General features: G+C 40.0%; 1 protein-coding gene across 1 annotated transcript; it reads left to right on the top strand.

The window, feature by feature from the left end:
* Positions 1–14,421: 14,421 nt before the first annotated feature.
* LOC126292009 (XK-related protein 7-like) lies at positions 14,422–69,883 on the top strand. Its single transcript, XM_049985799.1, has 5 exons — positions 14,422–15,298; positions 33,591–33,692; positions 39,546–39,760; positions 59,652–59,807; positions 68,871–69,883. Exons 1-5 carry the CDS (start codon positions 15,021–15,023, stop codon positions 69,617–69,619), a joined length of 1,500 nt encoding a protein of 499 aa, XP_049841756.1. The 5' UTR covers positions 14,422–15,020; the 3' UTR covers positions 69,620–69,883.
* Positions 69,884–72,089: the final 2,206 nt, after the last annotated feature.

Here is a 72,089-nt window from a genome sequence, read left to right as displayed (position 1 = left end):
TTAGGTAAAGTGGCAGGTGATCGGCGTGAAAGGAAGTGCTGCATTGCATCGAGGCCCTGGACGTGCGGGATATTTGTGTATAGGGAAGTGGCATCAATGGTTACAAGGATGGTTTCCGGGGGTAACAGACTGGGTAAGGATTCCAGGCGTTCGAGAAAGTGGTTGGTGTCTTTGATGAAGGATGGGAGACTGCATGTAATGGGTTGAAGGTGTTGATCTACGTAGGCAGAGATAAGTTCTGTGGGGGCTTGGTAACCAGCTACAATGGGGCGCCCGGGATGTTTGGGTTTGTGAATTTTAGGAAGTTGGTAGAAGGTAGGAGTGTGAGGTGTCGGTGGGGTCAGGAGTTTGATGGAGTCAGGTGAAAGGTCTTGTAGGGGGCCTAAGGTTCTGAGGATTCCTTGAAGCTCCACCTGGACATCAGGAATGGGATTACCTTGGCAAACTTTGTATGAAGAGTTGTCTGAAAGCTGACGCAGTCCCTCAGCCACATACTCCCGACGATCAAGTACCACGGTCGTGGAACCCTTGTCAGCCGGAAGAATGATGATGGATTGATCAGCTTTCAGATCACGGATAGCCTGGGCTTCAGCTGTGGTGATGTTGGGAGTAGGATTAAGGTTTTTCAAGGAAGATTGAGAGGCAAGGCTGGAAGTGAGAAATTCCTGGAAGGTTTGGAGAGGGAGATTTTGAGGAAGAGGAGGTGGGTCCTGCTGTGATGGAGGACAGAACTGTTCCAGGCAGGGTTCAATTTGGATAGTGTCTTGGGGAGTTGGGTCATTAGGAGTGGGATCAGGATTATTTTTCTGGAACCACAACACCCCAATTCAGTAGTTAACCTTTCCTCCAAACCTCTCTCCCAATCTGAAACCTCTGTCTTATCCAAAGGCCTCACCTTCAGCCCCACTCCCAGGTTCAACCAAACTGCCCTTGTCAAAGATTTACTGTCCTACACTCATAGTCTCTGCTGGAAATATCACTTTGCCATGAAGAAAAATAATACTGATCCCACTCCTAATGATCCAACTCCCCAAGACACTATCCAAACTGAACCCTACCTGGAACAGTTCCCCTCAAACGCAGAACCTCTCACAGAAGAACCCTAAAAGTGCCCCACTTGTGACAGGATACTTCCCGGGATTGGATCAGACTCTGAATGTGGCTCTCCAGCAGGGATACGACTTCCTAAAATCCTGCCCCGAAATGAGATCCATCCTTCATGAAATCCTCCCCACTCCACCAAGAGTGTCTTTCCGCCATCCACCTAACCTTCGTAACCTCTTGGTTCATCCCTATGAAATCCCCAAACCACCTTCCCTACCCTCTGGCTCCTACCCCTGTAACGGCCCCCGGTGTAAAACCTGTCCTATGCACCCTCCCACCACCACCTACTCCAGTCCTGTAACCCTGAAGGTGTACACGATCAGAGGCAGAACCACGTGTGAAAGCACCCACGTGATTTACCAACTGACCTGCCTACACTGTGACTCTTTCTATGTGGGAATGACCAGCAACAAACAGTCCATTGCATGAATGGACACAGGCAGACAGTGTTTGTTGGTAATGAGGATCACCCTGTGGCTAAACATGCCTTGGTGCACGGCCAGCACATCTTGGCACAGTGTTACACCATCCGGGTTATCTGGATACTTCCCACCAACACCACCCTATCCGAACACCGGAGATGGGACCTCGCCCTTCAGTATATCCTCTCTTCTCGATATCCGCCAGGCCTCAACCTCCACTAATTTCAAGTTGCCGCCGCTCATACCTCACCTGTCTTTCAACAACTTCTTTGCCTTTCTACTTCTGCCTCGACTGACATCTGTGCCCGAATCTCTTTGCCTATACAAATGTCTGCTTGTGTCTGTGTATGTGCGGATGGATATGTGTGTGTGTGCGAGTGTACACCTGTCCTTTTTTCCCCCTAAGGGAAGTCTTTCTGCTCCCGGGATTGGAATGACTCCTTACCCTCTCCCTTAAAACCCTTATCCTTTCGTCTTTCCCTCTCCTTCCCTCTTTCCTGAAGAAGCAGAAGCATCTGTGTGTGTGTGTTTGTGTGTTTTATTTATTGTGCCTATCTACTGGAACTTTCCCGCTTAGTAAGTCTTGGAATCTTTGTTTTTAATATATTTTTCCCTTGTGGAAGTTTCTAAGTTTCTTTATATATATATTAAAAATAAAGATTCCAAGACTTACCAAGCGGGAAAGCGCCGGCAGACAGGCACATGAACAAAACGAAGCAACTGCCAGTTGCGAAAGCTTGTAATTCTGTGTGTGTGTTTGTGTGTTTTGTTCATGTGCCTGTCTGCCGGCGCTTTCCCGCTTGGTAAGTCTTGGAATCTTTATTTTTAATATATTTTTCCCATGTGGAAGTTTCTTTCTGTTTTATATATATATATATATATATATATATATATATATATATATATAGTGGAAGTTTCTTTCCATTATGTGTGTGTGTGTGTGTGTGTGTGTGTGTGTGTGTGTGTGTGTGTGTTATATAGTGGAAGTTTCTTTCCATTATGTGTGTGTGTGTGTGTGTGTGTGTGTGTGTGTGTGTGTGTGGGCGCGCGCGAGTATATACCTATCCTTTTTTCCCCCTAAGGTAAGTCTTTCCAGTCCCGGGATTGGAATGTATCCTTACCCTCTCCCTTAACACCCACATCCTTTCATCTTTCCTTTTCCTTCCCTCTTTCCTTATGAAACACCTGCCGGTTGCAAAAGCTCGAAATTTTGTGTGTTTGTGTGTTATTTTATTGTATATATATATATATATATATATATATATATATATATATATATATATATATATATATATGCCAGATACACGTATGGTTCCTGAAGAGGGGCAGCAGCCTTTTCAGTTGTTGCAGGGACAGCAGTCTGGATGATTGACTGATCTGGCCTTGTAACACTAACCAAACTGGCCTTGCTGTGCTGGTACTGCGAATGGCTGAAACCTAGGGGAAACTACGGCCATAATTTTTCCCAAGGGCATGCAGCTTTACTGTATGGATAGATGATTATGGCGTCCTCTTGAGTAAAATATTCCGGAAGTAAAATAGTCCCCCATTCGGATCTCCGGGCGGGCACTACTCAGGAGGACGTCATTATCAGGAGAAAGAAAACTGTCGTTCTACAGATTGTAGTGTGGAATGTCAGATCCCTTAATCAGGCAGGTAGGTTAGAAAATTTAAAAAGAGTAGTGAATAGGTTAAAGTTGGATATAGTGGGAATTAGTGAAGTTCAGTGGCAGGAGGAACAAGACTTCTGGTAAGGTGAATACAGGGTTATAAATACAAAATTAAATAGGGGTAATGCAGTAGTAGGTTTAATAATGATAAAACAATAGCAATGTGAGTAAGTTACTACAAACAGCACAGCGAATGCATTGGTGTGGTCAAGATAAACACAAAGCCCACGCCTACGACAGTAGTACAAGTCTATATGTCAACTAGCTCTGCAGATGAAGAAATTGAAGAAATGTATGATGAGATAAAAGAAATTATTCAGATAGTGAAGGGAGACGAAAATTTAATAGTCATGGGTGATTGGAATTTGATAGTAGGAAAAGGAAGAGAAGGAAACGTAGTAGGTGAATATGGATTGGGGGTAAGGAATGAAAGAGGAAGCCGCCTTGTGGAATTTTGCACAGAGCACAACTTAATCATAGCTAACACTTGGTTCAAGAATCATAAAAGAATGTTCTATACATGGAATAAGCGTGGAGATACTGACAGTTTCAGATTGATTATATAATGGTAAGACAGAGATTTAGGAAACAGGTTTTAAATTGTAAGACATTTCCAGGGGCAGATTTGGACTCTGACCACAATCTATTGGTTATTAACTGTAGATTAAAACAAGAAACTGCAAAAAGTTGGGAATTTAAGGAGATGGGACCTGGATAAACTGACTAAATCAGAGGTTGTACAGTGTTTCAGGTAGAGCATAAGGGAACAATTGATAAGAATGGGGGAAAGAAATACATTAGAAGAAGAATGGGTAGCTTTGAGGGAGGAAGTAGTGAAGGCACCAGAGGAAGAAGTAGGTAAAGAGACAAGGGCTAGTAGAAATCCTTGGGTGACCAAAGAAATATTGAATTTAATTGACGAAAGGAGAAAATATAAAAATGCAGTAAATGAAGCAGGCAAAAAGGAATACAAACGTCTCAAAAATGAGATCGACTGGAAGTGCAAAATGGCTAAGCAGGCATGGATAGACGACAAATGTAAGGATGTAGAGGCTTACCTCGCTAGGGGTAAGAGAGATACTGCCTGCAGGAAAATTAAAGACATCTTTGGAGAAAAGAGAACCACTTGTATTAATATCAAGAGCTCAGGTGGAAACCCAGTTCTAAGCAAAGAAGGGAAAGCAGAAAGATGGAAGGAGTATATAGAGGGTCGATACAAGGGCGATGTACTTGAGGACAATATTATGGAAATGGAAGAGGATATAGATGAAGATGAAATGGGAGATATGATACTGCGTGAAGAGTTTGACAGAGCACTGAAAGACCTGAGTCGAAAGAAGGCCCTGGGAGTAGACAACATTTCATTAGAACTACTGACAGCCTTGGGAGAGCCAGTCCTGACAAAACTCTACCATCTGGTGAGCAAGTCGTAATTAACTCACACTTCAAAAAGAATATACAAATTCCAATCCCAAAGAAAGCCAGTGTTGACAGATGTGAAAATTACCAAACTATGAGTTTAATACGTCACAGCTGCATGATACTAACGTGAATTCTTTACAGATGAATGGAAAAACTGGTTTAAGCTGACCTCGGGGAAGATCAGTTTGGATTCCATAGAAATATGGGTACAGGTGAGGCAATACTGACCCTACGACTTACTTTAAAAGCTAGATTAAGAAAAGGAAAACCTACATTTCTAGCATTTGTAGACTTAGAGAAAGTTTTCGACAATGTTGACTGGAATACTCTCTTTCAAATTCTGAAGGTGGCAGGGGTAAAATACAGGGAGCGAAAGACTATTTACAATTTGAACAGAAACCAGATGGCAGTTACAAGAGTTGAGGGACATGAAAGGGAAACAGTGGTTGGGAAGGGAGTGAGACAGGGTTGTAGCCTCTCCCCGATGTTGTTCAATCAGTATATCGAGCAAGCAGTAAAGGAAACAAAAGAAAAATTCCGAGTAGGTATTAAAATCCATGGAGAAGAAATAAAAACTTTAAGGTTCGCTGTTGACATTGTAATTCTGTCAGAGACAGCAAAGGACTTGGAAGAGAAGTTGAATGCAATAGACATTGTCTTGAAAGGAGGATATAAGATGAACAAAACAAAAGCAAAACTAGGATAATGGAATGTAGTCAAATTAAGTCGGGTGATGCTGAGGGAATTAGATTAGGAAATGAGACACTTGAAGTAGTAAAGGAGTTTTGCTGTTTGGGGAGCAAAATAACTGATGATGGTCGAAGTAGAGAGGATATAAAATGTAGACTGGCAATGGGAAGGAAAGCGTTTCTCAAGAAGAGAAATTTGTTAACATCGAGTATAGATTTAAGTGTCAGGAAGTCATTTCTGAAAGTATTTGTCTGGAGTGTAGCCGTGTATGGAAGTGAAACATGGATGATAACTAGTTTGGACAAGAAGAGAGTAGAAGCTTTCGAAATGTGGTGCTGCAGAATAATGCTGAAGATTACATAGGTAGATCACATAACTAATGAGGTGGTATTGAATAGAATTGGGGAGAAGAGGAGTTTGTGGCACAACTTAACTAGAAGAAGAGATTGGTTGGTGGGACATGTTCTGAGGCATCAAGGGATCACCAATTTAGTATTGGAGGGTAGTGTGGAGGGTAAAAATCGTAGAGGGAGTCCAAGAGATGAATGCACTAAGCAGATTCAGAAGGATGTAGGCTGCAGTACGTATGGTAGATGAAGAAGCTTGCACAGGATACAGCAGCATGGAGAGCTGCATCAAACCAGTCTCAGGACTGAAGACAAAAACAACAACAACAACATTTCATATGGCTTTAAAAACAGCATCAGATTACATCAGTAATACAGCATCAGAATTACATCTGGTACATTTTGAGATAAAAGATATATGTACAGTACACACTGATCATAAGATGAAATATTAATATTAACAAACGTACATAATATCAAGTCACATAGAACAAAATAATAAGTCATGTACAGTTCCATAAGGTGACCATGCAGTTGAGGTAACTGTACTGCTCAAGGATGGATGTCCAGTCCTTTCAGCCAGGCGGTAGCTTGTCGCTTAAGCAAATGTAGGCCCTGGAAGGTGCCTTGGAATTTCCGTAAAGGGCATTCAGTGGCGATGTAATGTAGTGCGTTTGTTGTGTCCACAGTCGCAGTCAGGTTCTATCAACCATGCCCCATCTATGCCTTCAGTAGTGACAATTTTGATGCTCTGTTCCTGACTGGTTGAGTCAGGGCGTTGGCTCAGATCTTTGATTAGATTATTTGAATCTGGATTGGAGGAAGACCATTCCCAGCGCCAAGCATCATCAATGTTAAAATAGTCTCTTACTACACCCACTGCCACTTTCCACGATGGTTTACGAGACCTTAGTCGAGACTGGGAGATGAGGTCTAGATGTATAGGTAATTGACGGTTGTCTAGACATTTTTGCCACTCTTTTTTCAGTGCTAGCTGTCTTTGTAAGTGTGGAGGATCGATGTTGGACAGAACAGGAAGCCACCGGGTTGGTGTTGACTTGATGGTTCCCAGTATCAGCCTTATAGTATTATGGAGTTGAATATCTACTGCTCTCGTATGGCTGCTGTTTAACCACACAGAGCTGCAGTATTCTCCTGCTGAATAGACAAGAGCAAGGGCTGATGTCCTGAGGGTTATCACATTCATTACCCGGCCATTTACTGTCAGTTTTTTTCTTATGTTATTTCTAGTTTTTATTTTGCTGGCTGTCTTCTCCAGGTGGGCTCTGAAGGTGAGAATGAGTGTAGTGTTAATCCCAGATATTCTGGTTGAGGGTTAACATTTAATTTCTGGAAGCGATTCTGGGTGCATAATGTGCCTGCTTGTTGTTTAGGTGAAAGCAAGCTGTCTCTGTTTTTATGGCGTTGGGTTTAATTCGCCATACTTGGAAATATTCATCCATCTTTTTCAGATCGTTTTCAAAAGTAATTTCTAATGTCTGGAAGTCGACAGCTTGGCTAATTAAACATATGTCGTCGGCTTAAATGAACGTTTTTAGAGTAAGTGTTTGGTAGGTCAGATATTTATATATTGGAGAGCAGAGGTGGAAGAACTGATCCCTGGGGAAGGGCGTCATTGAGTTGGTACTTGTGGCTTTCCTTGCTATTAAGGTGTACTTCGATGTGTCTATTTGCCAGCATGTTGTTAAGTAGTGTGACCAGTTTTTTACAACGCATGATGCGTAGGAATTTCAGCAGCATTCCTTGTCTCCATTCTGTGTCTTACGCAGATGACAGATCAATAAATACAGCTTTGAATTTTTTTTTCTTTTCTTCAAATCCCTTTTCGATATGTGCAGTTACTGCTAGTACCTGGTAGGTGCAGCTCCATTAAGGTCTAAAACCAGCCTGTTCAACTGGTATCTTCTCCTCAACAGTGGGTTTTATTCTGTTAAGAATGAGCCTCTTAAGCAATTTATAGCAGATACTCAGGAGACTGTAGTCTTCAGGGTGCTCTCCTGTCTTTCCTAGTTTTAGGATTGCTGTTGTTTTGTTTCTCAAAAAAGGGCTGACAGCCTTCCAGTCTGCAATATGTTATTGAAGAATTATCTCAACCATTGTAGAGCATTGGGGCCACAATGCTTAAAAAATTCTGAGTATATGCCCTAGATGCCTGTGGCTTTCCCTGTTTTTGCGGCCTTAATGGCTTTGGAGATCTTGTATGTCTCAAAATTCTTTGAGGCGTCAGTTTCACATGTTCTTCATTTGACGCTGTTCAGTTCTGCTCTGATTTCTGTGGTTTTCTAATTTTTCTGTCTGTGGCGTATTACGTGTAAGTTTCCGATTAATTTTGACAGTATAATTGGGAGTTATATCATAACTATTGTGTACTATTTTCATTGAAGTCGCACCCAGTCTTGACAGTAAGTGCCATACCTTTTCACTGGAATGTTCAAAACTCATTTCATTCATTAATGTGTGCATTTTTCTCGGCGGGTGAGTCCCAATATTGCAAAAACTCGTCAGTGCCGGCATTCTCCAGGTATTCGTTATAGATGTCTGTGAATTCCTGACTCCACGCAGGAATGTATGTTTTCTGATAGCCGCTAAGGACATGCTTTCTGGCGATGGATAATAGCAGGCCCACAAATCGCCCATATTTCTCTGCTTTTAGGAGAATCCATTGAATGTTAAACTCTAGCTTTAGATTTACCAAAATTCCATTGGATTTAGGAATCGATCTGCTAATATATGTGTTCCCGTGTTGAGCAGAACAGGCCTATGTTGACTGCAAGGAAAATCAGAGAGGACTTCCTTGTTGCAACATAAAGGTGTATTTTGTACGTCTTTTGTGATTAATCTCAAATTTGGACAGTAGTCTCTACCCCATCTAGCAGAATAGAATGTGCCCCTGTCTTTGGGGTCATATATTAGAAAAGTATTCTGCATCTCTGCCCATTTGAATACTTCTCCGCAGTCTTCGTTGGTGTAGTTGTGTCCCCATTGAGTATGGTTGCTGCCTGTTCAATCCAGTTTAAACGTTGGTCAATCCACACTCTGAGAAACTTTGCAGTACATACCTTTTCTATTTGTTTGTTTTAGAGCATAATGCACATGTTTCCCTCTTGACACTTACTTCCATAATGTACAAGGTGTACAACATTGTTTCCACCATTTGCCAATAGGTGGCGACAACAGTAAGTAGCGATCGAAAGAGACAGATCACAGACGCCAAGCAGTTAGCTTGGACCTTGGTCTACATAACCTCATTCAAACATTTGTCGATTTGTGTCTGCATCATAAAGTTGTTCTTGACTGAAAATGTCAGTTTACGAGCCTAATTCCCGTCATTTGCGGGAGGTGTTACTGTTTTGTTTCAATATGAATAAAACAGCGGCTGAGACTCATCAAATGCTGTGAAGTAAGTATGGTAAGGACGCTATTAGTGAAAGAACGTGTCGCGAGTGGTTTCAACGCTTGTGATTTTAACGTCGTGGACCTGCTTAGTGGTGGAAGAGAGAACATTTTCGAAGATGCATAATCGGAGACATTGCTGAGTGAAGACTCGCGTCAAACTCAAGAATAATTGGCACGATTGGTGGGAGAGACACAGCAAGCCATTTCAAAACGTGTCAAGGCTATGGGCACGATTCATAAAGAAGGAAGTTAGGTCCTGTTTGAGCTGAAACCAAGAGACGTTGAATGGCGTTTGTGTGTTAGTGAACAGTTGATTCATATGCAAAAACGGAAGGGATTTCTGCATCGCATTGTGACAGGGGACAAAAAATGAGTTCATTACAATAATCATAAACACAAAAAATCATGGGGATATCCCGGTCATACTTCCATGTTGATGGACAAACCGAATATTCACGGCTCCAAGATCACGCTCTGCATTTCGTGGGACCAATACGGCGTCATGTACTACGAGGTGTTCAAACCAAGTGAAACAATCAAAGGTGCACGTTTTCGAAGGCAATTAATGGGTCTGAGTAGAGCATTAAAAGACACACGGCCATAACGCAGTGAGAGGCATGATAAAATGATTTTGCAGCACAACAACGCTTGACCCTACGTTGCAAAAGAGGTCAAAACATACTTGGATACATTAAAATGGGAAGTCGTACCCCAAGTTGTTTAAACAAAACTATGACTGTAAGTATTAGGCCACTTTTTCTTCTATATTGCCAACTAAGTCACTTTTTACACGATCTTCAAATAACAGAATTTTGGCTGAGCTTTAACATCATTGATATAAATTAGAAACAACAATGGACCCAGGATGCGGCCCTGTGGAACACCTATTACAGTTTTTTTTTGGTTCTGATAGGAGTTTAAAATTATGAAAATTGAGAGATGACTCAGCTCAACGACTTGTGACATGTTTTCCAGGTACGATTCAATACTTTTTTTGACAGTACCCCTAATTCCTATTGCTTCAAGTTTCCATAACTTCAGTTTCCATAACTTCAGTTTCCATAACTTCAGTTTAACACATTGCAGTTGGGCCACAGGGACTACTGCAGTTCCTTAGAAGTCGTACACTTTGGCACGTTTTTTGCATGGCTCCTGACCAAAAGATAATGAACAAAAGTAAAACCTTTTAATTGGTGTTTGTACACTCCTGGAAATGGAAAAAAGAACACATTGACACCGGTGTGTCAGACCCACCATACTTGCTCCGGACACTGCGAGAGGGCTGTACAAGCAATGATCACACGCACGGCATAGCGGACACACCAGGAACCGCGGTGTTGGCCGTCGAATGGCTCTAGCTGCGCAGCATTTGTGCATCGCCGCCGTCAGTGTCAGCCAGTTTGCCGTGGCTTACGGAGCTCCATCGCAGTCTTTAACACTGGTAGCATGCCGCGACAGCGTGGACGTGAACCGTATGTGCAGTTGACAGACTTTGAGCGAGGGCGTATAGTGGGCATGCGGGAGGCCGGGTGGACGTACCGCCGAATTGCTCAACACGTGGGGCGTGAGGTCTCCACAGTACATCGATGTTGTCGCCAGTGGTCGGCGGAAGGTGCACGTGCCCGTCGACCTGGGACCGGACCGCAGCGACGCACGGATGCACGCCAAGACCGTAGGATCCTACGCAGTGCCGTAGGGGACCGCGCCGCCACTTCCCAGCAAATTAGGGACACTGTTGCTCCTGGGGTATCGGCGAGGACCATTCGCAACCGTCTCCATGAAGGTGGGCTACGGTCCCGCACACCGTTAGGCCGTCTTCCGCTCACGCCCCACCATCGTGCAGCCCGCCTCCAGTGGTGTCGCGACAGGCGTGAATGGAGGGACGAATGGAGACGTGTCGTCTTCAGCGATGAGAGTCGCTTCTGCCTTGGTGCCAATGATGGTCGTATGCGTGTTTGGCGCCGTGCAGGTGAGCGCCACAATCAGGACTGCATACGACCGAGGCACACAGGGCCAACACCCGGCATCATGGTGTGGGGAACGATCTCCTACACTGGCCGTACACCTCTGGTGATTGTCGAGGGGACACTGAATAGTGCACGGTACATCCAAACCGTCATCGAACCCATCGTTCTACCATTCCTAGACCGGCAAGGGAACTTGCTGTTCCAACAGGACAATGCACGTCCGCATGTATCCCGTGCCACCCAACGTGCTCTAGAAGGTGTAAGGCAACTACCCTGTCCAGCAAGATCTCCGGATCTGTCCCCCATTGAGCATGTTTGGTACTGGATGAAGCGTTGCCTCACGCGGTCTGCACGTCCAGCACGAACGCTGGTCCAACTGAGGCGCCAGATGGAAATGGCATGGCAAGCCGTTCCACAGGACTACATCCAGCATCTCTACGATCGTCTCCCTGGGAGAAAAGCAGCCTGCTTTGCTGCGAAAGGTGGATATACACTGTACTAGTGCCGACATTGTGCATGCTCTGGTGCCTGTGTCTATGTGCCTGTGGTTCTGTCAGTGTGATCATGTGATGTATCTGACCCCAGGAATGTGTCAATAAAGTTTCCCCTTCCTAGGACAATGAATTCACGGTGTTCTTATTTCAATTTCCAGGAGTGTATTATCATCCTATATCTCAACATTTGTTTAAAGTTGTTTGAAAGATATCACATATTTACAGAATCATTATATTTTGAAAATTAGAAGATTCAGAGGTAGAAAAAGTTTCTAATTACAATAAATCAGAACTTATTATAAAATAAATATACAAAATTATGTAACTGAATTTATACAACTCTTTTCATTGAGCAAAATGTGTCTTTGTGTGATATTGCTTGCAACAGTCAGGTAGACACAATCCTACATTACATTCTCCACACCATCATCTGGTCTCCCTTCTCTCTCATACTATATGCGCCCTTCTCAGAGTAACAATGCAGTATCTTGATGCATACTTCTTGCTTGTTGTCGATGGGATGTGAATGGGGAAATGTCTTGCTGTTAACCTGTTTGCTGCTGAACCGTGCTTTTCATCTTCGTTGAAAGCTTCACCTGATTTCTCGAGTATTTGTTTTCCCAGGTTCACCATAAAAGTAAATGTCGTTTTACTAGGGCTTCCCATTAGGTAGACCGTTCGCCGGGTGCAAGTCTTTCAATATGACGCCACTTTGGCGACTTACACGTCGATTGGGGTGAAATGATCATGATTAGGACAACACAACACCCAGTCTCTGAGTGGATAAAATCTCCGAACCAGCCGGGAATCGAACACAGGCCCCTAGGATTGATATTCTGTCACGCTGACCGCTTTTTTTCCGTTATTGATCGTTGTAGTTAATCCTTCCACTCCATTTTTTATTACAGAGGGCAACCGGCTCTCTGACAGAACACGCTGAGCTACGGTGCCGGGCCGAACCACTCAGCTACTGCGGGTGGACACCATAAAAGTAAACAAGCTGGTTCATTTGTGAGAGATAGACCGAAGTTTCTTGCACAGAATGTAAGAATTGACCACGCACATCATAAATGCAAGAAAAAAATACCTTTTTCCACCATTTGATTGTTTGTCGTTGAAAATAATTGTAGGTCACTAGCTTATCTCCATGATCAACACCAGTTATATTTTTATTATACTCAAGTATGAGAGCAGGCTTCAGTTTTTATACCATTCCAGCTTTGGATTTTGTCTTTCTAACACTACTTGTCATTCAGTGTTTGGTAGAAAGAGTAAACACATCCCTAGTGGAGTGGCAGCATGGAATTTTGTCTCTTGAATATTATTTCACCTCTTCTTAGCTTATTCTGTTTGAATTCCTTTGGTATATCTCTTCAGTTTCTCATTACTGTGTATAAAACCAGTCCATGTACAGTGTATGACCCTTACACAGATAACTGTTGCACAAACGTAGCAACACTGAATCTGCACTGTTGTCTTTTTCGCCTTCACCAGTGTACACTTCGCAGATCAAAACACATCCAGCTGCTGAAACACTTAAAATGAAAAATTTTATACCATACCTGCTCGGTTTGTTCTTGATATGCACTCGAAATCGAATTCTCCCTCTGATTGGACATAAACCTTCATCAACTGTGAGATTTTCGCCAGGATAAAAACTGCTCTTGCTTTTCGGTACAAAATTATCGAAAAAAGATCAGATTTTGTGTATAGGATAATGGTTTGGTTGACTCCTTCGTACGTAATTATCATTTTTATTCGCGTGAAGCATAAAGTAAATTGACCTAAATCTGTCTCTTTTCGTGATTTTTACAGGTAAAGAGGAATCTAGCATTAGCTCATTGCTCCAATAGTCCGTAACAATAGGTTTGTTCACAAGGCACATGTGAATAGTTACGTATAGCAAAAAACTGATACATCTCATGTAGTGTCATAGCAGTCCAATTGGTCCAAAGCGACCAGTAAGTTATCTTATTTTGCCTCCGCAATTTGGAAATTGTTGCTCCTGCGTCGTGGTTTGTTTCTGTCTTTAGGTTTTTTATGACATTCGCGTCAATGAAAACGCTCCTACAGTCGAATTCAGTGCTTTCGGCGTTCTAAGGTGCCAAGACATAACATACGCCTTCAAAGGGCCGTAATTGATGTCGCACATCGTCATTTACCCAGTCAACAACGTTGCTTTGAGACTCCTGCTGTTGTTGTATTCTGCCTTTGCCTCATTGAATGGGAGCTTCACACTCTTCAAATACATCTGATGGCCCATTTTCATTTTCGGAACACTCGTTGTTACCTTCAAAATAAATTAAACGACTCAGTGAATATAATTGTGATCCCTAAACACAATGACTGACCACTATAATTATCATCTATATCGGAAGAACTATTTCAGTTTCAGACCCATTATCGTCAATTTCAGATCCAGATTCTTCGAGCAGCCCCAGAATTTCCTCTTCGGTCAAACTGTCACCCATTTTACAACAAACGTTTGCGATAAGAGAACTACAGAAGCACACTGCAAGAACGAATGCGTGGAAATTGTTTTGGCGCCTTTTTCGAGTCACGTACAGCTGAGAGGAGGCCGGAACGCTATCTAGCGGTCATCCGATGTACTACAAGAACGAAAAACCAGTTATCTCTAGTATGGAGATCACTGCGAAAAACTCAACTCCAGACATCACCGCACAGACATATCGCACAGCAACCTGAAATAAAAATCAAGAAGGCGGCGCGCGAAGGTTCTCCGAGCGCCGACTGTCACGGCAATAAATGCGCACTCGTAGTTTCTACGGGCAGCGACCGAATGTGTTAATGGTTCACAGTACCGGAAGCGTCTGCCAAATCTAAATAAATTCTAACGACATGTTTATTAAACTCCAAATTTATTACCATTTCTGTTGCGTAGTCCGAGATGGCTGTTTCTGTACTGTACCGTGCTCGAAAACATGTTGACTGTTATTTATTACTTTATGTTTTTCTAAATATTTTGTGACTGATTACCATTAACGCCTCAAGTACTTGTTATTAAACATGCTAATGTTTAATACTGAATTACTGCAGTGAATCGAAGAAGTGAAATAGTACCTAATATTCCGATATTGTTTGATATTACTAACAAATACAAACCTGTCGACTCTGCTAAGAAATACATCAATGGTGGAGCGTAATTCGACAAAATAAGTTATTCAAATTGGCGCAATAATAAAGAATATTATTAAAATTATATACAGTATTCAGATATTATTTCTCTTTCTTGGAATGTATTGTCGGAATTCTACCAGTTCTAACTTTTCGATACGATACTATTTCATGCTCAACAATCGATTACGACATCGGGGTATAAGCTGTCAAACAGTTTGTATAGGTTGTTGACATGTGCGAAGTTGTCAATTGAAAAGGAGGCTAATACGCGTGATGTAATGTGTAACAAAGAGCTAACAGTAAGTCATAGAAAAGCGATATGTGAGCGAGTACTGTGTAGGAGTTTAAAATGCAGTTTATTAGAAGTGATGCCAGTGAAACAGAAGAAGAAAACTGTCGTCCAGCTACGAGACTGGACGATACGGACTATGTTCCAAAAACCAGTCGCATTACATATCGAGACATACTATCACCGATAATTTCAATAATAAGTCACACTGCAGACGTTGCACTCGATGCTAATCTGGCGTATTCTTACTACGCTAGCGCCGAATATGTTTACTTCAAGTTAACACTTCTATTTATACTATTCCCGGCACTCGTAAACACTGTGATTAGCACAAGAATGTAAGTAATGTTACTTCAAAGTAATGCGTGTTTTTTATTTATTTATTATTATTTTTTAACCTTTGGAATAGTGGACTTCACCTTTCACTTGCAATTTGATCTTAGTTTGTCATTGCTGTTTTACACTTTTGTCTTGTTAATCATCAGCGTTCTCTGTCGGCCAACGGCCCAATGACAAGTGCTTCTGTCTTAATACTACACCAAAATACTCTGTTAATACATTCCTAACTGTGTCTCACAGTACTGGGCAAATATTTTTTATCTCCCCTCCTAATTCTCGTTCATAAACTTACTACAGTTTCTAACGTGTTTGTTTGTCAGTTAATGAAGTGATTACTTTTAATATAAGGATATGTACTATGCTGCATATTGCTATGTTGAAACTGCAATTTAAAAAAAAAAATCTCATGGTATACGACAGTGATGTAAATGGATGGCATCTGGAAGGAACCCAGATTCTAAGTATTTACACGATTTGTACATGAAGTTTTGATGTTTGCTTATTAGCCTTTCAGCATATTTACCATGCAGTTGGCTTCTTTTTTCATTTATTTATTTAGTCCTTCAAATCCTAGATGTATAGAATATATACAAGGATATTGGACATGGTTAGGTATTTACAAGATAAAAATACAGTTTGTATTGCAATGCTAAGGACTAGATAGTCAGGTAATTTAGCACAGATTCTTAAATACAACAAACATCACAGGCAACATGCAAAGTAGAATATTAATAATGCATCTTTATTTTTGTTGTTTGGCTTTTATATATTCTGTCAGACTGTAAAAGCAATGATCAGTTAAATATGCCTTTACTTCAGCCTTAAAACTACAGAGTTTACCTATTGATTTAATGTGTTTAGGTCGATTATTGAAAATCTTTATCCCAGTATGTAGTGTGCCTTTTGGGCACAATGATGTTCTCACCTGTTTCACATGAAGGTCAGATTTTTGCGTTGTATTGTGTGCATGTATATCTTCATTTTTTAATAAGATATCTGCATGTCTATCAATATATTGTTTGATGAAAACTGATGTTTTGTACATAAAAATGCAAGGAAGAGGAAGAGCTGACAGTTTTTTGAATATGGGTCTGCGCGATTTCGTATTGTTATCCCTTTCAATAATTCTTAGTATTCTCTTTTGCATCCTGAAAAGTTTAATATTTGTTGTTGTATTGCCCCAGATGATTATGCCATATTTAATTACAGAATGCACATAGGAGTAGTATACATTTAACAGGCTGGCTTTGCTGCAACACGTTTTTAAGATCCGTATCATGTAACAGGTTTTGCTTAGTTTTCTTTGCAAATATTCAATATGTACCTCCCATTTTGTGTTGTTCGGGAGCCAGAGTCCCAGAAATTTAGTGCTGTTAACACTTTCAAGAACTCTGTCCCTAAGTTCTTTTTCTATGTTTGGGTGGTGTCTTCCTTTTACATTATAGAAGTTCAGTGCTACTGTCTTCTCTTTGTTTATAATTAGCTTGTTGTAGCTGAACCACTGTTCTACACTGTACATTGTTTGTATAGCTGGGTCTTTTAGTTTTTCTTCTGTTTTACCACTAATAAGGAAGCTTGTACCGTCTGCAAATTAGAGGGTAGTTTGGCAATACTTGTTGTACACAAGATCATTGACATAGAGGAGAAACAGAATGGGTCCTAATACTGATCCTTGAGGGATACCATATTTCACATTTTTTCATATTCTGAATAGAAGTAGCTGATTTTATTATGGTCAGTATATTGCACTTCAACCACCTGTTTGCGACCACATAGGTATGTCTTGAGCCACTCATTGGATATACCTCTAATTCGTAACTGATCAAGCTTCTGCAGTAGGGCATTATGGTCAATGACATCAAAAGCTTTAGATAAATCAAGACATATGCCTGTCACAAACTCACTTGCATCCATTTTAGCATAGATTTCATTAAGAAATGCAAATATTGCACTTTCAGTTGAATAGCCTGAATAGCATTTCCTGAAGCCATGCTGTGAAGGAGATAGAATTTTATTTTTATTTAGGAAATCATACAATCTCCTATAAAAAAACTTTTTCTAAAATTTTAGAAAATACAGGCAGTAGGGCTATTGGTCTATAATTTGAAACACATTCTGGATTGCCTTTTTTGAGCAGTGGTTTCAGCTTTGCTGTTTTCAAGCATGAAGGGAAGGTTCCTGATGCCAGTGAGCTGTTACACAAATGTGTCAAGGGTTCAGTTAAGGCAAGACAGCATTTTTTAATAATTGCATCTGGTATTCCATCAATACCACATGAATACCCTGTTTTCAAGGTTTTTATAACTGATAAAATTTCTTCAGAATTTGTGGGTGAAAGGAACAAAGATGTAGACACATTTCTCACACTATTGCATGATGGAGGTGATATTTTGTTGTGTTCTTCCAGTCCACTCACCAACTGTTCACTTGCATTTGCAAAATATTTGTTGAAGGTCTCTGCAATTTCTGTTGAGCAAGAAATCATTTGTCCTTCATAACATAAGTTCATATTTTTATATTGTTTAGTTTCACTTGTTGTTTGATTTTTTATAGCTTCCCATATACCTTTAGATTTGTTTTTTGAATTTTCAATGTATTTGTCATTTGCCATTGTTTTAGCTTTTCTTACAACATTTTTGAGGATCCTCTTGTAATTATTCAGGTACAAATGAAATTCAGGAGGCATGTTCTGTGTCTTTGCTATAGTGTGTAATCTTCTTTTCTCTGCACAAGATATTGTAATAGCTGTTGTAATCCATTTGTTCTTTTTGAAGTTAGGTTGACATTTTTGGTTTTTTAATGGAAATGCAGCTTCAAAGTATGACATGAAGATTTCCATGAATTTTCCAAACTTTTTGTTAGTATTTTCACTAGTATACACTTCATATCAAATGTCTTCACTTAGTCTCAGTACAAAAAGGTTTATTTGTTTGTTAGTGAATTTCCTTGCTTCTTTTACAAGTTCCTCTTTCTCAGTCGTTTCACTTGGGGTGTGCAAAGCAATAAACTGTGCATAGTGATCACTGAAGCCAGTATTAAGATTTCCGGCACAGAAATTGTGATTTACATTTGTGTTTATTAATATCTGATCAATTGTTGAGCTAGTTGTTGGTGTAACTCTTGTAGGAGAGTCAATGGTGGTTTTTATGTTATATGTTTCCAGTAGGGTCATCAAGCTTTGTTGGTCTTTTGAGACTTCTTGAAAATCTATATTAAAATCTCCACATATGATCACTGTTTTGTTGAAGTTTTTTATAGTATTTAAAGCTGCTTCCAGTTGGTACAGAAATAATTTAAGTTCCCATCAGGACTCCTATATACACAGATGATTATTAATTTTATTGCAGAGAGTTCAACTGCAGATATTTCAAAAATGTTCTCTTCAGCTAACAGTTCAATGGGTTTTATGTTACAATAATCAATACCACTTTTAACAAATATGCCTCCATGATTGGATGTAATTCTACAAAATGATGAAGAAAGATTGAAGTCTGCAAGTTTTCTGACTGACATTGTATCTTTAGGCAGCCAGTGTTCAGTTATACAAACTACAGAAACGTTTTTTAGCTCACCAGTACATAAAATTTCAACTTAATTTCTTTAGCAATGATTGGACATTTTGATGAATCAGCATGAAATTAAAGGGTTTGTTAGGCTTTGGCATATTTAATTGATCACTTACCTTTACCTTGTCAATAAAAAATCATTTAGGTGTGCTGGAAGTACTGCTTTTCTTTTCCCAACTGCACCTATTCTTCTGTTATCATCTTTCTTCTGTGTCTGGCTCCCCTGGTGTTTGTTCAGTTGTTGCTCTTACTGTTGATAATATTGCTGCTGGTGATAGAGTTTTGTCTGCAATTGGTATAACTGTTACTGCATTCACTGTGCCTGGATATTGGAGGCACCTAGTTCCTTCTTTTGTTGTTGATGTTGGCGAGTAAGGTCTTTCTGGCGTTGTTTCCTTCGAATATTTGGGGGGCCAATCCAGGATGATTTTGCTTTTGAGTGTTTGATGCCTCTTGGTGATAATTTCTTCAATTTTTCTGACGAGCAGTTTTTTCTCCATGTTGTTAGCGTGCAATCCATGTAATGTGTGGAATCTGCGACCAATATTGTTAACATTTACGAGTTCTACATTTCTAAAATGTTTGCAAAGTAATGAAATTTGTTGGTTGGCAATGATTATTTCTTTATTTACGCATGACCAAGACAGTAAGTCATGCCGATGTGGAAAGTTCAGCACTAAAACATTTGTGTGTGTGTCAACTGTCCTAAGCACCTTTTTAGTTCTTGTTTTGCTTTGTGGGTTTTGTTTTTATATATGTCATTTGACCCACCAATTAGCACAACAAAGTTGTTAAACTTGTACTTTTTAGTTAAATGTATGCAGTTAGTAACACATTTACAAACTGATTTTCGTTACATAATTTACATTTTAGTATATCTCATTGCATATCTACATAATCCTATCTAAATAAGTATATCATCTCATCCATTCTGCATAATAACTGCAGAAGGACACACATTTTTTTTTCAGTTTCACATTCTGTACATGGTTTCTACCCTTTACACGAATGAAAAAGTATATTTTGATTACACAGCTATGATACTCGTATTTACAAGTAAGAGTTTTTTTTCCCCTCATTGTCCATGCCCATTGTTTTTCTTTAAAGGTATTCTGCTCTGAATAATAATGTCATATTTTTAAGTCATGCTTCTATTACTATCTTAAATTTACTTAGAGTGAGGGTTTTTACTAATTGTGGCAGTTTGTTATACATTGTCAGACTTAGGTGTTTGTGGCTGTTATGTATTAGTGTTTGCCTTGAATGTGGTACGTCTAACCTGCAGTTGTTTCTGATACATTCGTTCTTGGAGTAATTTTTTTTATTTCTTCTTTGACATATATTAAGTAGTTATACATATAAAGACATGGGATTGTCATTATATTGATTTGACTGAAATATTTCTGACAGGATTCTTTATGACCAATCTTTGAATACATCTGTCTGCTTTTTTCTGCCATCTGAAAATTCAGTTTGTATGTAGCAGATTTACCTGTAACAGCTATGGCTGAAAGAATGCATAGTTGCTGAGAGCCAGTAATTTTTTGTTGATACAATACCTCACTTTATTTAGTAGAAAAATCACACTTGGCAATTTACCATTAGATACTTGATATACTTACCGCATGAATCATTGGCCTAGTATGAACCCAAAAGCACAACACTTTTTGATGAATGATTGACGAACCAATTAACGGTTGAATAACATAAGTTCTTGACAGTAGTTAATATAATACAGAACAGTCAGTGTGTAGGAACGCTGCTGGGTCGTAATTTGTCCGTAGAGAATTCTGTTACAATGAAACAGTGGAAACTCCAGGTAATAATATCAACACTGTGGGAAAAGATAGATTGGTACTTACTGTGGAGAAATTGGACAGTGGCTTGTTGCTTTGTGCTTTTCGTTTTGCAGGAGTCTACAGCTGTCTAATACAATTGACACAGATAGCATTATCGCTGCCACTGATAACACATAATTTCATTTTGGTGATGCAGAATATGCTTGGTCCAACAGTTAGAGTGGGGATATGACATGTTTGCCATAAAGTTTAACATATATATACACTTGAGATGCCCTTTGCATGTGGTTAACATCTACTCTTTTACAGTGCGCCTCCCTCTCGGCACACACACACACACACACACACACACACACACACACACACTTATTAAATGTTAAGTGCTATCTTTGATGAAATTATGCCATTGTTGTAGGTTCTGGATTCATGTCTTTTTATTATAATCAGTTGTTTTTCCATATTTGATATTGTCACCCAATTTTTTATTATCCTTTTAAGCGTAAAACATGTATTATGGACAAACGAAACGAGAAATTGCATGCTACTTCAGCTTGTGCTTTGCATTCAGAGAACATTTCCAAAGTCTAAATTTTGCTTGTGTCCCATAAGAGTTGTTTGGAAACTTATGGCAAAGAAAGAGGAAAATTACCAACATAAAGGTGTTTATTTTTTTACATTCACTTTTTTGTTTTGCAGACACAAATTGGTGAATGTTGCAAACTTGAAATGTAAGAGTAATTAAACTTGGAAAATATGCTTCTTGTACCAAAGGAAAATGCAAAGGAGGTAACTAATAAATTAAGAGTCAAAATTGCTGACCAGCACTCAAGAGCACTGCCAACGGACAGATGTAGAAGGAAAAACACTATGTATGAGCCTCCGTATTAGCCCTAATTTCCCCTACTTTCTCTTTGTGATCCTTTGGTGAAATGTAAATTGGCAGCAGTAGAATCATTTCCTATTGAATAGGATTGCGGAAAAGAGGAGTTTGTGGCACAACTTGACAAGAAGAAGGGATCGGTTGGTAGGACATGCTCTGAGGCATCAAGGGATCACGAATTTAGTATTGGAGGGTAAAAATCATAGGGGAGACCAAGAGATGAATACACCAACCAGATTCTGAAGGATGTAGGTTGCAGTAGGTACTAGGAGACGAAGCAGCTTGTGCAGGATAGAGTAGCATGGTGATCTGCATCAAACCAGTCTCAGGACTGAAGACCACAACAACAACAACAACAGAATCATTCTGCAGCCAGCATCAAATGCTGGCTCTCCAAATTTTCTAAATAACGTTCCTCAAAACGGACATTGCCTTCCTTCCAGGGATTCCAGTTTGAGTTCCCAGTGAATCTCTGTAATGCTTACACCTTGATTGAACCTTCTGGTAAAAAAACTAACAGTAGTCTCCCTGTGAATTGCTTCAGTGTCTGCCTTTAATCTGATCTGGTGGTGATCCAAAACGCTCGAGTATTACTCAATAATGTGTTGCATTAGTGTTCAACACATGGTCTCCTTTACATATGATCCACACATTCCTAAAATTCTCCCAATAAACCAAAGTTGACCATTCTCCTTCCCTGCCAAAGTCCTCATGTGCTCTTTTCTTTTCATATTGCTCTGCAATGTTAATCAACGTGGTCGTATCAAACAGCACATTACTAGCACTGTATTTGAACAGTACATGATTGTTTTTTATACTTATCTTCAGTAGTGTACATTTTTCTGCATTTGGAGCCAGCTGCCATTCATCACACTAACTGGAAATTTTGTCTAAGTCACTCATTGAAGACATCTTCCCATACACCACAGCATCATCAGCAAATAGTCGCAGATTGCTGCCCACCCTGTCTGCCACATTATAAGTCTGTAGGAAGTAAAGCAGTCCTGTCACACTTCCCAGAGGGCACTCCTAATGATACCTTTGTGAATGAACACTCACCGTCAAGGACAACGTACTGCTTTCTATTGCTTCAGAAATCTTTAAGCCACTCACACATTTGGGAACCTACTCCATGTTCTCATACTTTCTGCAAGGGGAACCGTGTTAAATGCTTTTCAGAAAATAATAGTTCATTCCTCGAGGAAAACCTAGGAGAAGGTTAAAAAGGAGTTGCAGTCACTCAGACCGCACAGAGAGAGAGAGAGAGAGAGAGAGAGAGAGAGAGAGAGAGAGAGAGAGAGTCACCTGTAGTGAGACTTAGGTCTGTCACTTTTCATTTTCCACTTTGTTGAAAGTAGCTATTTTTGTTTTGAAAGGAAATCTTTCTCACCTATATCTATGAGGGGTATAAGCACAATGTGACTTCCTTTCTGTATATTTATACAGACTATAGACCCGTATTACAAGAAATTTATAGTTACATTTTGTTCTGGTGTTGTAATTGTGTAAATTACTATATTTGCTGGCTTGTTCCTCATGTGTTAATAAGACAGATGAATAGTGTTATTGTACAAATACAAGCCACTATTTTGGTATTATTTCTTTTATTGTTACTTTCATGAAGTTCAAAGTTGCTGCAGTGAACTCTTGTAGGGCCCACATCTTTTTGGATTATTTTTCAGCATTTCTTTTGTCTTAAGCCTGAAATTTGCTTTTTGATAGTCATGTTCTAACTGCACTACCTGTTTATACTGTTTAAAACAATGAAAACATGTTTTGTGGTTTGCTTTGAGCATTCAGAGAATCTCCTCTTATTCTGGGATTGTATTTTTATTCCTGATATTATCACTAATTTGAATTTTGTATAGAATTTTTTACTGATATTTGTTTTGGAAAAACTATAAAAAAATAAAAGTTTTGTATGTGACCTTAAATTTATTGGAATATTTGTGTATGATGTTTGAACTGTAAACACCAGCCTCATTTCCTCTTCTCAAGGGGGGGAGGGGGGGTCTTCAATGTTTTCATCACTGAACTTACATAATTTTAGAATCTGTGAATGGTGATCACTGAAACCAATGTTGCCTTTTGTCTTGTAGGCCTGTTGGGTTGACCAAAGCATCTGATCCTACCTGTCGGCTTTGACCCTTGATGTAAGGTTGTGATGTGTGACGTCATGATGGCGCGGAGTTTGATTTGTGAGTGTGACGTGTTTGTAGGTTGTTGTTGCCATTCGTGGTGCCCTCTGATGGTGTGTTTAGGGGTTTCGTGTTGTCTGGTATATTGGTTTCAGTTTGATGATACTGCTTCTTCTGGCTGGTTCTCGTTTTGGTTATGTGTGTAGTTAACGATTTAGTGTTTTTGTGTAAAAGTTATTGTAGTGCTGTTTGCTGTTGTATGTTAATTTGAGTAAATTAATTTGTTGTTGCTCTTGTTAGGTATGGATAGGACCGATAAAATTAATAGTGTGCGATTACATGCTATGATGGGCGCGACTCCGTTGGAGTTGATAAAATTTCTACAGCTGTTTGGGTTGATTGCGGAGGTGGTTAAGTGCGCTGTTTGTTGGCATGAAATGACATCAGCAAAAGTTCCAGTGTCTCGGACCGAGGACGGTTATATGTGGCGGTGCCATAGGGATAACCTATGGTGCTCCATACGTCGTAGTTCCTGGTTCGTGAAGTTTAGGTTAGGTTTGCGTGAGATTGTGTTGTTGACGTATTACTTTCATTATAGATCCTCTCAAAGTTTTTGCGCACATGAGACTGGCGTGAGTGAGAGGTGTGTGCTTGACTGGTTTTCTTTCATCATGAAGTATGTTCTGAGTTTATTAAGTACAGGGGTAAGATGGGTGAGCCTCAGGTTGTGTTGGAACTGGACAAGTTGCAGTTTGGGAAAAGGAAGTATGGAAGGGGTAAGTCAGTGGTTGGTGTCTGGGGGTGGGGGGGGGGGTCTGTTGCACCGGGGGTGGGTGTTCGTGATGTGTTTTTACTGTTGTGTAGGGGTAGTTTAAGGTTGAATTAGTGGGTTTAATTGAGGGTTTATAGAAATGGGTTCCACTGTAGTTTCCGATGCTTTTTCTTCTTATAGGGGGTTGAGTGAGAGGGGGTACTATCATTAAGTTTAGTGTTTAAAAATTATAAGACGGGGGGCTTGTACAATTACTATAGAGGGGATGTGGGGGGCCGTTAAGTCAGTTCTTGGGAGGGGGAAGAGGCGCTCTTCTAACCTTCAGTCTCATTTAGATGAGTACTGTTGGCGGAAGAGCGTCGCTAAGGGCTATTGGTTTTTTTTTTTTTTTTTTTTTTTTTTTTTTTTTTTTTTTTTTTTTTTTTGTGGAAGGTTCTATTAGTAAGGTGTACAGGCTGAAGGTGGTTAGTTAGGGTGGTTTGGGTGGCTGGAGGGGGAGGGGAGGGGGTTGTTGGTACTGTTTGTTTGTGTGTGTGTGTGGGGGGGGGGGTTGTGATTTAGTGTGGAGGATCTGTTGTGTTGCAGTTTTTGTTGAGTTGTAGCATGTGACTGAGATTTTTTTATTTTGCATTTGTATTTTGTTTATGGGTATTTTATTTTGGGGTGAGGGAAGAGGTTGAGGTTTGGTGTGGGTGGGTTGGGTCTTTCTTTTGGTTGTGTATTTTTCCATTGGTTTGTGTGCGTGTGCGAACGCCTGTGTGTGTGATTGTGGTGGCCGACCTAGGTTATGGTGCCGGAACTTTCTTGTGGTAAGTTTTTATTTTTCTTGTTTTTAGAGTATTTGTTGTGTGTTGGGGTCAAGGGAAGCGTTAGTCAGATGTGTGGTTGTGACTGTGTTCTGCTATCAGGAGTTGCTGTTGAGCTATATAGGTCAAGGGAAGGATAATGTTTTTAGTGGAATTTGGGGAGATCTGTGTTGCCTGTTTTTTCAGCGTTTTGTGTGGTTTGGTATGGTGGTGTGTGTCTCAATTTGGTTATATTTACTTTGTCCCCACCCAAAAACCCCCAATTTCCCATGCTTGCCCGTTAGTTTCATTAGGTTTTTGTGGAACGTGTGTATGTTGGTTTTTCAATATATTTTTGTCTTTGTTCTCATGTTTACATAATGACGTCATAGGTGCCATATTGGAGTTGTAGTGTATGGTCATTTCTGCCATAATTTGTGACGTCGTGGCTCAAAGCAGATGGGTGGAATTTTGACCCTTCTGTATTTCCAGCCTGTTTGTCTGGTAAATAGTTTTTGTAGAAGAACTGTTTATGTGAGCTGTGTCAGTTATGGTTAGTTTTGTGCTAGGGGATTTCAGTAAATATTTGATTTCATTTAAATTTATTGGCCTTGAGGAAATCAACATTAAAGGCTCCATGTATGACAGTATTTTACTTGATGGTGTACATATTTTCTAAACGAGTTATTCCTTGTGACCATGGCAACATTTTTGACACCATGTGGCAACTATATGGTTAATTATATCTTGATGTGGCAGCTCTGCTGTTGAGAGTTCTATGTCTCTTTCATTGAACAAGCTCTCAAATTTGGCTATGTTGCCGAATTTTATGTTTTACCACTATGCAACTGCCACCATTCCTGAGTATTTCTCTGCAAAACATGTTCTCCAATTTGAACTGAGAGTGTTATCGTTTCTGACAAGCCTTTATTCAGTCAGTGCTCATTCACTTTATTACCATAAAGTTTGTGGTAATAGAAAGTAGAGGTTGAATGCAAGAAATGTAAGGTGTAAACTGCTCACTTGTTCTTGTAATGTTTGTAATCTAACTTTTGAAGTAGTTTTTCGTAGGTTCATTGTAAGGTTCTTTAAAAATCTGTGAAGTAGTTCTTCAGATGTACAATGCATTCAGTTAACACTACCACTTTTAATCTACTCTTCAAGCCTATAATTAAACTATGTTGACTTATTTTGCATATTGTTGTCTTATAGACTTATCTTTTGGGCCATTGCTTCTAAAGTAAGTATAGCATTTGTTCAGCACAAGTAAGTAGTAAGAATATTGTGTAAAGTACGTAGCTGTAAATATTGTAGAAGTGTTTCTTGAGGATTTTAGAATTCTTACACTTTCCAGTGCATTTACTCCTTAATAGTTTTTGCTGTTGGTAATAAAGGATCAACCAAGAGTTGTGATTCCACTTTTTGCCTCGACTCATGATGTAACTATGTTGTTTTGTGTGGCATTATAGTGGCTCAGTGTTCTTGAGTCAGCTCATATCTGTAGATGGTGGTGTAGTATTTGGTGGCACTCTCTTGTGTTAGATGTCTTTGTTACAAAGTTGTGCATTAGGTATGTTAGTGAGTCATTTGACATTTGTGAACTGGTGTATCAGGTCATTACAAAGAGTTTATGCTAGTTTCCTATAGACTTATCTCAACTTTAATGTATTATCACTGATGGACTCATGTTTATGTTTGGAATTACTAGTGCTTCATGTTTAATATGCTTGGAGATTTAATATTATATTTCCTTATTTGTTAGTCATAGATATGATAGAAATTTACAAGTAGGACATTGCTCATTGCAGTGGGTGAAGAATTTTAGCTAGTAAGACCAAGTCCCTATAGTTATTTGGACTGATTGCAGATGACTTTTGAGTGTGCTGCTCTTAGTACTGTTGGTTTTGTTGTAGCTGCCATGTAGGCCAGGTGAAATTTGCAGTGTTGAGTTTTGGAGTAGTGTGCTCGTCTGTGGTATCGAGGGCCTCATATGAGCTGTATAGGTTGTTCTAGGAGGAACAGTTAATATGCAGCGATATGACAGGGATGATCATTCAAAGTTAAAAAGTCTAGTAAACATAGGCTCTAAAATGTACACCCTTGAGAATTTCATGTGCTTCATTTTTGGGTTAATATATGTTTTGGGTTAATGTCATTATTCTTACAGGCTTATATTTACTTAGTTGCTGCACAAAACAGCTACTTCCCTTAGCTGTCTTGTTAGTTTCATTTTATTGTAGGAATTAATTGTTATTTATGTTTGTTTGCAGATGTAATGAATGAAATAATGGTCACCATATTGTACCAAGTGGTTACAATTAAAGTGCACCTACTCATAGAAGCCCAGTGTGGGCTGTGTAAGTATTGTAGGACAGTGGAACCTGGTAGTTATGCTAAGGGATTAATGCAGAACTGATCTACATTCGAAGAAAAATTAGTTCCAATTTTTGGCCACCAGATGCAGATCTGGCACTGTCAATGCAAGAAAGACATTTACGAGGTGTACAAGAAAAGTAATGAGACTGAAAACAGTGGGAGCAATCTGGAAATGCTATGTTGTTCTTGTTGTGTAGATCTGTGTATTCATCCCTTCCAGATATTCAATCTAAGTTTCAGCTACGTTTAGCCATCATGTTATGTTTGAGAGTGCCATCAGTTAAATTGTGTTTTGTTGTTTCATGATAATGGAAAACTGGAATTTTAGAGCAATGTTATGTCATCAAGTTTTGTGTGTTAAACTTGGGGAATCTGCAAGTGTGACCTTTGAAAAGTTGAGACAGACCTACGGGAATCATTCCGTACAAAGAGCACAAGTTTTTCACTGGCACAAATTATTTTTGGAAGGCTGAGAACACGTTGAAGATGAACTTTCCTCAGGGAGACATTCAACTTCAAAAATTGACAAAATCATCAAATGTGTGTTTGTTCTTGTGAGATCAGACTGACATTTAACAATAAGAATGGTGAGTGAGGTGTTAAATTTACACTTTCATCGTACGTCAAATTTTGACTGAAGTTTTACATGTGCAAAACGTTTGTGTCAAAATGGTGTCTTCCCCCAACCCCCCACCCAAAAAAAAAAAAAACCTTCACAAATGAACAGAAGGACAATCAAAGAAATATATGCATTGATCTCCTGATAGGATTTCCAATGACCACGATTGGTTCAGTCATGTGATGACAAGTGATGAATCCTGGATTTTTTTAGTGTGATCCTGAGACAGTGGCAATGTGAGAAGTGGCCCGCTGAGATCTCCTCAACTGGAAAAAGTTCAAGTGAGCAAATCGAAGATTTAAACAATGCTGATTTGCTTTTTAACTGTAATGGTATCATGCATAAGGCATTTATTCCTCTCTCAGGAAATGAATGAATGGAGTGAAACCTGACATTACAGGCAAGTGGGTTGTACATCTTGACAATGCTCCATGTCACACGGCCACTTGCATTACAGAAGTTTTCAGCCCCCCCCCCTATTCATCAGATCTTAGTCCTTGTGACATTGGGACTCTGGAGACTATCCAAAAGAATGTGAACGATGTGTTAAAGGGCTCACCAATAGAAACATTTCAGTGCTGCTACCAAGGCTGGGATTGGTCACTCCACTGGTGTACAGCTGCTGAAAGGAACTGCTTTAAAGGGAACAAGATTGTTGTTTACAAATAAAAACTTTGGAAAATAAAAAGTTAATCTCATTGCTTGACTTTCATTCACCTCAGAAATGTTTTCATATGTAATGGATTAGGAACGGGACATAGGCAGAACAGGTCGCACCGGAGACTTTGGCGAGATGCTGTGCAGTGCCAGATTTGCACCTTGTGGCGAAAATTGAAACTGATTTTTTTTTTTTTTTTTTTTTCCCCCCCCCCCCCCAGCATAAATCAGTTCCGCATTTACACATTAGAATATCTACCAAGTTTAGGGCTGCCCACGATCTTGATGATGTCGCAGGCCACAGTATACAGTTGATATTGCAACTTTAAGCTTTGATGTAGTAGAAACATTTTCAACTGAACTGTGATGTACGCAGTCCCAATACGACACATAAGTGATTTTCATGTAGACTGACTCCTTGTCTAATTTTCATGATTGTATTACACTCTCTGGTGGTTTGATATTCGACAAGTTCACACCTAACACGCAGCAAGAAACTGGGAATCCCTACCAATTCGAAAGGACAGTGCTTTGTGTCGATGAAGGAGATGTCTATGCCGGGAGTGCCAAAGGTGGCGAACTTTGTGAAACCTTAATGGCAGACATTTCACAGTTTGTACAGAAAATAATAGTAGCCACATGAATCATGATACCTCAAAAAGAAACATGTACATTACCATTATTTGCACAATGATTCTGATGGTGTAGTCAGATTTTCAATATCTTTATTAGTTTAAATTTAGTATCTGACTGTAAATTATACGAGTAACACCCAGCAATGAATTTCCAAAATATAAACGCTTGATCCAATTTTGTCTATTGCCATGTCTTTAAAAAGCTATTAGTGTAAACCTAAATTTATATGAATTACAGGCATGTGACTTAAATAGTACACGAGTTATTGGCAGTCAAAGTGGCCGATTACTATTGATCGCATCATGCCATAAGTACTCCACAGTTACACGAAAAAATGGTACCAGCATGCTTATAAATATATTAATTCATTTATATCTTTGTTAATATCCGATGTATGCTATTCGTGAAGAAACTGGTCAGTTATTTACTGTGTTGTAGAAAACACAGAGACATTAGGCTCCTCACCTATCTTTTGCTTCTTTTCTTTTGATGTATGTTTATTTAATTTGTTTATTTATTTAATAATGTGTGTTAGAGTGTGTTTATGGTCCAGCTGTAGGATTCTTTATTTAATTTCAAGTATTTAAATGTACATTCAGTATTTCATATGTGCTTAAATATGTGTTTGGGAGCGTTGGCTTGAAAATATGGCACGAGCGCTCTAGCCAATGACAGCGCTCGTGAATGGGGAGACTCGGTGGGAGGTAGTTCTGGAAGTGTGGCAGTTTGGGGAGGACGGCACAGGACACAGGAGTGAGTGCTGGACACGGACAGTACAGCGTGGCGGACAGACAGTCGGCAGAAATACTTGGTCAGTGGAGCAGTTTGCGCGTGGTCGCGGAGGATAGAAATATTTTCAAGTGCCAACCTGTGCTCTTGTGTGGTTTCCATGGCTTCTACAGTGAAGACGTAATGTGCGTTTAGAAGTGAATGTCTCGCGAGCTATGTTGTTGTTGTTGTTGCTGTTCACAATTAATTATGTGTAGTAGGAATCTATTGTTTCCCTCGTATTCAACTTGTATTTCGTTTAATTGCTCTACCATCGACACCAATAAGTGTTCTGCAGAAATATACCGCAATCTCGAAAGTACTTCTATTGTACTCATCATTAAAGTTGTTAAGATTGTAAATGCAGATTTTATTTAATTGCAATTTTTCATTTATAAATTTATATGTTACTTTCATTATTCGCAATTGCCGAGTGATAGAAACCTTCGACCATCAGATTCACTTGTGCATTCTTATCGTATACTGTAGACTCAGCAGTATTTGGCCTTTAATGCGGCAACTACGTATCCCAGCACATAGACAACAAAACCGGCGAAAACTTTTAATATTGCAACTCTGAGTCTGCAATGTCGAGTCGGAGGGTACGTAGTTAGTTTGAAAGCCCGCAAGCCTTTGTAGCACATCAGACTTTTTGGTGGAGGGAAATTTCTTATCTGCATGGACTGTCTTAGTGCTCTGCATGCTAGTCAGCAAATGTTCATTGCAGACAGGGTAGTTCAGACGGTCCACCAACACTATCCACCTCCTGCACGGACAGGAGAGAGAGGCGGCCTTTTGCCGAGTCCCGGCATTCACGTTAAACGTGGGGAATGGGAAAGCTGACGGAGCAGCAAAAACAGCAGGTGAGGAAAATACCCCAGTTCACCTTAACAGCCTAGTACAGGCTGCCTTGTAGAGGGTGACAAAGATAGTGTCGGCTGTGTGGGAAAGGTAGTGCCTGCAGAAGTGTTTTGTGTGCCGATACGATAGAAGCCTTTGGTCTAGTTAGGGATTTAGGTGGTGATGAAACTGTGGTGAGCAATTGTTGACATTTTGTGTGGCGTCATGACTTCTGCCCAATTTTATTGAACAAAGGTTTTAATGTATGTATGTGTGGCTGGCTCATACTATTAATTCCATAAACAGGCAGCCATCTTAATGGCATCCACTATTTTATGACTACTACTAGTGAACCCGGTAATACTTCATAATTGCTAAATATATATTGTATATGGGAAATGAATTACATCCTAAAGTCTTCGCCCACCCCTTTTCTTTCTGCACATCTCCTCCTCTCCCCCCCCCCCCCCCCCCCTCACCCCACCACCCCTCTTTGTCGCTCTCCTCCTCTTACCCTCCCTTTCTGTGCATCACCTGTTCCCCTGGTATATACTGTATGAGTGACACCTCGCCAGCTGCTGCAACTGTGATGATAGTAGCTTCAGTGACAGTGTTTCAAATAGTTTTTATCTGTGAATGGGTAGGATTAGGAAGTTTTTGATGATTCAGGTTCAGTACTACTAATTGTAGTAGTGGTAGTAGTAGTAGTCGTCTGATCAGAAGCCAGTAAGCCATAAATACAATTTTTATGTTTCCTGTCAAACATGGTGAGGAAGAAAAGAAAAAAGCAAATTTTTGGGTATGCAATTTGCATCTACTGGCAGGAGAGTGACCACAATGAGGAAATCAAAGAAAAACTGGGAATGAAATCTATAGATGTAGCAGTCAGGATGAACAGGCTTAGATTGTGGGGTCATGTTACACGCATGGGAGAAGCAAGGTTAAGCAAGAGACTCATGGGTTCAGCAGTAGAGGGTAGGAGGATTTGGGGCAGACCAAGGAGAAGGTACCTGGATTCGGATAAGAATGATTTTGAAGTAATAGGCTTAACATCAGAAGAGGCACCAATGTTAGCACTGAATGGGGGATCATGGAGGAATTTTATAAGGGGACTATGCTCCAGACTGAATGCTGAAAGGCATAATCAGTCTTAAATGATGATGATGATGATGATGATGATAATGATGAACTAACATATATGGGAGAAACAACTTGTCTCGTGGTTTAGTTGAAACTGGCGTTGAGAAAGAAATCGAAATGCCACACATTTTCACAGCTTAGTGTTTTGTTGTGTGTTTTAGCAGAAGACCTGTACTCTGTCATAAAATAAATAAATAAAAAAAATAAACACTCTGTAGCCTATTTCTGTCTGAATGTTATTAGATTATCATCCAAAAATTAGAAGTAAATCAGCCAAGAACATTTTGAGATTTTTGGTAACAATGTTTCTTCCTCAAATATTACATATACATTTATATATTATATACATTAAAAAAAGTATATAGCTGATGTCCATCTGAATCGTCATTAATAAGTTGGCAAAGTGACTTTTCTTTATATAGATTAATGTAGACAATGGTATGGCCTTTGCTTTTGCTTTACTTTTAACAGTAATCACTACTAATAAACCAGTACCACACTCCTCGGAAAGGGCACTCTGTTTACGGCCAATACCATCCATCCATTCCTCAATGTCACGCAAGAAAAGTGCGAGTCGGGTTTCACGTAATCCATGTTTTGGAATCTGTGTTGGGTGGCATAGAGATGGTAAATAACTTGTTGTATTTGATCACCAGGGTTGGGTAGAGAAATGCTTTCCATATAAGGGACTTATCTCATATGCTACTAATTTTGATAAGCCCCATATAGTAATATTATAGTTGCGGTACACCTCTAGTGCCCTTCTAAGCAGCGGCTTGTGTTGCTCGGGCCTTAAACCAGCCCTTTTGAACTCAGAATCTGTTCTAACATTCTATAACAAATGGATGCTAAGGATATTGGACAGTAGTTTTGTGGATCCCTTCCACTGCTCCAACAATGTCTCAGTTTTACATGCTTAAAAATATTATGATAAGGATCCTTAAAAATGGTCCAGTTCATTACTAACTCCTCCCCTCCCACTGAAGACATTACAAAATGCTCTGAAAACATCCCATGCAATCAACCCTGCTGTTTTCAGCAGCATGTCTGGGGTTCTGTAGGTTACTATTAGTTTCCTTCATGACCAAAGATGTCATGACTGGGACACCAAGCATGCATTGATTTTATGTAATTCCCAAGATATTTATGTCTGACCCTCTCATTCCAGGCCATTTTCTGGCTGCGTGTATTTGTAGCAGCAATATTTGTGTGGAAAGTGCTATGTTTAATTTATTTGGTCACAGTTCTGTTGTCGGTTAATTGAGATGTAAACCTAAGATTATTTCAGTCAGCTAAATTCTTTTGATGCTCACAGGTATGTTGCGGATGAAGATAACATGACACTTACTAAGATAGCCACGAAGAGATGGCTACTTCGAATGTTTGTGCTGTTTTTCCAGATTGCACCAATTTTAAGGCAAGTTTTATATTAAATAGTAGCATTTTATTTAAAATGTAGTACTTTTTATTATGTAATTCATATGATAGCTTAGCACCAGTGCAAAACTATTGTATGACATAGTAGGTGTATGTAACACTTGTCTATTGGATAGTCTCACAAATCTGGATTCTAACATCATTTTTCAGGGTGTAGCAAAAAGATCAGAGAGTTTTTGATTTATAATGACTACTATGCATTTGAATTGTTATGTAGTTATACAGTGTTATCATTGTGGTGCCATTTCAGTAGCCATGAATCTGTGTTTGTGTAAGCACAGTGCATGTGTAGTGGGTTTAAATTTTTTTTAAAGTAGTGATCCTTGCAAAACAACTTTAAACTCGGTGTCAGTTCCACTGGAACTTGTGATATAGGCTGGAAGAATTCCAGTCGGTAACACAATTAGTTATTATGACTGCCAATTTCAAGAGAAATGAGTTCAGCTTTAAAATGAAACTCAGCAGGGTATCCCCTATTTGTAGAAGACAGAAAGCCATTATGGGTACATATTGCGCCCAAGGGGGACATGCTTAACATTTTGATGTTGGAAGTATTTTCACACAGTAAAAGGACAGAATGATTGCTAAATGAACAGACCGGACTCATTAGTAATTGTTCCTTATATGTCTTTAATGACTTGATGTGGATTTGGCCTTAATTGCTTTGATCAACATTTTAATTTTTCATCCAGTGGATGAATCAGTAGGCATTTAGATCAAATACAAATAATCAAATGACACTGTCAGTACTTTAAGTTTCAGTTAATGCCTATTTATTGTTTGCTCAACACTTTAATAGTATCAGCTTGCCAGTAAGAAGTACATTTGCACTTCTTCTTCATTGCCATGTACAGCAGTCAGCTACACTAGCAACCTCTTGAACACCTGCCTTTAGACTCTGGACCTGTCTCCATGTGATTACTTCATGTTCGGTCCACAGAGAAGGAATTAGGAGGGGATCGTTTCAAAGATGACACTGCATTCAAACAGTAGATGCACTATTGGGGCAGCCAGCTACTTTCTTCTGCAAAGAAAATTTTTATGTCTGATGGAAAAAGGTACTTTTACTACAAGAAACTGTGTAGAAAAGTAAGGCAATCCAGTTGTGTTGATATGTATCATCAATAAAGCCCTGTTTCAGTATTCCAGTTTATATGTGAATGCCCCTTGTATATGTTTATCCTTTGTAACGTGAAAGACTTCTGTTTGGAAACTTTCAAACAGTGGTGTTTGTAAATTACTTTAAAGTGTGCACACAGGTGCATTGAAAAGTTTGTTCTTTCATCTCATGTTGAATTTTGTTGTGTATTGTATCACATCTGTGATACACATTAAACAAATAATATCTTTGTATTCATTTTGAACAATTCAGTATTTCATGCTATGAGCTTGAGATGTCTGTCTCATTTTAAGTTTCTTCCTCTGTTTTATTAGTGTTTTGTAATGTACTTTTGCAAGTCTCTGATGAGATTATTGAACATACCAATACTGTTTGTCTGCTATGATCTGTGACATCATCAAAATGGTGGATAGAAACCACTCATTTAAATGTAGTATGCATTAAATATATGCCACAAGAAGAATCATAACTACACTTGAGTCATCACATTATTAAATCTACCGTATTTACTCGAATCTAAGTTGCACTTTTTTCCGGTTTTTGTAATCCAGAATACTGCCTGCAGCTTAGAATCGAGTGCAAAGTAAGCGGAAGTTCTGAAAAATGTTGGTAGGTGCCGCCACAACTAACTTCTGCCGTCGAATATATATAGCGCTACACAGGCATGCTTTGCAGGCACAAAGATAAATACTGGCACCAAAACCTCTGCGTCAGTAAACAAATTAAAAAAAAAAAAAAAAAAAGGTGGAAGACGATCTTTTCTCTCTGCCCCGAGTTTCGACAACTGCATTTTCATACATTATCCAATGAAGTAAATACAAATTCCGTATTGTTCATCTTCGAATGTAGCAGCCTTTTGATGTACTACGAAAATCCGACTGGCAAGACAGTTTGCGATGTTTGTCAATATGGCCAACTCTATGTTCTGAATTTTTTCCTACCTGTGACAAGAGATGGTTGCTAATAGGAACTTTTATGAATTGTGAATCACATGTAGTATTCTCTTCACCATAAGAATAATACGACTGTAAACATTTTGCCATGTATTCCTATGTGTTTCCTGTTACCTCATTTAAATCCTGTCTTCCTAATAAACTACGAAACTAGAGTGAGACAACAGCAAACGCGGAAGAATATACATATCATGTCATATTTATATTCGTATTATTCCTATGCTGAATAGTGAAACAGTCAGAAATGAAGCACGGCAACTGACTAGATTTTTAAACCTAAGATTACTCTAATTTCTGTGCAGTATGTAATGTACTAAAGAGGCGTCTGCAGAAATTTTCAAACAGAGAAAAACTTTCGTGCAGAACATCTATCAAATGCAGTCCATTATTTGGTTCTTGTTGATCATTGTCAAAGAAAGCGGCAGTGTAAGTAACAACAAATAGCAGTCTCTTGCCATTGTTTCGCTAATGAGACAATTCCTCTCTCTTTTTTTTTTTTTTTTTTTTTTTTTAATTGTAAGCGGCGGTAGGTGCGCAAAAGCAATCCATGCCGCGAGCGGCGAGAGGCCATAAACACGCATTATCAGAATGCGACAAACAATGCATTGCACAGTATAATAATGCATTTTTAGCTTAGTGATGGAAACACCTATAACAAAGAGAACGGCACTTATCAGATCAAAGAAAAATAAGCAATCAATTCACACCAGACAAAGCACGTGAAAAAGGCTCTCTAGTATTAATACGGACGGAGCGCCAGACACGTAGCAATGACTATGTGGTAAAGCTTAACTGCTAAGTTTACCACACGCACCAAAGTACTGTAGCTGTATCGTCATTCATTTGACCTAAATTGTCTAATATTACAATGGACCAACTTTGTTTCGGTTTGGAGATGCGGTTTAAAATGTTTCCCCCCTTGAATTTCGAGTCTCAAATTTCAGGTGCAGCTTAGATTCGGGAAATTTTTTTTCCTTGATTTCGAGTCTCATTTTTCAGGTGCGGCTTAGATTCGGGTAAATACTGAGAGCCAAATTTTCACATTTGATCCTACGTAGACCTCAGCCAATGCTACAAATCAGTTTGTCACCCAACAGTGTTCCTAGGCTTTGAGCATTTGAAGGTTAGGGAAGGAGTTGGAGCAAGTCATGTTAATTGTATTTTGAATGAGGATATAGTTTAGAAATCTCATGACAAGAGCTGCATGACATGCTATCTACTAGTCAATAAACACAGCTTTTTAGTAGGTACACCATGTTACACTACTCTCTCAAAACATGCAGATGAAGATCTCAGTGGAGAACTTATGACATTACATGAGTCATATTTGATAAATGAGCAGCAATGCACTAGCATTGTAAAAACAGTGGGACCATCGTAGACATGAGGATCATAAAATTCGGTGTGTCATTGGGCTTTATAGTTGGACCTTTTCTTATTGCAAGATACTGGGCGTTCCTCTCAAAAAAGGCCCCACAAACTTTTGTTTAAGTTACAGTTAACGAGGCTTTGCATAAAAATCAGGAAATGAAATGAACTTGTAATACTGTTCATGGAGAAATTGAGGTGAATAACACAAGGTGCTGGAAGTGACTGCACTCGACTTGCAAACACAGTTTAACACGATGCTACAGACTTGAATGTTGGGGACCGATGACCGTAGCAGTCTGGTCCCTTCAATCCCACTAACCAACCAACCAACTTGAATGTTGCGGTCAAACCTCTGGTGTCACTGCCTGGATTTCACGTATAATGCTTTCTTGTAAATCTTCCAAGTTGTATTGTGTGTTACTGTAGATTTTGCCTTTTATTCCACCCAAGAGGAAAAGTCATGTGGTGTTAAATCAGATCACCTTTGGGGGCCAGAGTCTTTCCAAAATCACTCTGCTGGAAAAAATGATTCAACCTCAGCCACAGTCACTCGAAATGTGTGGCATGTGGCACCTTTCTGCTGGTACCATCCAAGGGTAAGTTCTTAAGTGCCTAACTGGTTCACAAATTACCGAAACATTTTGACGTAAACTGCAGTTGTCACAGTAGATTAAAAAAAAAATTGGTTCGCAACACTGTGATATTGCATAGAACACACCAATCTTTTGTGAATGCAGGTGTTGTTCAACCCGTGCATGTGCATTTTCATTTCACCACGAACATGTATTCTGAGAGTGTACATACCCAGAGAGGTGGAACCATGCCTCATCACTGAACAATGTGTCCTGCAATATTCCTGGCCTTTAAGCCACAAATTTCTGAAACCAATGGCAGCTCTGTGACATGTGCTCCACGACATTCCACATTCCTGAGATAAACATCAAACAAACGCGCAGGAAAGGCCAACAGTCATTCTTTCATGTCAGCCACTTTCATCCATTAATTGCGGCCATACCCTGCTGTGTAGATTCAAAACACTGTTCCACTGCTCTCCATCTTGCAGCATTTAAATGGTATATGCTGGTTACCAAACCATTCAACAAATATTCACTGACATGTCTTCATGAAACGAGTAATCCAACATTGTTTCAAAAGAAATACGTGCTCTCAGACAGAATAGTGATACATTATCACTAAACAGTGAATTCTGAACTCCGGCAACAGCGACATGCAGAAACACACTATTGCGTCAAATGATGTTGCAGAATGCAGTCTTCCTTTGTCAAACGTCACAAATTACACAGAGCAATTTCAACGGAATTGCTAAACGTTTGTGGGGCCTCTTTTGAGAGGGACACCTTGTATTGTGCAAATGATCTTCCAAGTAATGAACCTGTCATCATCACATATGTTATTGTACATCTGGTCTTTACTGTAAAAAATATCCAGGTAATTTTCATAAGGAAGTTCAAAAGTTGATGGAGCAAACACAAAATCTCGCTAATGGTTAACCTCTCAAAAACCCAGTGTAATTGTACTTTCAGCGTGGTGGATCAAATGAACAGAATATGATGAATAGAGTCTACTGGACAGCAGTATAGAAACCTCAAGTTTGTCATGTATGTAATCAGGTAACACACAGTCAATATGCTTTATGGAAGTAACCTCGTATCTAAATTCAGAAATATTAAGGATGATATAGTTTGGTAAAACTCATCACCCAGTGCACTCAACATGTTAGAGGGCAAAAAGTTGAAGTGAAAACAAAGAAATGGATTATAGGTAAATGTCCATATGGCCCAGGACTGAATCATGAAATTGGGGAAGGGAAAGATTAAAGTATTGTGCTACTAACTGTCTTATGAAATTCAGATTTGACACTTGAGAATATGCATATTTTAAATCCACAGTATTTTGCTATTAATTTGAGCATCACAGAATTGTAAATGTAGTGTTACAAGTTAAACTCCTGCATGTTTTGTCACATGTTATAAACAGGTAAATAAATCACATGTTGTAACTTTCTTCAGATACTGAACTGATAAGTCTGCCTGTCTTGTCAGGACAGGATGCAAGTCTGATTTGCAAAGATCTTTTGTTCTTGAGTTTGGGGGGGGGGGGGGGGGGGGGGGGGTGAAGCACATGCCCCCATCTTCAGGCCCTTGCTGTGTATGTTATTGCTTTCACCACAATTTAATAAATATTGTCATTGTTCCGTTCCCTCTCTGTGTGTGTACTGTTGACAGCGTTATCATGGATCAAAGCCTATTCTGGTGTTGCCAGGTTGAACACACCCATCTTTGTCATTATCTTACGAAATTTTGAGTATTATCTTTACTGCGTCTACCATAGAAATTTATATATTGACTGGTGTTTTCAACATTTCCAGACATTGCGATGTTCTGATGTATGCTTTGCAATCGTGGAAAGCAGAGAAAGATAAAGACTTCATAAACCAGCGGAAGTATTACGAACTAATGGTGAAGGAGGACTCGGATGCGGCCCTTCTGCGTCTCTTTGAATGCTTCTTGGAAGCAGCACCTCAACAGGTTCTACAGGCAACTATTATTCTAACAAGAACAAAAGCAGTTTCAACTTTTACGTGTAAGATTTTATGGAACAGTTGCTTTTTTATATTTTAATCATTATTACTTTGCTGACTTTTTCGTTACACTGACAAAAGTTGCAACCCTCTGCCACTAGATGGCTCCTAATTGTAACATGGCAATGTGTAACATAACTGTGTCAGTGTATGAGAAATAACATGCTGTAATCAAGTTTCTAATTGCCGAAAATGTGACTCCAATTGAAATCCATAGGAGGAGGAAAGTTCTCTACACTGATGATTGTATTGGCATCAGGAACGTGCAATGTTGGGTTGTTCATGCTCATAATGGAGGAATACCTCTCTCTCTCTCTCTCTCTCTCTCTCTCTGTCTGTCTGTCTGTCTGTCTGTCTGTCTGTGTGTGTGTGTGTGTGTGTGTGTGTGTGTGTGTGTGTGTGTGTGTGTGTGCGCGCGCGCGCCACACCTCAGTGGACAACTGTGTTTCCAAAACTTAAAGAACACCATCAGTGACTTCAGTTTGATAGTGAAGAAGCAAAGCAAGCAGACGTGAGGTTGCGGTTCAGTCAATAAAGTCAGATGTTCTACAGTGACTGTATCAACAAACTAGTCTCTCATTTGGAGAAATGTGTTTGTCACCAGTGTGACTATGTTGAGAAGTAAATATGTGGACATGAAGAATAAAAATTTAGTGTGTTAACAATGCTTGTTTTATTTAAAAAAAGCTTTAAGAGTTTTCATGTAAAAATATTCGGAGGCATTAGTTTCCAGCATGCCCTCACATATAGTCTGAGAAGTTCCAAAGCAACCAACAAGAATACAACCCTCTGCATCCCATAACATAGTGCCCATAACTTTACCAACATACTGCACTCTCTTCACTTTCTTTTGTAATAGCGAATCCAAAGGTGCCATTCTATACTCTGGTGCTTTCACTCAGGTTCGTAATGATTGAAATAACTTTCATTACATGTCACAGTACTCGCCAAAAGCAGTCTCCTTCCAAACTGAGCTTCGAATTCTCTCCTATACTGCTTATGTTCTATTACAAGTTTTGTTGAGATTTCATTGAAAGTGACACTTACGTCATCTCTAAAGGACTATTCAACTGTTTCTGTGTTGTGCACTACGGAGCAGTTCGATGTCAACCAATGTGAGGCTCATTTAGAATGAAAGAGTTCCCATCTAGGTGTCTTCCACCACTGCTAACACAAATGTGCAAATATCCATCTGCACACTTAAAGAATTTGAAGGTGGCATTCTGTCATCATGAAATGCCAGTGTCTGCCATTGTGTAAATAAAGCTAATGAAGGATAATAGGAATTTTCATCACAGTGTTATATCTGGCTTATGCTGATGTGTGGATCTTGAACAGAAATCAGAATTCTAATTAATATAGATAATGTAGTTCACACGTAAAATTCTATATTACTGTATATTTTTTCTTTGTAGTAATTCGGTGCTTAAAATGTAACAATACTACGTGTACAATTGGACCTTCCAGTAAACATTAAACATGTCGGCATTCTAAGAGATTTCAAACTCTGCTTTTTTATTCTATTTTAGTTAATCTTGTTTCTTTCAATGATATATCTGGCAAAACATGGGAGCCAGCATAAGCAATTTCTCTGCTCTCACTTGGTGCTAATGCAATAATGATTACATGGACAATTATTTTTTACTATAGCATAAGGACTTCTGCTCTTGGGAACAGTCTGACATTACAATGTGTCACCACATAGTGTAAAGTTTGTGTATTATGATAATGCTGTCATTTATATTACATTGTAAGAATTACATTCATGACAAACCATTGCTCACAACTTTCAGTAAAACGCTTGTAATTCCCAAGATTTGACACATCATCTTATTATGTTAGTGACATCAAAGCATGAAATATCTTTTTGTGTGGATTCAGAAATGATTTGGTGTGTGTGCGTACCCCTTCCTTGCTATATACATAGTGTTACTGTGAGTGAATGAACAGGACATACATTACAGCTGTGGTTAAATATCTGCTGATGGACATAAGCAATGATTTTTACTGTTGGTTTACTGTGTGTTGTGGCTGAAAGAGACACAATAGTGTAGCATTTATGGATATTTTACTGGGAGCATTATATAATTACTGTTCTTTTGCTTTTTTAAAATAAACATTGCATTTTACTTTTTAAGTTGAATAATGCACAGTGAAGTTCTGGAAGAAGTTTCCTGTATACACCCAATGATTTAATCCTTATGCACTAAGTCATGAGAGATGAAAGTATCTGAAATGCATACCATTTTTTCCTGTATCGCTGTAATATTTTATGTGCAAAATTCTGTTGTCACTGGGAAATTTAATTGACTCTCCTATGTTTGTAAACCTCTTAAGCATAAATGTTCCTTGAATGCAACCAATGGTGAACATCATTTAAAACCAAATCAGAACTTTGACAGGTTTGGTAGTACCTCTCCATGCAGCTGCTCCATACTCCTGTAATTTTAATGAATATGTGTGTGTTTTTATTTCACTATAGCTATCGCGGAAAAGTTGTTATAACAATAAGGATTTATACATACTGGTCACTACGTAAATTACTACTTTTGTCCCTTTTCTTTTTTTGCCCTTCTCTCTGATGCACATATATGTGTCATTATATCTAAAAACAAAGATGCTGAAACTTACCAAATGAAAGTGTTGGTATGTTGATAGAGACAAAAAACACACACACACACACACACACACACACACACACACACACACACATTACAAGCTTTCACAACCCACGGTTGCTTCATCAGGAAAGAGGGAAGGAGAGGGAAAGACGAAAGGATGTGGGTTTTAAGGGAGAGGGTAAGGAGTCATTCCAATCTCGTGAGCGGAAAGACTTACCTTGTGTGTGTGTGTGTGTGTGTGTGTGTGTGTGTGTGTGTGTGTGTGTGTGTGTGTCTATATTAACATACCAACACTTTCATTTGGTAAGTTACAGCATCTTTCTTTTTAAATATATTTTTCCCACATGGAATGTTTCCCTCTATTATATATGTATCATTATATTGATGAATTGCAAGTGTGGAGGCAGTGAACAGGTGAACGGTTCTTTCAGTACCTATGCATACAGCTATGTTCCAAAAGCCACTGTACAATATTGGTGAGGAGGCTATTTTTAGCAGTATTATCAAAACACTGATCTTTTGAAGCAGCAATTTAAAAAAAATTCAGTTTCAGCCATTGAATGAATTTGTTCATCAAAGAATGGTTTAAGAAATTAGTAATGCAGGAGTGTTATACAGACATGCCCTCATTTGACTGTCACACAGACTCCCTTATTGAGGATATAGTAATTAACAAGCATCTCTGCCATAGAGGAGCAACTGGAAGAGCAGAAAACAAATGATCACCAGATCCGGATGGAATCTGTCTGACTTTACCAAGAGTACCCTATAGTGTTGGCTCTTCACGTAGTTTTATATTTATTGGGAACTCCCACCCAGTAGAAAGTTGTGTGACGGGAGAGAAGTGCAGGTGACTCCTGTATATAAGAAGGGTAAAATAATGGACCTTCAAAATTACAATATCAACATCCTTAACATTTGTTTGCTGCAGAATTATTGAAAACATTTAAGTTCAAATACAAACAATTTCTTTGAGATGGAGTAGCTTCTGTCCACAAGTGGATTTAGAAAGCATCTCCCAAATGGAACTTACCTCGCCCTTTTCTTAAATCATGTCCTGCAAACCATGGTTGAAGGGCAACAGACAAATTCGCGATTGCTACATTTCTATAAAGCATCTGACGTGGTGCCCCATTGCAGACTCTTAATGAAGGTCAGAGTCTATGAGCGGTTTCCAGATAGGTGAGTGGTTCAAAGACTTCTTGTAATAGAACCCAACACTTTGTCCTGGACAACAAGTGTTCATCAGAGGCAATTGTGTTGTCAGGAATGCCCCAGTGAAGTCTGATAGAACTGCTAGTGTTATCTTTATACATGAATGATCTGATGGACAGGGTTGCCACCAACTGTTCGCTGAAAACAGTGTAAGTGTATGGGAAAGTGTCATTGCTAACTGTAGAAGGGTGTAGGATTACTTAGACAGAATTTCTATTTTATGTGACGAATGGCAGTTTGCCCTAAATACAGAAAAAATTAAGTTAAATCAGACAAGTAGGAAAAATGACTGTAAATTTCGCAGTATAGTATTAGTGGTGTGCTGATTTACAAAGTCACATTCATGAAATATCTAAGTGTAATATTGCAGAGTGGTATGAAATGGAAATAGCAAATAAGAACAAACATAGGGAAGGCAAATGTTCAATTTCTGTTTATTGGGAGAATTTTGGGAAAGCATAGCTGATCTATAAAGCGGATGAAATACAGAAATCCAGTGCAATTATCCATTCTTGAATACTGCTAGAGTACTTGGGATTCTCACCAGGTTGGATTAGAGGAGGACAATGAAGCAGTTAAGAGGCATATTGCTAAATTTGTTACTGCTATATTCAGTCAACATAAAGAGTATCAAGAGAGGCTTTGTGTATTCAAATTGAAATCACTGTGGGGAAGATGATCTTTTCACAAAAACACTATTGAGAAATATTTGAGAATTGACATTTTTAGCAGATTGTAGAACTGTTCCACCTGTGCCAGCATAAATTACACATAAGGATCACAAAGACAAGATTAGAGAAATCGTGAGTCGTATGAAGGCAGTTGTTTTTTGTTCACTCCATTGGTGAGTGGAACAGGAAAGTTACTGACTCGTAGTAGTGCAGGGTACCCTCTGTCAATCCAGATATGTAAGTAAATGTTGATGTAGGTGTACAGGTAAACCTCATTATATAGAATAGTTGTTATGTTCTGAGGAACTGCCACATATGCCAAATTAGCGAATTACATAAAATAAATGATTAGGTTCTTGTACATTCACAAATTAAGTTTAAAATAGCAGTGTTTCTTAGTATTTTTATGAAAAGTAACCATTACCGTCTTCCTGAAATTCATTTTAATACAAGATTTATATGCTTACTAATTAATGGAAAATATCATATAAAGATGCGAAACAATTACTAACAAAGAGATAGAGGGGCTGGCCAGTACTTACCTCAGCTCAGTACAGCCGATAGAAACACAAAAAACAACCGAAAATTTAAGTTCCTAGCTTTCGGAATAAATGTTCCTTCATCAGGGAGGAGAGAGGGGAAAGAAACGGAAGAAGGGAAAGTGGATTTAGTTACTCACAACCCTGGTTATGAAGCAACAGGGAAAGGAAAACAGGGAGGGTAGCAAGGATGGAGGCATGGTTGTCAGAGGGAAGCCAAAGATATTCTACTGTAGGTACTGTGCCAGCTTCAAACCAAAGAGGATGCATACAGAAGTAAAGAGGTGTATAGTATAAAGATGTAGGATGAAAAGATGCATGAATGGCTAAAGAGGAAAGGGAAAGAGGAGAAGACTGAAAAGTAAATGGGAGTGAGGTTGTTTAACATAGGTTCAGTCCAGAGGGATGGCGGGATGAAAGGATGTGCTGGAGTGCAAGTTCCCATCTCCGCAGTTCAGAGGGACTGGTGTTGGGTGGGAGAAGCCAAATGGCATATACGGTGTAGCAGGTTCCTAGGTCCCTAGAATTATGCTGGAGGGCATGCTCCGCTACTGGGTATTGGACATCTCCTCGGCGGACAGTTCGTCTGTGTCCGTTCATGCGCTCAGCCTAGTTTAGTTGTTGTCATACCAATGTAAAAGGCTGTGCAGTGCAGGCATGTGAGCTGATAAATGACATGTGTAGTTTCACACGTGGCCCTGCCTTGAATTGTGTATGTTTTACCAGTAGCGGGGCTGGAGTAGGTGGTTGTGGGGGGATGCATGGGACAGGTTTTGCAGCGGGATCAGTTTCAGGGGTAGGAACCGCTGGGTAGAGAGGGTAGTCTGGGAATATTGTAGGGTTTAACAAGGATGTTACGGAGGTTAGGGGGACGACGAAAGGCAACTCTGGGTGGTGTGGGGAGAATTTTGTCAAGGGATGATCTCATTTCAGGGGTTGACCTGAGAAAGTTGAGGGATTCGTCACTGGAGTAGATACGTTTGCCACGAATACCTAGGCTGTAGGGAAGGATGTAGAATGGATGGCAGCTATCAAAGTGAAGGTACTGTTGTTTGTTGGTGGGTTTGATATGGACAGAGGTGTGGATGTGAGCTTCAACAAGATGAAGGTCAACATCCAGGAAGGTGGCTTGGGTTTTGGAGAAGGACCAGGTGAAATTCAGATTCGAAAAGGAGTTGAGGTTATGGAGGAAATTAAGGAGTGTTTCTTCACCATGAGTCCAGACCACAAAGATGTCATCTATAAATCTATACCAGGCCAGGGGAAGCAGCTGTTGGGTCTTCAGGAAAGCCTCCTCCATGTGGCCCATGAAGAGGTTGGCATAGGACGGAGCCATCCTGGTTCCCATGGCAGTTCCCCTGATTTGTTTGTAGGTCTGGCCTTCAAAAGTGAAGTAATTATGGGTGAGGATGAAGTTGGTAAGTGTGATAAGGAATGAGGTTTTTGGAAGATCTTCGGGTGGGCGTTGGGAGAGGTAGTGCTCAAGGGCAGAGAGACCATGGGTGTGTGGGATGTTTGTGTAAAGGGATGTAGCATCTATGGTGACAAGATAGGTTTCAGGTGGGAGAGGAGTGGAAATGGATTTGAGGCGTTCTAGGAAGTGGTTTGTGTCCTTGATGTAGGATGGGAGTCTGCGGGTGATAGGTTGGAGGTGTTGGTCTACCAGAGCTGAGATACGTTCTGTTGGGGCTTTGAAGCCTGCTACAATGGGACGGCCAGGATGGTTCTCTTTGTGGATTTTGGGTAATAGGTGGAAGGTAGGGGTATGTGGCTCAGGTGGAGTGAGTAAGTCTATGGAAGCCGTTGTGAGGCCTTGTGAGGGACCTTGGATTTTTAGGATTTTCTGCAGCTCAGTCTGGATGGAGGGAATGGGATCCTGGGTAACAGCTTTGTAGGTTGAGGTGTCGGAGAGTTGACGCAGTCCTTCTGCCACATACTCCACACGGTCAAGTACCACAGTTGTGGAGCCTTTATCCGGCAAAAGGATTACAATAGAGCGGTCTGTTTTCAGCTGCTTAATGCAACGAGATTCAGCTGGGGTGATGTTGGGGGTTGTCGGGATGTTCTTCAAGGAGGACTGGGAGGCAACACTGGATGTGAGGAATTCCTGAAATGTCTGCAAGGGATGGTTTTGGGGGAGGGGAGGAGGATCCCTTTGAGAAGGCGGTCGGAACTGATCTAGACAAGGTTCAACACTGGGTCTAGTATTTGGGGGCTGTGTTTGGGTAGTGAAGTGATATTTCCAGTTGAGGTTCCAGATGAATGAGAGGAGATCTTTAACCAGGGCAGTGTGGTTGAATTTAGGTGTGGGGCTAAAGGTTAAGCCTTTTGATAGAACAGATGTCTCTGGAGGAGAGAGGGATCTGGATGAGAGGTTTAGAACTGAATTGGGGTTGGTGATATGTGGCATTTGACTGTGGTTATAGATGAGATTTGGTCTGTGTGGGGTATGTGCTGGGACGGGGAGATTGAGTAGGGTGGCTAGGCTAGGTTTGTTGGCTATGAGGCGGGTTTGTTGACGGTTCTGTTGTGGTTGGTGTTTGTGAGGGATAGGGAGAGGGACCCCACTTCTTAGGTGTTGCACTAGCAATGTGGATAGTTTTTTCAGGTGGTGTGTGATATGGGACTCAAGTTTGCAGCTGGCTTCTAGGATGATGTTCCTGAGTGCGTTCTCCAAGCAAGGGTTTGAGAGGTGGAGGACTTTGAAGAGAGATAGGAGCTGTTGGGAGTGGTGGTTACATGAAGTAGTGTAGAGATTCAGGACAAGTTGGGTAAGGGCTAAGGATTGAAGGTTCTGGAAGTCCAGGAGAGATTGGTGGAAGGAGGAATTGCACCCAGAGATGGGAACTTTTAAGGTAAGTCCTTTAGGGGTAATTCCAAAGGCTAAGCAGGAACGGAGGAAAAGTATGTGGGATTGCAGTTTGGCTACGGTAAATGCATGTTTCCGGAATGAATGTAAATAATGTGGTATAGGATTAGGGTACATGGTGGGTAGGGAAATTAAATAACTAAAGTTAAAATAGTAATCATAAGAAGGAATAAAACACGGAAGGAAGGGCGAGAAAGAAAGAAATTGTGTTGGTAATGTTAAATACCAAAGAAAGACCACCAAATAAGAAAAATACGGAAAAAGTTGACTACACCAAGCAAGTATGTCTAGATCAGGGGAAAAAGAACACACGCTGCTCAAAAACAGAGATAGCGAGTAGCGAAAAAAACAACGCGCGTGCCGCAAAAAAATTCGCGTGTGCGCAAAAAAGTTCGCACGTGCTGCAAAAAAGTTCGCGGGTGTCGCAGAAATGTCCCATAAAATGTTTCCTGTGGCAGAGAAAGATAGCCAATGGCACAAAAATATCACCAGCAACACGAAATCGAGGGAATTGGATGATACTGATAGGTGTGTAAGAGATTGTTGGCAGTGATTGGTGGCTGGAAAACAGCGAATAACGAATGTTAAAACCATGGAATGTTAAATGATGGAATGTTAAATAAATAAATCAATAAATAGAAAAAGATAAGTGGACTATAAACGGAACAAGACAATAGGAGGCAAATGAAACTAGCACAGTTGGTGACGAAAAATATATATATATATATATATATATATATAACACTGAAGAAGAGAAAGTGTTTAGATGACAGATGTAAGTGATAGCTAACAAAAGAGACAAAACAATGAAGAATGTGGACCATATAGGTGATCTAACTAATTAATGGAAAATCTCATATAAAGATGTGAAACAATTACTAACAAAGAGATAGAGGGGCTGGCCAGTACTTACCTCAGCTCAGTACAGCTGATAGAAACACAAAAAACAACCAAAAATTTAAGTTCCTAGCTTTCGGAATAAATGTTCCTTCATCAGGGAGGAGAGGGGGGAAAGAAAGGGAAGAAGGGAAAGTGGATTTAGTTACTCACAACCCAGGTTATGAAGCAACAGGGAAAGGAAAACAGGGAGGGTAGCAAGGATGGAGGCATGGTTGTCAGAGGGAAGCCAAAGATATTCTACTGTTAAGGACTGTGCAGCTTCAAGCCAAAGAGGATGCATGCAGAAGTAAAGAGGTGTATAGTATAAAGATGTAGGATGGAAAGATGCATGAATGGCTAAAGAGGAAAGGGAAAGAGGAGAAGACTGAAAAGTAAATGGGAGTGAGGTTGTTTAACATAGGTTCAGTCCAGAGGGATGGCGGGATGAAAGGATGTGCTGGAGTGCAAGTTCCCATCTCCGCAGTTCAGAGGGACTGGTGTTGGGTGGGAGAAGCCAAATGGCACATACGGTGTAGCAGGTTCCTAGGTCCCTAGAATTATGCTGGAGGGCATGCTCCGCTACTGGGTATTGGACATCTCCTACAATATTCCCAGACTACCTTCTCTACCCAGCGGTTCCTACCCCTGTAACCGACCCCGCTGCAAAACCTGCCCCATGCATCCCCCAACAACCACCTACTCCAGCCCCGCTACTGGTAAAACATACACAATTCAAGGCAGGGCCACGTGTGAAACTACACATGTCATTTAGCAGCTGACATGCCTGCACTGCACAGCCTTCTACATTGGTATGACAACAACTAAACTGGCTGAGCGCATGAATGGACACAGACGAACTGTCCACCTAGGAGATGTCCAATACCCAGTAGCGGAGCATGCCCTCCAGCATAATTCTAGGGACCTAGGAACCTGCTACACCATATGTGCCATTTGGCTTCTCCCACCCAACAACAGTCCCTCTGAACTGCGGAGATGGGAACTTGCACTCCAACACATCCCGCCATCCCCCTGGACTGAACCTATGTTAAACAACCTCACTCCCATTTTCTCTTCAGTCTTCTCCTCTTTCCCTTTCCTCTTTAGCCATTCATGCATCTTTTCATCCTACATCTTTATACTATACACCTCTTTACTTCTGTATGCATCCTCTTTGGTTTGAAGCTGGCACAGTACCTACAGTAGAATATCTTTGGCTTCCCTCTGACAGCCATGCCTCCATCCTTGCTGCCCTCCCTGTTTTCCTTTCCCTGTTGCTTCATAACCTGGGTTGTGAGTAACTAAATCCACTTTCCCTTCTTCCGTTTCTTTCCCCTCTCTCCTCCCTGATGAAGGAACATTTATTCCGAAAGCTAGGAACTTAAATTTTCGGTTGTTTTTTTGTGTTTCTATCGGCTGTACTGAGCTGTACTGGCCTGCCCCTCTATCTCTTTGTTAGTAATTGATTTATATGCTTATTAACAATGAAACACACAATAATACATTGAAACTATTTTAATTGAGCCTACATCCTAAATAGCCTCTAGATCATCTACATCAGAAAAATTTGATGATGGTACAGTCCATTCAGTTTCCGTGATGAATTTCTTCACATGTAGATTCTTTGTAGGTGTGGTGTTCTTGCTAGGTGCTTGTTATTCATTTGAACTGCCACAGTGTTTTCCATATAAATGTTTGTGAGCTGTGGAGTGTTCTTTGCCATTTGATGACAGAACTCTTTGTAACATTTAAGAGAATGTTCAACTTCTCTCTCTACTATTGCACTATTTACTCCTTCGTGATCCTGTTCCTCAAAAATCAGCATTGCAGTGTCGATCAATTTGAAAGACTTGGCCATTTTCTTTTTTGTCAACTTTCTAACAGGCTGGAGTTTGTCGACTTCTGTTTCTTCTTTGTTACTATTCTCAATGAAAACTCTCAAATCTTCATTGCTCTGATCCTCACAGTGACATTTTAGGAGAGCACACACATTCTTTTTGTTGACATCACTGAAGCCAATCTATCGTGCTAAGTATGCACTTCAGGGCACAGTGCCGTCCATACACCATTCATACATTTTGGAGTGATGTCAGTCCACACATCTGTGATAACATTAGTCATCACGTTAATATTAGATCAGAAAATCTTGATGGTAAGTTTGTCACCCAAATCGCATCTTCTATGAGATCGAATAAAATTTTATGCAGATAGTATGCCTTGAATGTAGAAATAACTCCCTGGTCCATGGGTTGCAGGATTAATGTCTTTGTGGTGGAAACAGATCTTCAGTATTTTTATTTGAATCAACCCCCACCCCTCATAAGTAGGTTTTCAGTTTTCTATTTAGTTAGTCAGTTAAAAAGTAGTCACTGAAATTAGCAGAAGTCATCCAACCTTTTTTATTCATTCTCCAGTGAATACTCAGATTGCTCCTGTGACAACCCTTCAGTGCCCAGAATTTTGAGAGTAGTAGATCATAAAGTGTTTAATTTGCAATCCGCTGCAACATTTCCTCTGAAGAGAAGGATGCATCGGTCCTCAGCAACTTTAAATCCTGTGCTGTTTTTTCTTAAACAGAAGTGAATACACAGCTAGGCATTCATTTCGAAAATGAGCCTGTTTCGTAGTATAGTCTTTTTCTGTCACAACTTCTTAAATTATTTTAAATTTCTCAGCTCCAACATAATCTGATACAGCTGCCTCTTCTGTCATTTTAATGTTGTGAAATCCAAAACAATGTTTGAAGAGGACAAAACAATTTGGACTAGCCGTGGAACGTGCTGGAACAGTCTCTTCTTTAGATAAATCTGCATACAACATTTTGTCTTCAGCCTCAATAGCTGCTACAGAGAGATGCATGTGCTGTTTGTTATGCTGCTCAATCCAGTGGCTTAGCATTTTCTCCAAGCTGAATGTCTACATCACACCCACCTTTTGTACAGCAGTCCGAAATCTCTATTCTTGTTTCTAATGAACACGACCTTCATACACACTTCTTTCCCGCGGCAGCCACACTTTCTTTCATTTTTTCCTACAGAACCTGTCAAGTGCAATTCACAACTCTACTGATCTGAACTGATGATTCTCATCTCGGCAAACATGACAGAAGATGCATGTTGAGATATGTAACACATTACTACTTCCAGGTAGTGTTAACAAATAGCAGTGATGAAGGTAAAAATAAAATTGCACGTATGTGAAAACACAGAAAATGAATCCCTATGTAACAGGACCTACTATAGGTGTTAGTGTTCCAAATGCTTGTTTCCATAACAAGGCATGTTTTCACAACAGAGTAACTTCTTGTACTAATGTGAAATACAGAATGGGGAAAGAAAGGGAAGGGATGGATGGGAATTTGACTTCCAGTCACACAGGGCATTATGATAATGCAATTGTGAAAATTGCAAATTTCTGACAGACCGGACTCGAATCTGAATTTACCGCTTCTCACGAGTAGTTGCCTTAACCACTTCGGCCATCCAGACGCAGGCCCTGACTGATATAAATTTCCAACTTATTGCATGCTGCAGTGCAGTATCCCTTGTTCATTTACCCTCTATTTGCAAGTTGTTGATTCCTGTAGGAGTTTGGACGATATTAGTGGATCCACACTGAGACAAATGTCAAGGAGCTGTCGCTCTCATACAGAAATGTATATATTTGTGTGTTGTCTGTTCTGTTGGGTATGACTGATAAGGCACCACATACATATGTAAATTTTGCTACTAAAGCAAAAGTCAATAATATAATCCTATCTGTCTGAAATCTTTCTTGTGTCGAATAAATTAATTTGACAGGCAAAAGTTGAATATTCCCTTTATCACTGCTTGTTCTCAAGCTGTCACAATTGTCATCCCACCTTCAACTGTGGGCAACTTTACTGTCCAGTTTCATTTGCATGTTGGAGGGAAAATGACTGTATATGTGCTATCCCTCTTATCTTATCCTCACAGCTATTATGTGAGATATGATGAAGGTAGAGGAATTGCTGTACAGCCAGCATCAAATATCAATTCTCTAAATTTGTCAGTGTACGGTCAGAACAAAATCACCTATCCTCCATTTTATATTCCCTGAGAATACATACTACATTTTCATGTGGTCTAGACAGCATAAATTGCAACAGTCAACAAAACATCACAGACCAATGCTTTAGTGTAGCTGTCATATTTTCCATGGTATTCAGAACATTTTACTATACTTCCAGGGCATACCTGGCACTACTTTCATTTCTGTTGAACATTCGTGGTCAAGAATAACATACTTGGTTCTACCAGAAAAATTTCTTTGAGTCAGTATCACATTTGTGGAGATACTCCACTGTGTGTAGAGAATTACTTATGAAGTAATGGTGTCACTGGAGAATGTCTTTGCTCTAAGAAAAGTTTTATTTCTTTTTCTCCTTGGAAGTTACCTGAAGGGAAATGATAGATCGTGTTAGTAGGGGAAGTAAGGTACCATTTCAAGAATGCTCAGAGAGAATCTAATAGATTACTTTAAAAGAGGCATTTCCGTTGTGAAGCTTTTACAAAGCTCCTGCAAATATAATTGTAGTGCCTTTGGAATGTAAAGAGTTGGGATTACACCTAGGATTTACTAAAACTTGGCATCATTTTTAATGTAGGTTTTCATTTCTGTGGATTTGTCGTAGTGGTTTATATATTCATTGTAGTTCAGTACTGTTGAACACACTTTTAATCATTGTTCACATTAACACCTGGTGTTTAGAGATTCAAGCCTCTAATTGTTATACTGTCATTATTAAAATCATCTCACATTGCTGCATTTTGTGAACATAGGTGTAAGGTGGCCTGAATGCTACTAAGCTATAATACCTGGTGCCAATCTTTTCCTCCCCACTACCATGCTCCAAAATTTCTTTCCTAGCAATGAAGCTATGTTGTTCTTGCAGTGACCACCACTTCACGCCATAGCTGGATACAAGAATTAAGGCAGTCTGAGCAGCAGCAGCAGCAGCTCCATATCTGGCTGCATCAGCCAGTGAGATTAATAATTACTACTACTATTGTTTTGACCACTTCAAACATTGTTTTGGATTTCACAACATTAAAATGACAGAAGAGGCAGCTGTATCAGATTATGTTGGAGCTGAGGAATTTAAAAAAATTAAAGAAGTTGTGACAGAAGAAGACTATACTACGAAACAGGCTCATTTTCGAAATGAATGCCTAGCTGTGTATTCACTTCTGTTGAAGAAAAAACGGCACAGGATTTAAAGTTGCCGAGGACCAATGCATCCTTCTCTTCAGAGGAAATGTTGCAGGAAATTGCAAATTAAACACTTTATGATCTACTACTCTCAAAATTCTGGGCACTGAAGGGTTGTCACAGGAGCAATCTGAGTATTCACTGGAGAATGAATAAAAAAGGTTGGATGACTTCTGCTATTTTCAGTGACTACTTTTTAACTGACTAGCTAACTAAATAGAAAACTGAAAACCTACTTATGAGGGGTGGGGGTTGATTCAAATAAAAATACTGAAGATCTGTTTCCACCACAAAGACATCAATCCAGCAACCCATGGACCAGGGAGTTATTTCTACATTAGACAAAGGTAATGAGAAGTAGTAGAAATGAGAACAGCGAGAAACTTAACATCAGGATTGATGATCACGAAGTCAATGAAGTTAAGGAATTCTGCTACCTAGGCAGTAAAATAACCAATGACGGACGGAGCAAGGAGGACATCAAAAGCAGACTCGCTGTGGCAAAAAAGGCATTTCTGACTAAGAGAAGTCTACTAATATCAAATACCAGCCTTAATTTGAGGAATAAATTTCTGAGGATGTACGTCTGGAGTACAGCATTCTAGGGTAGTGAAACATGGACTGTGGGAAAACCGGAACAGAAGAGAATCGAAACGTTTGAGATGTGGTGCTATAGACGAATGTTGAAAATTAGGTGGACTGATAAGGTAAGGAATGAGGAGGTTCTACGCAGAATCGTAGAGGAAAGGAATATGTGGAAAACACTGATAAGGAGAAGGGACAGGATGATAGGACATCTGCTAAGACGTGAGGGAATGACTTCCATGGTACTAGAGGGAGCTGTAGAGTGCTCCCTGCCGCCGTTGGATAAGCAGCTGCAGCAGCAAGTCGTATAACCCTAGCTTACTTATTTGTTAGATAGTATAATTAATTTCTTTGCGTGTTTTTGGGTACTTGCATTGTTTAATTCATATATTTTGGGCGTATTATAGTATTTGATAGTTGTAGCATCGCACTTTAGTGTTTACTTGGTAGATTCTTATTTAAATTGCGTGTGAGTTTCGTATAGGAGGTGCAATTTCGAGTTTTAGTTACTGTAATCGTAAATTCAGCAGATTGTAGCGCAGTCGTTAGGCATTTGTACAGGTTAGTTGATACATTCTTTGCGTGTTTAGCTTGCGTTATCTAGGCACAGACTCGTGTTTCAGTAACTGTTGTTCAACATCGATTAGAATGGACAGGGACTGCGATTGCTGTGTTCGGATGAGGGCTGACTTGGCATCCTTCGCTCACAGCTGCAATCGGCACTGACTTCGGTCGCGCAGCTGGAGGCTGTTGCCAATGGGCATCACTGTGGGGAGCCGGACTTGGGTATCACGGGGATGTCAACCTCGTCCCGTCTGTCCCCAGATCGGTGTGCCGCTGTGGTTGCCCTGGTTGCTGCCCGCAGTGGGGCTGAGCCCTCGCCTGTGGATGATTGGGAGGTCGTTCCAAGGCGTGGCAGGCAGCGAAAGGCGTCCCCGGAGGCTGATAAGAAAGCCTCCCCGGTACGCCAGACAAACCGGTTTCAGGCACTGTCTCGGGCTGAGCCAGATGCAGCTGCCTGCCCTGTTTCAGAGGATCATTCTCAGCCTTCAAGGTCTGGGCAATCGCAGAGGGTGGGCTTACTGGTAGTTAGGAGCTCCAATGTTAGGTGCGTAATTGGGCCCCTTAGGGATACGGCGGCTAAGGAGGGGAAGAAATCCAGTGTGCACTCCGTGTGCATTCCGGGAGGAGTCATTCCTGATGTGGAAAGGGTCCTTCTGGATGCCATGAAGAGCACAGGGTGCAGCCAGCTGCAGGTGGTGGCACATGTCGGCACTAATGACGTGTGTCGCTTTGGATCTGAGGAAATTCTCTCTGGATTCCAGCGGCTATCTGATTTGGTGAAGGCTGCCGGTCTTGCTTACGAGATGAAGGCAGAGCTCACCATCTGCAGCATCGTTGACAGAACCGACTGCGGACCTTTGGTGCAGAGCCGGGTGGAGGGTCTGAATCAGAGGCTCAGACGGTTTTGCGACCGTATTGGCTGCAGATTCCTTGACTTGCGCCATAGGGTGGTGGGGTTTCGGGTTCCGCTGAATAGGTCAGGAGTTCACTACACTCAGCTGGCGGCTACACGGGTAGAAGAGGCTGTGTGGCGTGGACTGGGCAGTTTTTTAGGTTAGAAGGCCACGGGAAAGTACGGGGTGGGCTGCAATGTCAAAGGGTGCATGGCAATTACAGGACGTGCTTGGATCAAGGAACAGTCAGAATTATAGTTGTAAATTGTTGTAGTTGCGCTGGAAAAGTCCCTGAGCTTGAAGCGCTAATAGAAAGCACAGAAGCTGATATCGTTATAGGTACAGAAGGCTGGCTAAAGCCTGAAATAAGTTCTGCAGAAATTTTTACGAAGTCTCAGACGGTGTTCAGGAAAGATAGATTAGGCAGAATTGGTGGTGGAGTGTTTATGTCTGTCAGTAGTGGTTTATCTTGTAGTGAAGTCGAAGTAGATACTCCGTGCGAATTGGTATGGGTGGAGGTTATACTTAACAGCCGAATTAAGTTAATAATTGGCTCCTTCTACCGACCCCCAGACTCCGATGATACAGTTGCGGAACAGTTCAGAGAAAGTTTGAGTCTCGTAACAAATAAACACCCCACTCATACGGTTATAGTTGGTGGGGACTTCAACCTACCCTCGGTATGTTGGCAAAAATACTTGTTCAAAACCGGTGGTAGGCAGAAAACGTCTTCCGAGATTGTCCTAAATGCTTTCTCCGAAAATTATTTCGAGCAGTTAGTCCACGAACCCACGTGAATTGTAAATGGTTGCGAAAACACACTTGACCTCTTAGCCACAAACAATCCAGAGCTGATAGAGAGCATCAAGACTGATACAGGGATTAGTGATCACAAGGTCGTTGTAGCTAGGCTCAATACCATTTCTTCCAAATCCATCAGAAACAAACGCAAAATAATTTTATTTAAAAAAGCGGATAAAGTGTCACTAGAAGCCTTCCTAAAAGACAATTTCCATTCCTTCCGAACTGACTATGCGAATGTAGACGAGATGTGGCTCAAATTCAAAGATATAGTAGCAACAGCAATTGAGATATTCATACCTCATAAATTGGTAATAGATGGAACGGATCCCCCGTGGTACACAAAAAAGGTCCGAACGCTGTTGCAGAGGCAACGGAAAAAGCATGCGAAGTTCAGAAGAACGAGAAATCCCGAAGATGGGCTAAAATTTACAGACGCACGAAATTTGGCACGTACTTCGATGCGAGATGCCTTTAATAGGTTCCACAACGAAACATTGTCTCAAAATTTGGTAGAAAATCCGAAGAAATTCTGGTCGTATGTAAAGTACACAAGCGGCAAGACGCAGTCAATACCTTCGCTGCGCAATGCCGATGGTACTGTTATCGACGACTGTGCCGCTAAAGCGGAGTTATTGAACGCAGTTTTCCGAAATTCCTTCACCAGGGAAGACGAATGGAATATTCCAGAATTTGAAACACGAACATCTGCTAGCATGAGTTTCTTAGAAGTAGATACCTTAGGGGTTGCGAAGCAACTCAAATCGCTTGACACGGGCAAGTCTTCAGGTCCAGATTGTATACAAATTAGGTTCCTTTCAGATTGCGCTGATACTATAGCTCACTACTTAGCGCTCATATACAACCGCTTGCTCACCGATAGATCTGTACCTACAGATTGGAAAATTGCGCAGGTCGCACCATTGTTCAAGAAGGGTAGTAGGAGTAATCCATTTAACTACAGACCTATATCATTGACGTCGGTTTGCAGTAGGGTTTTGGAGCATATACTGTATTCAAACATTATGAATCACCTCGAAGGTAACGATCTATTGACATGTAATCAGCATGGCTTCAGAAAACATCACTCTTGTGCAACGCAGCTAGCTCTTTATTCGCACGAAGTAATGGCCGCTATCGACAGGGGATCTCAAGTTGATTCCGTATTTCTAGATTTCCGGAAAGCTTTTGACACCGTTCCTCACAAGCGACTTCTAATCAAGCTGCGGAGCTATGGGGTATCGTCTCAGTTGTGCGACTGTATTCGTGATTTCCTGTCAGGAAGGTCGCAGTTCGTAGTAATAGACGGCAAATCATCGAGTAAAACTGAAGTGATATCAGGTGTTCCCCAGGGAAGCGTCCTGGGACCTCTGCTGTTCCTGATCTATATAAATGACCTGGGTGACAATCTGAGCAGTTCTCTTAGATTGTTCACAGATGATGCTGTAATTTACCGTCTAGTAAGGTCATCCGAAGACCAGTATCAGTTGCAAAGCGATTTAGAAAAGATTGCTGTATGGTGTGTCAGGTGGCAGTTGACGCTAAATAACGAAAAGTGTGAGATGATCCACATGAGTTCCAAAAGAAATCCATTGGAATTCGATTACTCGATAAATAGTACAATTCTCAAGGCTGTCAATTCAACTAAGTACCTGGGTGTTAAAATTACGAAGAACTTCAGTTGGAAGGACCACATAGATAATATTGTGGAGAAGGCGAGTCAAATGTTGCATTTCATTGGCAGGACACTTAGAAGATGCAACAAGTCCACTAAAGAGACAGCTTACACTACACTCGTTCGTCCTCTGTTAGAATATTGCTGCGCGGTGTGGGATCCTTACCAGGTGGGATTGACGGAGGACATCGAAAGGGTGCAAAAAAGGGCAGCTCGTTTTGTATTATCACGTTATAGGGGAGAGAGTGTGGCAGATATGATACACGAGTTGGGATGGAAGTCATTACAGCATAGACGTTTTTCGTCGCGGCGAGACCTTTTTACGAAATTTCAGTCACCAACTTTCTCTTCCGAATGCGAAAATATTTTGTTGGGCCCAACCTACATAGGTAGGAATGACCATCAAAATAAAATACGAGAAATCAGAGCTCAAACAGAAAGGTTTAGGTGTTCGTTTTTCCCGCTCGCTGTTCGGGAGTGGAATAGTAGAGAGATAGTATGATTGTGGTTCGATGAACCCTCTGCCAAGCACTTAAATGTGAATTGCAGATTAGTCATGTAGATGTAGAGAGGGCAAAGACTGTAGAGGAAGACAGAGATTGGAATACATCAAGCAAATAATTGAGGACGTAGGTTGCAAGTGCTACTCTGAGATGAAGAGGTTAGCACAGGGGAGAAATTCGTGGCGGGCCACATCAAACCAGTCACTAGACTGATGACCCAAAAAAAAAAACTACTACTACTACTACTACTACTACTACTACTACTACTACTACTACTACTTGATGCCAGGAAGACTCGCTGGCTGGCCAGAGAGACAAACTTTGATACGTTCCGAGAGGGGGACGAACCATTGCATCCGGGAAGTTTCTGTGCACACATTTTCCCTCTGTCACTCGTACATAGTGACCACTGGTGCTTCAGTGTGTTGCTACTGGGTATCTGTGACTTTTTTGAACTGACAGACTTAACAAAAGTAAATTTTCCGTGTTACTAACATTTCCTCTGTATTTGATTATCGTGTAAGCTCTGTGGGTGTTATGCTGCACAACTGAAGAAAGCCCCACTTCAGAAAAGAAAAAGATTTGTATATTCCTTGTGCACATATTTCTCAAGTTCATGCACATTCCTTTTGAGAAATGATTAATGTCTATTTCTCCTCTTACTACACCCTTTTCTGTCAGTCTGCTTACATGTGCATCATCATACTCGAGTTAATTTTGGTTCACTATGTATCTTTACAATCATGTGGAAACAGTAGTACATTTCTGTGAATCAAACATGCACTTTATTTATTTATTTCATTGTGAGATATCTGCTCAGTAACATTGAATGCACATTTTTCTTTCTAGATTACAGTCAGTTAGCATCTTTTGGAAGTTCAATATTAAGCATGGGCTGGTCTATGGCCTCCTATCAAAGAGTAATACGGTTTGCACAACAAGATAAAGAGAACATAACGTGGAAAGGAACAGTTATGCAGTTCCTCTGGCACTTTATGGTTACAGGTAGGTTTGTTTTCTTTATTAATTGTTATTAACCTTGTAAGAAAAGGTAGACTGTGTCTTACTGTAAAGGTAACATTCCAAGTTGCAAACAGACACAATTAAGACACTTACACACAATTTTTTGGCCTCATCCTTCATCAGAGAGAGAGAAACACACTTCATTTATCCAAGCAAGCACTCACACACAAATCACTACCAACTCTGGCATCATTATTATTATTATTATTATTATTATTATTATAGTCAATAGGATTAATTAAAAATTGTTAACAGTGTGAAACTACTCAGTAATACAAATAAGTGAGCATATTTTGAAATCTTCGTTGTAGCCATCTTTATGTAATACAGTTGAACTTGCTTTCTGTAAATAAAGGATTAGTGTGGAATATAATTTATTCTTTGGAAGGCCTAAAAATAAATTATGGACTTAAAAGTATACAACGTACAGTAATATAGCTGTAATTGTCATCCTCAACAGGCATAAATGTTGTGGTATACTTGGTGCTTACACTAAATATGACAGTAAATTTTAACTATAGAGCACCAGTATGACCTTGTAGTAAAAGGAAGGAGGCAGATAATGTGGAGACAAGCATAAGATACTCTGAAAGTTAGTTGGGACTGAACACACGATGTTAACAAGTCTTGTCTTCATTTGAGACTATTGTTATCTTAGGGCTCTGCTCTTCACCGAATTTTAGAAATTTAAATGCTGTGACTTGTCCATCTGCTTTACATATATACATACATTATCAATGGGAACAAAATGAAAGCTATGCTCAGAGGATGACTGCAATGAGTCATAATCCTAGTGAACAATGAATGATGTGTTTATTCCCCCTCCCCCCCCCCCCCCCCTCCACCACCCTACATCCTGGCTCCACCCAAATTGGTCTTCTGACTGGTTTTATCCAGCCCACCATGATGTCGTCTTCCCATTTGCCCTCTACAGGGTGTTACAAAAAGGTAAGGCCAAAATTTCAGGAAACATTCCTTACACACCAATAAAGAAAAGATGTTATGTGGACATGTGTCCGGAAACGCTTAATTTCCATGTTAGAGCTCATTTTAGTTTCGTCAGTATGTACTGTACTTCCTAGATTCACTGCCAAGATTTAATAAGGGATACTCTACCTGTGCTGCTAGAACATCTGCCTTTACAAGTATGACACAACATGTGGTTCATGCACGATGGAGCTCCTGCACATTCCAGTCAAAGTGTTCGTATGCTTCTCAACAACAGATTCGGTGACCAATGGATTGGTACAGGCGGACCAATTCCATGGCCTCCAAGCTCTCCTGACCTCAACCCTCTTGACTTTCATTTATGGGGGCATTTGAAAGAGTCTCTTGTCTACACAACCCCGGTACCAAATGTAGAGACTTTTCGTGCTCGTATTGTGGACGGCTGTGATACGATACGCCATTCTCCAGGGCTGCATCAGCGCATCAAGGATTCCATGCAACGGAGGGTGGATACATATATCCTCGCTAACGGAGGACATTTTGAACACTTCCTGTAACAAAGTGTTTGAAGTCACGCTGGTACGTTCTTTTGCTGTGTGTTTCCATTCCATGATTAATGTGGTTTGAAGAGAAGTAATAAAATGAGCTCTAACATGGAAAGTAAGTGTTTCCGGACACGTGTCCACATAACATATTTTCTTTCTTTGTGTGTGAGGAATGTTTCCTGAAAATTTGGCCGTACCTTTTTGTAACACCCTGTATAATTTCATCTAGTACCAAATAAGTTACTATCAACTGATGTCTTAACACATGTCCTGTTGTCCTCACTACATCTGCAAAAGATCTCCACATCTTTTTATGTCATCAATGCACATGATTAACAGCATCCTTTTATACATTGAATCATAAATGGTTTGGATATTATCTTTTCCAGACTTCCCCCAGTCAACAATTCAGTCACATACAATGCTGTGTTCTGAAAATATATTCACAATTTCTCACTCACATTAAGACCTGCGTTAGACACCAGTTGGCTTCTTTTTGGTGTAGAATGACTCTCTCCACCCCTTACCCTGGTTCAATGGGATTCTAATCTCCTCTTCGCACTTCTTCACTTTGTCAACTAAAGGATCCACAATTTTTATGTTTATGGTTAACTTCATTCCGTTACTTCTCACAACTTACATCTTTCTTTGGTTTACTCTGAGTTCAAATTGTGTCCTCAGGAAATTGCTAATTCCATTCTGTAATACTTCCTTGTTTCTAAAGTTTCCTAATATATTTTTGGAAGGAAAAATGTCAAGTTTCCATGAAAGAGAATGAAGAGCACTTTATAAAAAGATCTAGTGATGATTTTTTATATTGTGATGCAAAAAGAGACAGCCAGAGTTGCAACTAAAATGGATGTTTATGTAGCCAGTGACTGGTAGATACATACAGCACCATATGTGATTACTGTCTGCAAAATACGTTTGGAATAGAGTTAGTAGCAAAGAATTAATAAATTTAAATGTCATTCACAGTGTGTGGCAGTTTCCCACACATCTCAGTGTTTATGACATCATATCTACTGAATTATATGTGATACCCTGATATAATTGTGTAGGTGCATTTAGCAGCGTATTTGGATACTGTCTGCAAAATTTATTGTGAATAGAGTTAGTAGGACACATGTAATTAATTTAAACATCATGTACAATGTGGAAATTTTTCACATGTCACAGTGTTTGATGTCATATCTTTTGAAGTATGAGTCATACAGTGACACATTTGTGTAGTCACATTCAGTGACATATGTGGATACTGTCTGTGAAAAATGTTGCAAATAGATTTAGTAGCAAAGAAGTAATCACTTCAAGTGCCATATATAATGCAGCAGTTTTGACACACCTTGTTGTTCAAGATGTTATATCTTCTGAATTGTGATAGACAGATGGTTCTTATCCCCACAGTGATTGTGGCCTAGCAGTAAGGGATATGTGTACCAAGTTGGTTGAAATCAGTACAATGGTTTAGGAGGACATGTGGAACATATGGTTTGATAAATCTGGTAAAAAGCAAAAAAAGATGTTTATTTGACATAGTCCCCTTTGAAAGTTATGTACATGGTCCAGCAACTCACCAGCTTTTTCATCCAATTGGAAAATAGGTTGTGTCCAACTCCACAAAATACTCATTGACTGCAACTATCACTTCCTTATTTGATGAAAATGTTTTCCCAGCAAGTCAAATTTCCAAGTTAGGGAACAGAAAGAAGTTACTTGGGGCTAAGCCTGTGAATTGGTGAATAGGGCAGATGATGAACCAATTCAAAGCCCAATTCATGCGCTTTTATGATTGTTATCACTTTGTGTGGGATGGTGCATTACCCTGGTGATGAGGCACTGTTTTGCATCCCAGCCTTTGTCTCTTTTTCAGCCAACACAAATGATCCAGCAATGAAGCACAACATGGTCTAGTAATGGTTCTGCCTTATGAGGATTATTCCTTGAAGTCCCAAAAAACAATGGCCATCACCTTACCAACTGACAAAATGGCCTTTGCCTTCCTCGCCATACTTTCACCAGCCTTTGTCCATTGTTTTGACTGGTTTTTTGACTCTGGTCTGTAATGTTGGGTCCAGGCTAAAGCAACAGTCACAAATCTGGCACAAAAAGCCTTGCAGATTGCGATTAAACATTGCCAGACATTCTGTTTAAATGTTGCACCAGATGAGCTTTTGGTCAATTGTGAGCAATCGCGGCACCCATCTCGCACACAACTCCTTTGTAGCCAATTCTCTGAGCAGGATATTATGCACTTGCTCAGTTGAGATGCCCACAATCTCAGCAATCTCATGAATTTTTATTCAGTGGCCTTGCATTTTTATTTATTTACATTTTATGACCTTCATTAGACCACTCTAGCCAACTTCATACAAATAATTTTTCAGTTTCCTGTCAGGTCTGTACTTCTTCATTCTCTCGGATCTCATCTTTCTTTCATCATCAGAAATCCCCCTTCCTATTGTCTGTCTGTTGATTCTCATTTGCAGTCTGGTGTGTTTGTCGGTGAGTTTCCTGATTTTGTCAGTTTTGTTTCTTAGGTCTTCCAAGATAATCTGTAGCTCATCCGCATCTTCCTTGATTTCTGTAATCCATTTAATGTTGCTCTTACTATTCCACAACTTTTTTATTATACTCCTGATGATCCTGTTCCCTGGTATTCCGATTAGATGCCCAAAAAATGAAATGCGTTTCCTCCTGATAGAACCAGTAATGAGTACAATTTCCTTGTAGGATGTTTCATTTGTAATTACTCTTCAGTGTCCGTTACCATATGATTTTTTTTTTCTTTCCCCCAGTGGTTTTCTTCATGGTGACCTTAATTGAATGGCCAGAGTGTGATTCGTCTCTGATGCTTATCCGACCACATTTAAATTCATTAATGGTCTTCAATTATGATACAGAGTCTGTGTGAACTTCATGCAATTCTGTTTTGATTTGTGTGGCAGTACAGCCCTTAAATCAATATTTTTAATAGCAGTACAAAACTCGGTTTTCTCCATTTACAATTGCAGTTGACACACTGGCCATTTCAGACAGCTGTCAACAATGAATTTTACTCTGTGCATTGCTGAAATTCTTAGACAATCCTTAAAGTAATAAAGGATATCAACTACAAAGGCACAAAAAAAAAATTGCATTCTTTCATGGAAATTTACCAGAATTGTCAAACGACCCTCGCACATACATCCATTTCTGTAGTATGTATGGTGTTGAACAAAATGCAGTGCATATTTTTTCTGGCTTGGAGCTCTTGTAAAAACAAAACTTTATTGTCCCAAGGTAGTTGTTCATGGTGGTTCATGGTGTGGGTTCCTGTAGTCATGTCCTAGTTCATGAACCACGGGCAACATATGAGTGGCCAAGTAAGTGGTCCGACAGTCGGGATACCAGTTACTTTTGAATAAGGCTGGGCATCTCGGACATATTCTGAGTCGTGGTCATCTTTGTGCTCGTACGGCAAAGACTACCAAATCCAGCGGTTAGTCCCTCAGCCGTTAGGGGTAAAACTCAATGGGACTCGGGGCAAGTAAGGCTAGCAACCTGCTTCCCCGGTACATTAAATATGATGCTGGCAACTATCAGAGCAAAATGCCTCAGACCTTTGGAGGTGACGGAGTCCCACCTCTAACTGACAAACCAGGGACTCCTAAGATACGACTTGGCAAACAAATGGTAATGAGATGGGGAGCTATTAATATCAATGGGGGCTACTCTGGGAAGAAGGTCGAGCTGGCAGAGGCTGCAAGTAAGATGGCATTGGACGTTTTAGCTGTTAGTGACGTTCGGGTAAGGGGTGAGAAAGAAGAGGAAGTGGAAGAATACAAGGTCTACCTGTCAGGAGTCAAAGCAGGAATAGCACAATGGGGTGTAGAGCTTTCCATCAGGAAAGAAATGGAACCCACTGTAGTTGCAATAACGTATGTAAACGAACGACTGATGTGGATAGATTTGACAGTGTCTAGCAAGAAAATTAGGATTGTGTCAGTATATTCGCATTGTGAAGGGACAGATCAAGATAAGATGGATAGTTTTTATGAGGCACTCAGTGATGTAGTTGTTAAAGTAAAGGACAAGGACAGTGTTCTGCTCATGGGTGATTTTAATGCCTGGATTGGAAATCGAACAGAAGGGTATGAAAAGGTTATGGGTAAATTTGGAGAGGATATGGAGGCCAACAGGAACGGGAAACAACGCTTGGAGTTCTGTGCCAATATGGGCTTAGTAATCACAAACTCCTTTTTTAAACATAAGAACATTCACCGGTATACTTGGGAAGGCAGGGGAACCAGATCTGTCATTGACTATATAATAACAGATCAGGAATTCAGGAAGGCTGTGAGGGACACACATGTATTCAGGGGATTCTTGGATGACACTGACCATTATTTAATCTGAAGTGAAATTGGGATTGTGAGGCCGAAAGTGCAGGAGGTCAGGTCTATATGTAGGAGGATAAGAGTGGAGAAACTTCAGGATAAGGAAATCAGGCACAAGTACATAACAGCAATCTCAGAAAGGTACCAGTTAGTTGAATGTAGTCAATTACAGTCATTGGAAAAGGAATGGACAAGGTACAGGGACGCAGTACTAGAAGTGGCTAAAGAATGTCTTGGAACAGTAGTGTTTAAAGGTAGGATGAAGCAAACAGCTTGGTGGAATGACACAGTCAAGGCAGCCTGTAAAAGGAAAAAGAAGGCGTATCAAAAATGGCTACATACTAGAACTCAGGTAGACAGAGAAAGTTATGTTGAAGAAAGAAACAAAGCCAAACAGATAATTGCAGCATCCAAGAAGAAATCTTGGGAAGACTTTGGAAACAGGTTGGAGACTATGGGTCAAGCTGCTGGAAAACCATTCTGGAGTGTAATTAGCAGCCTTCGAAAGGGAGGTAAGAAGGAAATGACAAGTATTTTGGACAGGTCAGGAAAACTGCTGGTGAATCCTGTGGATGCCTTGGACAGATGGAGGGAATATTTTGAAGAGTTGCCCAATGTAGGTGAAAATATGATCAGCAATGTTTCAGATTTCGAGGTAGAATGGGATAGGAATGATTATGGAAATAGGATCACATTTGAGGAAGTGGAGAGAATGGTCAATAGATTCCAGTGCAATAAAGCAGCTGGGGTGGATGAAATTAAGTCGGAACTCATCAAATACAGTGGAATGTCAGGTCTTAAATGGCTACACAGGATAATTGAAATGGCGTGGGAATCGGGACAGGTTCCATCAGACTGGACAAAAGCAGTAATCACACCAATCTTTAAACATGGAAACAGAAGAGATCGTAACAACTACAGAGGTATCTCTTTAATCAGCGTTGTGGGTAAAATCTTCTCAGGTATTGTTGAAAGGAAAGTGCGAGTATTAGTTGAGGACCAATTGGATGAAAATCAGTGTGGGTTTAGGCCTCTTAGAGGTTGTCAGGACCAGATCTTTAGCTTATGGCAAATAATGGAGAGGTGTTATGAGTGAAACAGGGAATTGTATCTATGCTTTATAGATCTAGAAAAGGCATATGACCGGGTTCCTAGGAGGAAGTTATTGTCTGTTCTATGACATTATGGAATAGGAGGCAAACTTTTGCAAGCAATTAAAGGTCTTTATGTGGATAGTCGGGCAGCAGTGAGAGTTGATGGTAAGTTGAGTTCATGGTTCAGAGTAGTTTCAGGGGTAAGACAAGGCTGCAACCTGTCTCCACTGTTGTTCATATTATTTATGGATCATATGTTGAAAACAATAGACTGGCTGGGTGAGATTAAGATATGTGAACACAAAATAAGCAGTCTTGCATATGTGGATGACTTAGTTGTGATGGCAGATTTGATTGAAAATTTGCGAAGTAATATTTCAGAGCTAGATCAGAAATGTAAGGACTATGGTATGAAGATTAGCATCTCCAAAACAAAAGTAATGTCAGTGGGAAAGAGATATAAATGGATTGAGTGCCATATAGGAGGAACAAAGTTACAACAGGTGGACGGTTTCAAGTACTTAGGATGCATAGTCTCACAGGATGGCAACATAGTGAAAGAACTGGAAGCGAGGTGTAGCAAAGCTAATGCAGTGAGCACTCAGCTACGATCTACTCTCTTCTGCAAGAAGGAAATCAGTACCAAGACTAAGTTATCTGTGCACTGTTCAATCTTTCAACCAACTTTGTTGTATGGGAGCGAAAGCTGGGTGGATTCAGGTTACCTTATCAACAAGGTTGAGGTTACGGATATGAAAGTAGCTAGGATGATTGCAGGTACTAGTAGATGGGAACAATGGCAGGAGGGTGTCCACAATGAGGAAATCAAAGAAAAACTGGGAATGAAATCTATAGATGTAGCAGTCAGGATGAACAGGCTTAGATTGTGGGGTCATGTTACACGCATGGGAGAAGCAAGGTTAAGCAAGAGACTCATGGGTTCAGCAGTAGAGGGTAGGAGGATTTGGGGCAGACCAAGGAGAAGGTACCTGGATTCGGATAAGAATGATTTTGAAGTAATAGGCTTAACATCAGAAGAGGCACCAATGTTAGCACTGAATGGGGGATCATGGAGGAATTTTATAAGGGGACTATGCTCCAGACTGAATGCTGAAAGGCATAATCAGTCTTAAATGATGATGATGATGATGATGATGATGATGATGATGATGATGATGATGATGATGATGATGATGATGATGATGATGATGGTAGTTGTCAAGTGAAGTTGAATATTTAAATTTTTTAGGACTGAGGGTAGTTGAGAGGCTGTTTTGGAAGAATCATGTTTAAGATGTTCAGAAACAGAATACTGCTTTCTTCACTACAAGAATAATCTCCACTGTCTCTGACGCTGATACTCTAAGGCTTGTTCATGTTGATTACTTTCACTCTCTTGCCTCATATGGGGCTATATTTTGGAGCATTCTGTGCACTCGCCAAGAATACTCTTGGCTCAAAAAAGGATGGAAAGACTGATTTGTCATATCACTTCAAAAGCTGCTGTTTGGATTTCTAGGAATTCCAACTGTGCCATCCCTGTACCTATATTCCATCATGTATCTTGTTGACAGTACTGACTCATTCAGAAGCATACATGCAGGGAACACTAAGTGGAAAAAATATATGGTTGAATAACACTTCCTTAAGCATTGTACAGGAAGGTGAGTACAATTCAGCAGGTTTCATTTTCAGTAGACTTCCAATAGAGCTGAAAGCATTTTGTGATAAACCCTGAGTATTCAAATCTAAGCTCAAACGTTTCTTTGTTTCTGTTGTGAACACACAAGGTCCTTTGCAGCAATTGAGAGCTTTTATCTTCAATGTGTTACTTATTTGCATACATTCTCACAGTTTTTCTACTTTTTTATTGAGTCTCTTGTTTTTTATAAGTTTTCTAATCAGTTTTCTCTATGCTGATGCATACCATGACAAAGTAGGTCAGGCTCACATTTTCCCACAGAACTTGATAGTTAAATAGAAAGAGAGTAATGTATATAATTTTTTTCGTGTTTCTTATTTTACTTTATGAGGTGCACTTTCAGTTGGTTGCACAGCACGTTTATCAATTTGTTTCAGTTTCGAGAATTCTGTCGATTTCTGTGGCTTCAGCGATGTTTCCCGCAGAGACCGCTGTGGCATGTGGTGTGCACTGGTTAATCATGACGGGCTGGCTGTCCCTGTGGGAACGCACTAACTTCTGCTCATCACGGAAATTTTCTGTGGCAAAGCAGCAAGCTGCGGAGATACTCTTCTGCTCCGTTCTCGGACTCGTCTACATTTTTACGTATGTGACACCGAAGGACGGGCGGAACAGGACTCGGTATACCATCTACTACATGGTCTGCTTTGCAGAGAACGTTCTGGCAGTGACAGCGTGGGCCACAGCTGATACGGTGATGCAGGAGAAGTGGTACTTCTACCCGCTTTTGATTGGTTGCATTGTGCCTTTTGTTATAGGTATAGGTTTTATGCTTCTCTATTACTTGTGTTTTCACCCTAGACTACAAAGGGTAAAGTGTTGTGGTAAGTCCCACGACAGGTCCAAAAGGGGAGATGTGGAGCTGCACGGTAGCAACAGTGGCAGTGTGGAACGGAATTCATTGACGCACGAACCTAGCAATGAGTCTGCCAACGAAGCTAGTGACCCAGTCAGTGCACAGGCAGGCAACAGTTGTGCCGAAGTGATCAGAATTGAGATAAAATCTCACAAGCAATCACAGCGACAGCACGATGAAGGAAGTCTGCAAAATGGTGAACAGGATGTACCTTCTGTATCCGATATGGAAATACACCGGTGTAACAGTGACCCACAGAGTACAGCATAGGTACGCATTTACTGAAGTTGTTATTGAGTACAAAGTTTATAACTGAAGTGATAGTTTTTGATTTGTGTAACAGATCAAATATTTATAATATTTATACTCTTTATTTTTGTTAACAAAACATTTTTTCCTTCTGCTCAAATAATTGCTAAGGATTTTAAAATTTTGTAATATACATCTCAAACTGTAGGTGCCAAGCACTCAGCTGTTGCAGCTATTTTGGAAATGTTACATTTTTGTTTTGTAAAATACAAAAGAAAAAATTTGTTTGGTTGTTGTTTGCTATTACAGTCATACATGTCCTGTCCTACCTATCCATCTAAAAATACATCCTCTAAGGTTTGCATTTGAGTGCTTTTCTGTAAGCTGGCACCAGCAAAAACTTCAGACTAAGTTAATTTAAAGAAATGTGTTAAAATTCAGGTTGTGAAAGGGGGAATGTCATTACAATTTAGCAAAAGCAGAGCTAGGGGAATAAGACAACAAATATGTAGGTCTTGAAAAATTGCAGTTCTTCATAAATCTGTTAGTAGCAAATAGAGCTAATGTATAAAATTTTGTACACACGAACCACCACCCCTAAAAAGGATTAATTTACAGTATTTTAAATTAAAAACAAATGAGGAGTTTGACCATAAAAGCAGACATTAAAAGAAGTTCCACATGTTGAAAAGATTGACAACCTGCACTGGAATATTATGCTATAGGACAGTACTGAGTTGAAGAATGTGCTGGTCAACACAACACAAAAGATTACTGTGTGCAAAGTGGGTGCAAGTGATCTTTTTGGTTCTCTCTCTGTCTGTTTGTCTGTCTGTGTGTGTGTGTGTGTGTGTGTGTGTGTGTGTGTGTGTGTGTGTGTAGACAGAAAAGTTCTGTCTCTTTTATGTGCTCATCAACGGCTCGTACTGGTACAGTCATGTTCCAATCTGAAGTAAAAGTGATTTCGTAAAATATCCCTGGAGGCTGCTGTGACAACTTTCTGTTAATGCCGTTAATTTGACAGACAATGAGAACAAGAAAGGTGTGATTAGCACTGACGAGGAAGGTGATGGAATGTCCAAGCAAATGCTGACAAACAATAGTATAGTCAGTCGACTTTGTGCAAATTGCAGAAAGAGGAACACAATGCCCCAAAAGTAGAATAAGCAGAATGCACACAAATAATAATTTGTTGATTGTATAGATAAATGTGTTATTAGAAAGCAGTTTCTGCAGTATTATGGACAGAATAAGGAAGTATAATATTTGCAAAAGCTTCACAGCTTTTTTTGCACAGAACTGGAATTCGAGGTTAATAAAGAAACTCAGAAAAAAGTGGTCTATCCCAATGAACTGTGAATTCTTAGCACCACACTGTGAATAAATAGTGAAAAGTGACAGTGTGTGATGAGTATTTTCAAGAAACAGTACCAGACACCATTTCATTGTTGTCAATGCAGATTTTCATTTTGTATCCACTTCCTCTCCATGGCTAAATAGAACGACTTCATGTAGAAAGAAATAGCCTAACAGAATCATTTTCATCATAACAAATGTAGCACATAGGTGTGTTCAAAGGGTGCACATTTTATAGAAAATTAAAGAAAAAACACTTGGCTCTTCTAAGTTGGTCACACCAATGAGTAATTCATCAAGGGCTTAACCAGAGCTTAAAGGATGGAACCACTATCTTAGTATTGCCCCAGTTCAGAAATATCGCAGATCCAAGGCTGATGCGCAGAGCAGTATGAGTTATAGTGAGGAAATGTGTAGTCTGCACGTGGCCCATGTTTACATTTAGTGATTTTGCTGTTTCCTCTTCGTTTACTGCTCTCACATCAAATGAAAACAAAATTAATTTCTGTGGCCGGGAGTTATCAAGTGAATTAAAATACATTCACATAAGTTACAGATTTTAATTTATTTCTACTTTTCTGACAGCTATGCATTAATCGCCTTGTAGAACGATGAAGTTATTTTTGTCGGTTTGCTAAAAAAATTTGGTTTTTATGAATCTTTTACACTGAGGCAGTCAGTATGTTTGAAACAAAGTGTTTGGTTCCACACTTCATTTCAAGTGCACGTATTCGTCTTCTAGCACATATGGCATTATGCCATAATAAAGAATAAAAAATGCATTAATACAGTACTGTTACTCCAAGAAAATTTACATTCCGAAACCCACACTGAAAAGCTTAATTTCAGGTTGAGGCCTACTTCATTGGGAATCTGGATATACCAATGTGCTCTTTAAGTATGCACTTTAAATGTGCCATTTTAGTATGGTTCACGAAGTTCCGATGCTCTTGTAGTTGCCTCTGATGTCTTGTTTCTTTTATGATATCTTGTAAGATCTTTTAATGTTTTACACATATGGCCTTCTAGCATCATAGTAGCTGCCAAAGCGTGGTGGTGCCTGTTATCTGGCGCTCTCTAACGTCTACTGAAACAAACCTCTCTCTTAACAGGTCACAGGAAAATATTGCCATTT

This window comes from Schistocerca gregaria, chromosome 9 (assembly GCF_023897955.1).
Source record: "Schistocerca gregaria isolate iqSchGreg1 chromosome 9, iqSchGreg1.2, whole genome shotgun sequence".
NCBI classification, from domain to species: Eukaryota; Metazoa; Arthropoda; class Insecta; order Orthoptera; family Acrididae; genus Schistocerca; species Schistocerca gregaria.
The sequence above is the reverse complement of the archived record's forward strand: the minus strand, read 5'-3'. Positions and strand labels throughout refer to the sequence as shown.

Excerpts from the sequence above, each read along its gene's own strand:
- LOC126292009 (XM_049985799.1), top strand. The coding sequence starts at position 15,021 with ATGCAGTTTATTAGAAGTGATGCCAGTGAAACAGAAGAAGAAAACTGT. Across the intron at positions 15,299-33,590 it reads ACTGTGATTAGCACAAGAAT|GTATGTTGCGGATGAAGATA; the intron begins GTAAGTAATGTT and ends TGATGCTCACAG. Across the intron at positions 33,693-39,545 it reads CAGATTGCACCAATTTTAAG|ACATTGCGATGTTCTGATGT; the intron begins GCAAGTTTTATA and ends CAACATTTCCAG.